This window comes from Lactuca sativa, chromosome 1, assembly GCF_002870075.4.
Source record: "Lactuca sativa cultivar Salinas chromosome 1, Lsat_Salinas_v11, whole genome shotgun sequence".
Lineage (NCBI taxonomy): Eukaryota > Viridiplantae > Streptophyta > Magnoliopsida > Asterales > Asteraceae > Lactuca > Lactuca sativa.
Genome location: NC_056623.2, coordinates 34,200,091 through 34,272,179, shown reverse-complemented (window position 1 = coordinate 34,272,179; position 72,089 = coordinate 34,200,091). Strand labels below are relative to the sequence as shown.

At 38.0% G+C, this 72,089-nt stretch overlaps 2 long non-coding RNA genes across 2 annotated transcripts; both read left to right on the top strand.

Moving 5' to 3' along the window:
- The first annotated feature begins 30,587 nt into the window (after positions 1-30,587).
- LOC111913453 (uncharacterized) lies at positions 30,588-31,837 on the top strand. Its single transcript, XR_002857539.3, has 4 exons — positions 30,588-30,875; positions 30,975-31,084; positions 31,525-31,634; positions 31,712-31,837. It is a non-coding gene; the product is annotated as an uncharacterized LOC111913453 (long non-coding RNA).
- Positions 31,838-32,995: 1,158 nt separating this feature from the next.
- LOC111904581 (uncharacterized) lies at positions 32,996-34,355 on the top strand. The gene is made up of 4 exons (XR_008231156.1): positions 32,996-33,095; positions 33,228-33,291; positions 33,394-33,652; positions 33,869-34,355. It is a non-coding gene; the product is annotated as an uncharacterized LOC111904581 (long non-coding RNA).
- Positions 34,356-72,089: the final 37,734 nt, after the last annotated feature.

Below are 72,089 nucleotides of genomic sequence, written 5' to 3'. Positions count from 1 at the left end.
CTTAAAGCATTAAGTGCTTAAAAGTCAATTTGGGCTTTTGAGGCATACGCGGGGCGTAACGAGCTTGGCCTGATTTCCTTCTCGAACGTAGTCTAGTACTGTAACATCCTATTTTGAGAAGTTTCTTATTTCAGGATTGTGGACAATAAATGGATCAAGAAAAATCCTTGGGCTTCCATGGAATGGGGTTTAGACCTTATTGGATGATGATAATGTTAGATAAGTTATTAAAGCCTTTGATTTGTGTTTGGAATGTAACATCTAAAATTTTTAGGTATTCATTTTTACCCTTGGTTTGTGATTAGTTTGCAAAATTGGTCCCAAATGGCAGTTTGGTAAAATTTGGGTGCATCATAGGTACGTTGGACGTATACCTTGGTATGTTAGGTGTACCTGGCCTCGTGCATGTACGTTGGGCGTACATTAGTATGCAGAGTGTACGCCGTATTGGACAAAACCCTAATATTTAGCGTTTGTGCACTATTTAAGCACCATTATAGCCCCAAAACAGTTCTTCTTATCAACCTCCACTCCTGGAATCGACCTACCTTGCTAACCCTAGCTTATTTTGAATATTTTGAGCTTTTGAGTGAGTTGTGAGCTTTCTTGATTGTGAAGGACGATCATCCAAGAGTTGACTTTGCTCTCAAGACTATGGATCCAATACATTCTCAACTTTATGCACCATTTGGAGGTATAAAGCTCTAAACATGACTTAGGTTTCTTTAGATCTTAGTTAAACCTTTGTTTTCATCCTTTTATCCCAAAACCAAGAGCTTTGTGAGTATGACGTACTCCAAATGCTTTATGATGTCCTTTCAGATGTACTAGGGTATTCTAAGTCATAAAAATGCAAGATTGGATCTTGGTTTGTCCCCATGAATGAGTATTGGTGTTGAAAAGGATGGATCAAGTTAAGTTTTTAGTGTTGGGCACGTGAGTAGGGATTGCCCCAGGAGTACTCTAATTTCCTTCCATTGCAATCAGACAAACCATTAAAAGGCCGATTGCCCGAGACTGTCTAGAGGAATAGTGGCGGCGCCTATGCTTGCCACTTTGAGGATCACTGATGGTCGTCAGGCTACGACAGAGACACATATAGTGAACATAAGAGATTTTCAGTTGAGGATCTCTATTGTGACAACCCGATATTTCGAATTAATGTAATGACCTAAAAATTCAAGAATTGTAACCTCTTTTGATCTAATGAAATTATTTTCAAAAATAAGACGTTCAAAAGTCTCTACTGGATTTCATAAATGATAGATATCGTGTCCAGGGTTTCAGAAATATAAAGAACACTAGAATTCAGGTTATAACGAGGAAGTTATGACCAACCTAAGATTCATAGCAAAAATCGTCAATATGGTTAATCGTAAAAAGAGAAATTTCAATAAAATACTTATTAGCCTTAGGTATCTAAATAAAAGTCGTAGATATCATTAAACTGTGAAACTACATCAAAAGAACACCCAAATCTGATTTTGTATGAGGAAGTTATGATTTTTCGAAGTTTCGGGATAGCAGTAGACAACTAAAAACTCAAAATAGAGGTCGAGCGATTTCTATTCGAAACAACCTAAATGAGAATCTAAGATCTTAACAATAGTAGTGCAACGGTAAAAAGTCTGACAATAACGGACATCGGATGAAGAAGTTATGGATTTTAAACGGACTTTTCGTGTCCCGGCCTATTAAAATTATATAATTAAAAATAAATTCAAAACTAGCCAACGAAATCTAAATTTTAGTTGTAGAGTATATTTTCACCTACGGGTGCATATAAAGAACATCAAAAGCGGAGCTCGTATGCAAAAGTTACGGATTTTACAAGTTTGAGGTGCACAAACCGAGACGATTTACGTCTAGCGTACTCGGGTGCTAATCATCCACGTCGCCCCTCTATGCCTCTACGCCCCGTCCCATCCGAAATCCGGCAGACGAGGATGCGGTCATGCATGACGTCCGATACGCCCCGCATAACCCGGAGGTACGCCCCGCGTACCGAGGGTTTCCAGCCCCTATAAAAGGGATGTGAGGGTTCCGGGCATTAGTTCTCATTTTCTCTCATTCTCATGCGTTTTTACTCCGTTTTGCGTGCAATAAATATCCCGAAGCCTCGGTCTTCACATCCAGTTCCGAAGGAAGGTTTTACTCGCCCAAGATTCCCGAGAATCCCGAGAAATCCGCTTTCTCCTGTCAAAGTTCTGCTCGGTTTTCGTCTCACTTTCTTCAATCTATCAAGTGAGTTCATACCCATATAACTGCATTTTCAAATGTTTTGTAAATGCTTTTATACACTTTTAGGGGGGGGGGGGGGGGGGATACAAGTACACACACGGTTATCCTCATGTGAAAAACATCAATCTTTTGTTATACTTTTATTATATAACAAATCATATGTGATTTATAACTATCATACGAAAACGTTCTCATACAACATATCACGATAACACTTTGTCCTTTTCAGAATGAAACATGTTGTTATATAAATATCAAACACTTTATTTTTATTGTGAGTATAAATGTTCATTAATGTTATTACAAATGTTATACTTTACATACAAAGTCGACACTACACCAGGGATAATCATACAAACGAATCACACATTTGGAAAAACTATAATAGGTATAGTTTACTAGATATACATGAGATTTTACATACTATAAGTACTATATCAAGGAAATACTTTCATATACAAGAACAAATGGACTTTTCATACGTAAACCTAATTGATACTAAGTTTTATGAGACATTCAACTTCACGTACTTTCAAGTATGTAGTTAAAGTCATGTATTATATACCATAATCTCTTATAGGGAGAGCGTGATACTTGTGTATAGATCTATACGGGATTGAAAATCCCGCACCTAAACTGTTAGCTACAGTTAGACCGGTAGGTCTGGGGTGACAAACGTCATAACATTCCAACGCCCGAAGAACGTTGTTACAGGTAGTCTGGGTCAATAGCATGGTTGTAAAACTCACATGGAGTATTAAGAACACGTTGATTTACGGGGTTATCAAATGCCTTAGCGATTTTATACATACATAAATCTATTATTCTAGGCATGAAAACACTATTGCATTTCAGTTTTGGAACTTTTAAACTACCACACACTTATGGACAAATATTGGATTTCTAAAGGAAAACATTCAAGACAGTCGAGTCATGATAGAAGACTACTTTTATACTAGTAGGAAATATGGGATTTTCTAGGAGTTTTCAAACATCTACAAACAATTTCGTTCAAATTTATACAAACACTAACACTAAATACTTATGAACTCACCAACTTAAATGTTGATCTACTCTTTCCAATCTACTTGTATTTCTCAAGGATTCAGTAATACAGGTAAACTTTAGCTTTTGGAGAAGTGATGCTAAGGCGTCAGTTTTAAAACTCATTTTGTCATCATATTGTAATTTGTTTTTGAAACAAGTATCATTCAACAATGTAAATTTTAAATTATATATATGATGGTTGTGTTTACTTTCTTTACTATGTATTCAACTGTTACGATACTACATGAAGTCACCTGCCCTCGAACGATTCCGCCGTTCTGGTTTGGGGTGTGACAGATTGGTATCAGAGCATTGAATATAGTGAACTAAGTACATCGAACCACATAATATATACAAACTATGAATGCATAGGGACTAAAACTCTCTGACAAAACATTGTTTCACCTAAAACCACGTTTCATTCAACTTAAATTATTTAGGTAGTAAAAGCACAAATACATGTCATTTCATAGTTAGAACTATACAAGAAGTATTAAGACAAGTTGGACACTACGACTAGGCCCCAGAATATGTAATCGGATTTAGGACAAATATAGCATGATCAACTATATTTATCCGAAATCAGACTAGTCTATGTCGAGGAATGGTCGTAGTGAGAAACAAGTCAAAACTTACCAAAATGACACTAGTATCAAACATACAAACTTAAATACTATAGGAGTATTTGGTAAATACAATAGTTTAACTTAAATGTTTAGATTTACATGTTATTAAAATTTCTAGACAATTCTCATACCTCTATTCTCGTACAGACACAATGGTTGGATTCTATCCACTAGGGGATCCCTACTACCCGAATCAGGGTAATGGAGGATGGATAGAGGAGGAACCCGAAGAGGATGAGGAACCTATAGAGTTGGAGGAAAGGGATGACTCTGGGACAGACTCAGAACCAGAAGTAATCAACCCACCAGTCGCTCAACCTCCCGCAGTTAGGAGAAACCTTCAGGGACCAACTCCCATTTGGGGAAGTCACCTTCACCATTGGAGCCAACAATAAGGATTATGTCATCCCTATAGTATGTGTCGGGACTTCTACGACATCAGGGATGGAGGTTCAGCCGACCGAGCACTCCCAATCATGGTGGGCAAACTAGCCAACCGGTCCTATCAATCTGGGTTCAAGTTAACCGGATTCGTGAAGTCAACGTGGAAGTACAAGTTCAAACTTCTGAAATTCGTCGACTGGACAGGTTGCAGGATGACGCCCAACTCCGCATCGACACATTCCAAGCATAACTGATTGCAGCCCTCTCTGAGATAAGGGAACAACAAGCCGCCTTCGATAGGCGTCTTATGGAAGCAAAGCAATCAGACACGGAGTCGAGCTCCAAGCGCAACCTACGTCGCAAGTAGTACTTGCCCAAATCCCAAAATTTTGTTATACAATAGGAACTCGGCTAAAAGTCTTAATTTTCTTTAACTTCTGTATCGGAGACCCTTAGAAGGGTCGAAATTTTTCCTAACTTCAAATGTAACTCAACGTACGTTTAATATATATGAAGAAATTCCTTTATGTGTTAATTCTTTGAATACCACTCAGATTCATAAGTTTATCTATCACTATGCAAACTTTTATTATGAGTCAAGCTCTAAACCCTGGGTAGGTCCGTCAAATTCATAAATTGATAAAAAAAAAAAATAGCAAATTTATTAACACACAGCTTCCAATCATTAAAGACTTATGTTCTTCATTCTATTTCTCTAGCAGAACGATGCCGCCCTGTAGATCTACACGCCATGTCAACAACACAATACCACCACCACCACCTCCTCCATTGACATATAACACCGTCTTGATAGCTGCAGTGACAACAACAATGACACAGATGAGTAATAATGGGTCCGGAGGGGGAGTAAATAACTCTACGAATGGCCAACGCCAGGGTCGTTCAGGGGATTGCACCTTCAAGGACTTCACCAATAGCAAGCCAATATATTTTAATAGATCAGGAGGGATAATGGCTCTATCATAATAGATAGAGAAAACAGAAGCGGTTTTCGAGATCTGTGCATGTATGGAAGTGAGCAAGGTAAAATTTGCTGCTTGTACATTCTTCGAGAGAGCTCTAACGTGGTGGAATGACCATGTCAAGTCGCTAACTCTGGTAGTGGCTAATTCTATGGGCTGGGAGAATCTAAAGCAAATGTTAATGCAAGAGTACTGTCCAAGGGGCGAAGTACAAAAGCTAGAGCAGGAACTTCCTTACTATGGTAGGGTCGGACATCACAACCTATACCAATAGGTTTAGTGATTTGGCAAACCTTTGCCCAGGTATGGTTGCTCTAGAGAGTAAGAATATCGAGAGATACATCTGGGGACTGTCACCCTAGATCCAAGGAAGTGTACTAGCTTCCAAACCAGTCACTTTCGATAGTGCCAAACAGTTGGCACAAGCTCTCGTTGACCATGGAGTCTGCCAAGGCTTCGCAACTGCTGTTCCAGAGGAAACCATAGGAAACAACAACAACAACAACAACAACAATACCAACAATAATAGCAAGAAGAAGTTTTGGAACAAGAGGAAGAGTCAGTTTTCACAAGAACCTTCCAAGAAGCAACAGATAGTGGCAGTCCATGCCGCTACTACCCCCACCGCTGCTCCTGTTACCCCTACACCAGCAAAGCAATATGCTGGGAACCTATCAAAGTGCAAAAAATGCAATTTCCATCACAACGGAAATTGTCGGGAGATGCACTACAACAATTGCAACAAGAAAGGGCACACTGTCGGTTTCTGTAAAGCACCAGCCCGACCAATCACCAAAGTCCCTGGAGTCGGTGTAGGCCAGGAGTTTTATGGGTGTGGTGAGGTTGGACACTACAAGAGAGACTGTCCTAAGGCAAGGAATGCTAGCGGCATAGGAAGAGTGTTGGCAATAGGGCAGAACGAAGCAATAGCTGATCCCATGGTGGTTACGGGTACGTTTCTCCTCAATAACGCTTATGCATGCATACTCTTTGATTGTGGTGCGTAAAGGAGTTTCGTGAGTCATAAATTCAAACACATACTAAAACAGAACCCTCAAACACTCAATAAGATATTTACCGTAGAAATGGAAAATGGTAGAACAAAAAGCACAAACGATATGTGCATAGGCTGAACACTAACTATAAACGAACATTCATTTCAAATCGATCTAATGCCGATCACTATAAATAGCTTTGATGTCATCATTGGTATGGATTGGTTAAGCCTACCCCATGCCGGTATACTTTGTCACGAAAGGGTCGTTCGCCTAAATCTGCCAAACGGCGAAACTCTTGTCATTTATGGTGACAAGCTCGGTACCAATTTACAGACAATCTCTTGCGTCAAAGCCTAGAAATACCTGCATAAGCAATACCATGCCTTCTTAGCCCACGTAGTAGATAAGGAAAAAAAGCAAAAGACGTCAAAGACATTCCAAAAGTCTGCGATTTTCCTGATGTCTTCCCTGAAGATCTTCCAGGAGTCCCACCAGAACGGCAAGTCGAGTTCAGAATCGATTTAATTCCCGGAGCTACCCCAGTAGCAAATTCGCCATATCGTCTAGCGCCAGCTGAGATGCAAGAATTATCTAGCCAATTAAACAAACTACTCAACAAAGGATTCATAAGACCGAGCTTCTCACCTTGGGGAGCACCAATCCTATTCGTAAAGAAGAAGGATGGATCTTTCCGCATGTGCATCGATTACCGGGAACTCAACAAGCTCACTATCAAGAACCGATATCCCCTATCATGTATCGACGACTTGTTCGACCAACTCCAAGGAGCGAGTTATTTCTCAAAGATCGATTTGAGATCCTGGTATCATCAGCTGCGAGTCTTAGAAGGAGATGTCCCCAAAACAACCTTTCGAACTTGTTATGGTCACTACGAGTTTGTAGTGATTCCCTTTGGATTAACAAATGCACCGGCGGTTTTCATGGACTTAATGAACCAAGTGTGTCGTTCATTCCTGGAAAGATTTGTGATCATGTTCATAGACGATATACTCATTTATTCAAAGAGTAAAGAGGAACATGGTCAACACCTCCGACAAATCTTAGAAACTCTAAGGAAAGAGAAGTTATACGCAAAATTCTCAAAGTGCGAATTTTTGGATTCGGAAAGTAGATTTCGTAGGTCATGTGGTTAGCGAAGACGGAATACACGTGGACCCTTCAAAAATCAAGGCAATAGTGAACTGGTCAGCACCAAGAACCCCAACGGAAATCCGACAATTCTTGGGCCTGGCTGGCTATTACCGAAGATTTATACAAAATTTCTCGAAGATTGCTAAACCATTTACCACCTTGACCCAGAAGGGCACAACTTTCAATTGGGAAGAAAGACAAGACACAACATTCCAAACACTGAAGCGAGCACTATGCAGCGCACCTATATTGTCCTTGCCAGAAGGAACAGAAGACTTCGTGGTCTACTGTGATGCATCTAATCAAGGTCTTGGATGTGTTCTAATGCAACGAGGAAAAGTCATCGCCTACGCCTCGAGACAACTCAAGACGCACGAGGTCAACTACACTACACATGACCTCGAACTAGGAGCAGTCATTTTCGCCTTAAATATTTGGAGACACTATCTCTATGGCACGAAATGCACAATCTTTACCGATCACAAGAGCCTTCAAAATATCCTCAATCAAAAGGAAGTCAACATGAGGCAAAGACGATGGGTTGAACTGTTGAATGACTACGAATGTGAAATTCGTTATCATCCAGGAAAAGCAAATGTGGTGGCTGATGCTCTTAGTCGAAAGGAATACTCGGGTGGCCAAGTGAAATCCTTAACCATGACGATCCATTCACACCTGTCCACACAAATCAAGGAAGCTCGGAGGGAAGCCTTGAAAACAGAGAATGTGACGGGTGAAGCCTTGAGGGGAATGGATAAGAATCTTGAAGTCAAGGGCGACGGAGTTCATTACTTCATGGATCGGATCTGGACACCGAGGTTTGGTGGATTCAGAGACGTGGTCACAAATGAGGCTCATAAGACTCGATACTGCGTGCATACAGGTTCGGACATGATGTATCTGGACCTCAAGAAACTGTATTGGTGGCCGAACATGAAAACAGAGATCGTTACCTATGTGGGCAAGTGTCTGACTTGCGCCAAAGTCAAGGTAGAGTATCAAAAGCCATCAAGATTACTACAACAACCCGAAATACCCGAGTGGAAGTGGGAGCAGATAACCATGGATTTCATAACCAAATTACCCAAGACAATAGGTGGGCTAGACACCATCTGGGTAATTTTCGATAGATTAACAAAATCCGCACACTTCCTACCCATAAAGGAAACCGACAAGATAGAGAAGCTAGCTCGAACATACATCCGAGAGATTGTACGAATACATGGTGTACCAATATCCATTATCTCATACAGAGATAGTAGGTTCACCTTGCGATTCTGGCAGTCGTTACAAAAATCTCTTGGAACAAGACTAGACATGAGTACCGCTTACTATCCACAAACCAACGGTCAAAGTGAGAGGACCATACAGACCTTGGAAGATATGCTAAGAGCTTGTGTAATCGATTTTGGTAAAGCATGGGATACTCATTTACCACTAGTCGAATTCACATACAACAATAGCTATCACTCCAGCATTAAGGTTGCTGCATTCGAAGCCCTCTATGGCCGCAAGTGCAGATCACCACTGTGTTGGGCCGAAGTGGGTGACACGCAACTAGCTAAGGGACAAGTACCCGACAGCGCTCTCACAGGCCCAGAAATTATAAGAGAAACAACTGAGAAGATTGTACAAATTCGGGAACGACTAAAGGCTTCAAGAGACAGACAAAAGAGTTATGCGGACAAAAGACGGAAGCCCTTAGAATTTCAGGTTGGAGACCGAGTGCTATTGAAGGTCTCACCCTGGAAAGGTTTAATACGTTTCGAAAAACATGGGAAGCTAAACCCAAGTTATATTGGACCATTCAAGATCCTTGCAAGGATCGATCCGGTAGCATACAAACTTCGACTACCGCAGGAACTCAATAACGTATATCCTACCTTTCACGTGTCAAACTTGAAGAAATGTTTTTCCGATGAGACCCTCATCGTCCCTCTAGACGAAATCGAAATCAACGATAGTCTCCACTTTATAGAGGAACCAATTGAGGTCATGGATAGGGAAATTAAAAGAACAAAACAAAGTTGCATACCCATTGTGAAGGTCTGCTGGAATGCAAAGCGGGGACCAGAATATACTTGGGAACGCGAAGATCAGATGAAACAAAAATACCCGCATCTCTCCCCCTAATCCATAAATATTTACCTTACATTTAATTTTGGGACAAAATTGCCTCTAACAGGGGGATGATGTGACAACCAGATATTTCGAATCAATGTAATGACCTAAAAAGTCAATAATTGTAACCTCTTTTGATCTAATGAAATTATTGTCAAAAATAAGATGTTCAAATGTCTCTACTGGATTTCATAAATGATAGATATCGTGTCCAGGGTTTCAGAAATATAAAGAACACTAGAATCCGGGTTACAACGAGGAAGTTATGACCAACCTAAGATTCATAGCAAAAACCGTCAATACAGTTAATCGTAAAAAGAGAAATTTTAATAAAATACTTATTAGCCTTAGGTATCTAAATAAAATCCGTAGATATCATTAAACCGTGAAACCACATCAAAAGAACGCCCAAATCTGACTTCGTATGAGGAAGTTATGAGTTTTCGAAATTTCGGGATAGCGGTAGACAACTAAAAACTCAAAATAGAGATCGAGTGATTTCTAGCCGAAACAACCTAAAGGAGAATCTAAGATCTAAACAATAGTAGTGCAAGGGTAAAAATTCCGACAGTAACGAACATCGGATGAAGAAGTTATGGATTTTAAACGGACTTTTCGTGTCCCGACCTATTAAAATTATATAACTAAAAATAAAGTCAAAACCAGCCAACAAAGTCTAAATTAAAGTTGTAGAGTATATTTTCACCTACGCGTGCATATGAAGAACGTCAAAATCGGATCTCGTATGCGAAAGTTACGGATTTTACAAGTTCGAGGTGCACAAACCGAGACGATTTATGCCTAGCGTACCCTCGTACGCCCAACGTACTCAGGTTCTAGGCTTCGGACCGTCCACGTCGCCCCTCTATGCCTCTATGCCCTGTCCCATCCGAAATTCGACAGACGAGGATGCGGTCATGCATGACGTCTGGTACACTCCGTGTAACCCGGAGGTACGCCCCGCATACCGAGGGTTTCTAGCCCCTATAAAAGGGATGTGAGGGTTCCGGGCATTAGTGCTTATTTCCTCTCCCTCTCTTGCGTTTTTACTCCGTTTTGCGTGCAAGAAATATCCCGAAGCCCCGGTATTCACATCCAAGTTCCGAACGAAGGTTTTACACTCCCGAGATTCCCGAGAATCCCGAGAAATCCGCTTTCTCCTGTCAAAGTTCTGCTCCGTTTTCATCTCACTTTCTTCAATCTAACAAGTGAGTTCATACCCCTATAACTACGTTTTCAAATATTTTGTAAATGCTTTTATACACTTTTAGGAGGGAATACAAGTACACACATGGTTATCCTTGTGTAAAAAACATCAATCATTTGCTATACTTTTGTTATATAACAAATCATATGTGATTTATAACTATCATACGAAAACATTCTCATACAACTATCACGATAACACTTTGTCCTTTTCGGAATGAAACATGTTGTCATATAAATATCAAACACTTTTTTTATATTTTGAGTATAAATGTTCAATAATGTTATTACAAATTTTATACTTTACATACAAAGTCGACACTACACTAGGGTTAATCATACAAACGAATCACACATTTGGAAAAACTATAATAGGTATAGTTTACTAGATATACGTGAGATTTTACATACTATAAGTACTATATCAAGGAAATACTTTCATATACAAGAACAAATGGACTTTTCATACGTAAACCTATTTGATACTAAGTTTTGTGAGACATTCAACTTCACGTACTTTCAAGTATGCAGTTAAAGTCCTGTATTATATACCATAATCTCTTGTAGGGAGAGCGTGATACGTGTGTATAGATCTATACGGGATTGACAATCCCACACCTAAACTGTTAGCTACAGTTAGACTGGCAGGTATGGGGTGACAAATGTCATAACATTCCAACGCCCGAAGAATGTTGTTACAGGTAGTCTGGGTCAATAGCATGATTGTAAAACTCACATGGAGTATTAAGAACACGTTGATTTACGGGGTTATCAAATGCCTTAGCGATTTTATACATACATAAATCTATTATTCTAGGCATGAAAAACACTATTGCATTTCAGTTTTGGAACTTTTAAACTACCACACACTTATAGACAAATATTGGATTTCTAAAGGCAAACATTCAAGACATTCGAGTCTTGATAGAAGACTACTTTTATACTAGTAGGAAATATGGGATTTTCTAGGAGTTTTCAAACATCTACAAACAATTTCGTTCAAATTTATACAAACATTTACACTAAATACTTATGAACTCACCAACTTAAATGTTGATCTACTCTTTCCAATCTACTTATATTTCTTAGGGATTCAGTAATACAGGTAAACTTTAGCTTTTAGAGAAGTGATAAGGCGTCAGTTTTAAAACTCATTTTGTCATCATATTGTAATATGTTTTTGAAACAAGTATCATTCAACAATGTAGCTTCTAAATTATATATATGATGGTTGTGTTTACTTTCTCTACTATGTATTCAACTGTTACGATACTACATGAAGTCATCCGTCCTCGAAGGATTCCGCCGTTCTGGTTTGGGGTGTGACATCTATTCTGGCCATAACTTTGAGGATCTCTATTCAGGTGCGAGGGCCATGAGATATCTTCAACAAGGTTGTTCTGGGTTCCTAGCTTATGTTGCAGACACTCGAGTTGAGGACACGTCGAAGTTGGGTAGGGTGTCCATTGTGTAGGATTTGCCCAATGTATGTGGTATTGTGGGAAACTCACTAAGCTTTGTATTTACAATTTTGTGGTTTAAACATTTTCGAGTACTTCCCGTGTGAAAATGAAGAGCCTGGCTTTATCGCACTTCATCCCTTGAAGATTTACTCCACAATGATTGTTTATGATTTTACTCTAATGTTTTGAGAATACTTTTACTCTGATCGTCTTTTAGGATAATGTATGAATGGTTTGACCTATTTAAAATGAAAATTTTTACTTGCTATTTTTGGTATGTTACAAGTTGGTATCAGAGTCTTGGTTTGAGGGATTGGGGCACACTCTCGGGTGTGTTTGATCTGAAACTGAGGATTTCTAAAAACATTCAAAAAGAAAAATGAATTTCCAAAAAGATTTTTAAGAATAAAGTGTGCGATGCATGTAATCAGTCGAGCTCGAGTAAGTATTTCCCAAAATACCCATACATGTGTTATGCTTATTTTTTTTTGTATGAGGATATGAGAACTGAATGACAGAATGCTAGGAGATATGTATGTGTATTCCTTTTGATTAAGATTTTGGAACTTCATGCTAGTAAGATTCCATATGTTGGACATAATTGCCTGATTTGTGATGCCTTGTAGCCTAGGAGGAACTGGATGCTATGTCAGATTTGTAATCTATGTTGGTGGAATTGATTGCTAAGTGTATGATTTAAAACTTGTATACGATTAGGATCATGTAGCCTTAGAAGGATTGATTTGGCCTTATTTCATTTTCCTTGTCTGGTTGTGGGCTTAGTGTAGAATCATTCATTCGACAGTCTATGTGATTCCATTTTGTGTGTAATTTGCATGCATAAGGAAACCGACAGTGTTAGTGGAAGTTCCTAGCATCGTAGTAGCAAGTGGGTTGGAGGATGCCTTTATGTTTTAGGGTGTTACTGCTCGAATGTTGCTTGCTTTTTGCTTCGTATGACTTGTATTGATGTGAGATAACTATTAAGTGAATATGTTAAGTTACATGCAGTAAGGGTTAAATAATTTTAGAGTGTTTTACTTAGCCCTATTGCACAGCTCTTGTCCGAGTCCAACCATTGTAGGTTTAGGTCTTTTATTCAAAAGATTATTTAAGGTTTGTTGCATGTAATTGTATTTATGACGTAGTTAGATGATATTAGTAGAGGTTCTTCAGCAACTGATGACATGGTGAGGTTGGAATCCTAGGAGAGACTAGGAAGTTCCTTAGAGGAATTGATGTGTTGTTTAGCAGTGGTTATTCGTTTGAGAACATGTATATGTGGTTGGATCGGACGGTAGTGGATATGAGTAGTTACTTAGAGGATCCGGAACGATCCATGAGGAAAGTAGGGATATGTGTGGAAGGTAGTATTAAGCCTGTAATACTAAAAGCACGGGATCCATATTCAAGTTGAGGAAAATTTTAGGGATTCTAAGGAGATGATTGAGGGTAGATTGTGTGGTTTGGCACCATGATTCATTGCAATGTGTTTCGTCTTATTCTGTTTATCAGTTATGTTTATTCAGGATGAAGATGGGTACGCTGATTGTTTGGGCCTTAGTGGATATGTCAGTTTAGGTTTGAATGGTGCAGACTTAGGTGAATTAGTTGATTTTGAGGTCTCGAGGGTCTTTCTCGAGGTAGTTCCACCTGATTCGCAGGACTCAAGAAGGAAGCAATTGTGATGATCAGCTTGAGGAATGCAACAGGAGGCTGAGTGATTGGCAGATGAATTGGGATGTCACTATCCACGATAAGGGTTATTGTAACGCCCGAAATCTAGAAGGTTAGCTGTGGAAATATTGCCAATTTCCATTCTAACTTGACGAGTTGAAGATGATGAATCATGAGGATTTAAGGGGTCTACTCGACGAGTTGAGGAGTCTCAACTCGGCGAGTAGAGGTTGTTTTTGTCGTGAGATTAATGAGGCAACTCGGTGAGTCAGAGGAGCCAACTTGACAAGTTGGGCGCTGTTTAGGAAACCCTAATTTTGGGGTTTTGCACCCTATTTAAACCATGGGCAGATCCAAGGGGATCCCGGGATACCCCTCAAATTTTTTTCGGTAATGTAATTTTTGTTTACGGATCCCTCAAAATAAATTCGGTATAGTGTATATATACGCATCCCTCTACTTATAAACACAAACAAATATATGGTTTGCTGGTTAAGTCGTTGGTTTAATGAAGCAAAGGTCTTAAGATCAATTCTTGCTACTTTCATATTCTTTGTTTACTTTTGTTTTATTTTCCCAGCTATTCTATCCCACATCGTTAAACACATGTAAACTCAACCATTTTTTCCAATAATATAAACCTGCTATCCTCATGCTTTATTTGATATCTACTTTGAGTCTCACATCGATTCAAGTATCAAAATATACTTCAACTTCATGTTTATATAACAAGACTTGAGGTTAGCTAAGGATTCGATAAAGACTTGGGTTTAAAACCGAACCGGGGAAACCCAAGTACCCCGGGAAAAAAATTAGGATACCCCCTTACTTTGATCCTGGCCCCGCCACTGATTTAAACAACTTAAATTACAGGTGTTGGCCTCATTTCTAGCCTCCTTAGCCCCTAACCCTAATCTCGAAACCCTAGAGCCTCCAAGAGTGTTGTGAGTCCATTGTGTGTGTTTTGGTGTGTGTTTGAAGCTCGTTCAAGGAGGAGAAGCTTGGTGCAAGGTGGTGGTTCAAGAAGGAGCTCATAGATCTTGATTCTCTGTCCCATTTCTAGCTTATTTTGGTTATAAATTTCTAACCTTGCTTAGTATTGGCTTGGATCTCTTCTTGGATTTATTCGTATGCTTTTAGCCATGGTTGGGTGATTGTTGAGGAAGTACAAGTCCCAAGTGTTTATTATTTCCAAATCTATGATCATTATGAGCTCTTTTGGCATAAAGTTTCCAACTTTTATGGTCCTAAGGGCTTCATGCATTCATTAAGTCCTTCTTTTGGTCTCTTTTAAGCTTTTGAGCTTCTTCTAATCACGAATAAGTGTAAAGTTGGAAACTTTACATGGCCATCTAGCCTCATATGGTCAGATCTGCATCTTGGAGTTGTGTCCTCGTGGAATAAGTGCTTAATGATTAAGTCCTTACCCTTTAATTTTAGCGTTTGGGTTTTGAACCCATTTTGGTGGTTCTTAAGGGTAAATTCGGAAACTTTAACCTTCTTAAGGCCATTTCAGTTAGGATCTGAGTGGGATTAAGTTGTAAGTTTCGATTATGTTGGCTGAATGGATTAAGCTGTTTGGTCTCAAGTGAAATCAACGAGTTGGATGGTCAACTCGGCGAGTTGTTTTGGTTTTCCCCGATTTTGAGTTGGTATGGGTCAAATCGGCGTGTTGATTAGACAACTTCGCGAGTTGGAGCGGTTTCTTCCCGACTTTATGATTGTCAGAGGAACTCGGCGTGTTGAAGGATAAACTCGGCGATTTGGGTCAACTCATGTCGTTGACTTTGACTTTTGACTCATGCCTTTGATCAAGTTTTCCCAAGGGGTGTTTGAAGCAATCTAAATTGGAAAGTGTGGGCTTAGGATAAGGCCCGTATGGGATTGGGCCTAATTTGGAAAATTGGGCCATTATTGGGCTTTCACGGATTTTGTAGTTATGAAAAAAGTTACAATAGTGTTTTGATTATAATATAAATGAAAATTTTACCTTGGAGTTTTGGGTTGTTACATTTATGTTCTTCCAACTTTTTGTGTTCGGATGAAAGAAAGAGCATACATGTGATTTTCAGAGTTAGGATGTGGACCCATCATGTGGCTAGATAGTTGCGATTTTTGGCAGCAAGTATGGCGGTGTGGGAATGCACAAGAGGATCCTTGTGGTATGGTTTCCTTGAGACGAGATCAAGGGTATGTTTTTTTTAATATAGTCAGGTCAAGCTGTAGTTTATTGTTTCAGGTGATCAGGGAAGTGAATCGAGAATGACGATTTTTGTTCTCTAATGTATCCTGAGTATGAGAATGGTGCCTCTTGTATATATGAATGATTCTCACAATGAATTGATGGTTGAGGATGTTCAGACAAGGTGTGTGGTAGTCCATTCTGGATAAAAAATCGATGTTATGAATAAACAGAATTATTGGTTGTGCATCTGCATGAGATTCTTGATGTTATAGGTGGTTATGATTGGGGAGTTACCGAGGTCTCCACCTGAGATTCATAATATCTTTGATTTTGTTTGTTCTTTACCTAGAATATCATCTTATGTTGTGTTATACATTCTCAGGTTCTAGGATGCTATGTATCTAGTTGAGCCGATTTGAGATTTGGTTTGGTTGCAACGTCATTTGGTTGTAGTTCAAACCCTAAGTGGGGGAGAACTAGGACCCAACACAACTATGTGTTGTGTTGTTATATTTTTTCATATTTATATGTTGTATGTGGTATTTTGGGGAACTCACTAATCTTTGTGCTTAAGGTTTTGTGGTTTAAACCTTTTTAGGAACTTCGAGTTTCAACAGGAAAATCCCAACTTGATCGCACTGGATCCCCTAAAGATTTATTCCACCATGATTGTTTATGATTTTACTCTGATGTTTTGAGAATACGTTTACTTTGATCATCTTTTGGGATAACGTATGAGTGGTTTGACCTATTTAAAATTAAAGATTTTACTTGGTATTTTTGGGACATTACAAGTACGTTGGACGTATAGGTGGTATGCACGACGTACTCATACTCACCTGAAGTCCATTTAGGGCATTTTGGCATTGGGGTTTATTTGGTCCATTTTTTACCATGGCGTTAGTTTGGGCCAGTTTAGGCCTTGGACTTAGTTTGGTCCATTTTGGGCCTTAGGGTTAGTTTGGGCCATTATGGACCTTGGGTTGTTGGACCTAGAGTAGTAAGGGTAAAAGGGTCTTTTATCCTTTGTGAGAGGGATTATGATTTGGACTTTTAGTTGTAGATTATTACCTTGGTGATTAGGGTTGGTTTGAATGTGTTCAGTGTGATGAATCATTGTAGCAACATCTTGCATGTGATTGTTTATAATCAGATTGAAGTTAGTCTTCTCATAGTGTTTGGCGGGTCGAAGGCACCAATTCTGGCCCATTGATAATTGTTGTTAGGATGCTAGTTATATGTGTGACTCTTGCATGTATTGTATGTGTTTGTATTTATATCATGCGGGGCTCGATGCCAAGGAATGTCGGATGAATATGTTGGGCGGGGCCCATCACATGTTACTGACAGATCTGGGCGGTGCCCAATGCCGGGTGGGGCCCATTGTATGTATGGTATGTGGTATTTTGAGGAAAACTCACTATGATTTGTGCTTACGGTTTAAGTTTATGTTTTAGGTACTTATGGTTCGAAGTGGAAGGGCTCGGATTTATTTTAGCGCATCCCCCCCCCCCCCTGTGTTCAACATTTTTATGATTTTGGTAATTATACTTTGATAACTATTTTCACATTGACATACTTATAAATGGTTTTATATGAATACTTTATGGTTTTTGATTGACCTAAAAATGAAATTTTTACCTATGAATTTTGGGATGTTACATGAGCTTGCCGAGTACGCGGTACGGTGTGCGTCGATGCCATACAAGCTTTGTCGATCCCTTGCCGAATCACTTCATGTAACCTTAGAAAGTTTCACAAGTGGTTCTGAGGCTACTATAATCGGGCTTCCATTAAATTAATGTAAAATGATCGGTGTACATTTTTTTGTTATTTGGACATTCCTAATAAATATAGGTATGATTTTTGTGTAAAATAATAAATAAAAAAAATCCAACACCCCTCATTTCACCTCCTGAGTTCGTTTTCTGCACTACAACTTGTTTTGGGACCATTTTTATAGCGACGCCTCCAATGTGATATCTGCAACATGCAAATGTCGAGATGCCGACAACATCATCTTCGTCAAATCCATCGTCTCTCCTACCTGTTGTCTCCTTTGACACTGGCATAATAAGTAATAACCTCTCTCTCTACATATATTAGGTAGTTTTCTTTCGATAGTGGGTGGTGGTGGTGACTGGTCTCGATGGTCATTGGTTATGGTGATGGTGGTGATTGACGGTGGAAAATAATGGTATTGATTGATTGTGGTGATGGTAGGGTGATGTAGTTATCGATAGTGATTGTGATTGGTGGTGATGATAGTGGTTGGTGGAGTAATGGTGGTGTGTGGTGTGGTGGAGGTGATTAGGTGGGGTTAGGTGGGCAAGGTACATAAAGTCTTTTTATTTATAATTAATATAAATATAATAGCAAAATATAAAATAAAATAATAAAAAACTAAAAAATTTCATGGGCAATATCGGTATTTTAGAGTATTTAACAGAGCATTTCAAACAGAGTTAATCTAAAGGATCATGGTGCAACTTTTTCAAACCATATGGATTAGTTATTTCAAGAATTCAAAATTTAGACAAAAAGTACAAATATATGTAAACTTTTGGGACCGAAAATGTGATTTACTCTAGACAAAATTACATAAATGGTCCTTATGGTAGATAGAAAATACCATTGTAGATATTTTGAGGAATTTTTAAAATGGTTTGTACTCTTAGGTTTAAAATGCATATGATGGGTCATTGTCACTTATACTATTAGTTAAAAGGGTTAAGTGTTTTTGAAATTACAATTATACCCTTACTAATTTATGAATTGATTTTTAATTAAATGAAAAGAATATTAAAGAATATAACTAAGGGTTAATTGTTTGTGAAATTACCAATATACCTCCATCAAAGATGTTTCACTCGCATCATTGTTTTACCATCTATACACACACACACATACACACACACACACACACACACACACATATATATATATATATATATATATATATATATATATATATATATATATATATATATATATATATATGAAATCATTTGTGCATAATGCATTACATTTAGTACCACCATCATGTATTTTTCTTTTTCCACACAATTGAGCTTTAGTGGAATATACTTTTTTTTTGTCAAAAATAAGATTTTCTTTTTTCGAAAAGAAAACATCATTTGGGGGGAAAAAGAGGACATGTCTAGTTTCTTTTGCACATCCTTCTCCATATCACTTGACAATTGCAAAATGAAAGATACTATTATACGTACCCCTCACTCACATAAATTATCAAATGATGGGGATACGCATACATTATCCCACTCATAGGGGGTACACAAAGCATTGGGGGGGGGGGGGGGGGGAGGTTACGTATAGAATTTCCCAACTAAAATCCTTCAAGTGGTTCAAATGCAAAATCGAATTTTGTAGAAGCTAAATCCCTATAAATGTCGATTAAGTTGGAACTCACTTCAAGATTATTACACCCTCTTTGTTAGGAGAGCAACCATGGTTTAATCTCAACTTTACACAAATATTGATCGATGGAATCATCAGGTTGAACAGACCTTGATCCATAAACTTTTTAGTCTAAGTAATAGTGATAATGAAGCAATAAAAAATGCACAATCTATATCGGTAAACACAAGTAATGTGATTTTAACCAATTTTACCATAGATGTAGTAATTGAAGCATTCGATGAAGAAGAAGCATCAAGAATTTGAACACTATTTTCACCAAAACAATAAGGGAAATTCCTCATTTAAAATGACAATTTGGTAGTTCTTTTGTTGTTGGAGGTGGGACACAAATTGGTTATCGATATACTAGCCTTTTATTCAAGAAACGCCACCAACCCTTGCCTCAAAATAAGAAAAAATTGAGTGGTTTATAAAATCACTTTGTTAAGTTTTGCAATTGAGAGGAAAATAGGGCAATATTCTATAAGTTTTGATGGACAAGAAAAAAAGTCTATATATGAATGTCTGTAGGAAAAAAATAACTGCTAGTGGTGGTGGTGGCGGACAGTGGTGGAAGAGGAGATCTGGATTGATTTTTGGCCGATATAGAGGCGATAGAAGATGTATGGGCAGAGATGGAGGTTGTGTTCTTGAGAGAGTGTGTGGGTGTACTTGAGATGGAATGTGTATGTGTGAGTTTGTTCTTGAGAGATTATCTTTATGTGTGTCTTTTGTAAAGATAGAAACAAAACTTGAGGGTGGTGGTAGGCCTAAAGGGAGGGAGACACATTTTTTCTTTTATCTTCTTTTTCTATCTAATAACAGTATATTTTTTACACATGGCATCTTTACAAATAGGTTTATTTTTTTCCCACTTTGAAAAGTGTAATTCCTATTTACCAAATTGCATACAATCTACAATCAACAAAGCAACATATAATGAGTTTCCATCTTGAACCCTGTAAAGTGGCCACCTAATTGGAGAATTTTGGTAAGTTGATTGTAACACCCCGACTCCTAGGTATAATTTTCAAAAGCTTTATCTTCATTTTGTTGAGGGAGCTCGACGAGTTGGAGGCCCCAACTCATCATGTCGAACCTAGTTGGCCCGTGTTGTTTATGATACCTCCTCGACGAGTCGGAGGACCCCGACTCGACGAGTAGAGTCTGTGCATAGAAATCCTAATTTTTAGGGTTTACACCCTATTTAAAGGACCTTAAGTCCTTTCCTCTAGCACCTTGACACCTTTAGACGGCCAGTAGAAACCCTAATCAGTCTAGACCTTGTTCTTGAGTGTTTGTAAGGTTTAAAGAGTGCTTTTGGTGAATTTTGTGAAGAAGGCTTGAAGTCTAAGGAGCTTGGGGCAAAGAGAAGCTTGTGGATCTGACTCTACTTCATCTTGGCATCATCTTGAAGGTAACAAGTCGTTCCCTTGAGTTATCTTTAACTAGATCTCTTCATGCAAAGATTTAGAGCCATTTTCTAGTTGGTTGTGGGTTATTTAGGGTATTGGGCATGATCTGATGTTGTAACTTCATATCTGGACTCCTGTTAGTCCCTATAGTCATAAAGTTATCAGATTTAGCAAGCATTGGTCCTTCTCTTTTGGTTTAACCTTTCCCTTAGCTTGATTTTGGCATTTAGGACCATAAATGTACGTAACCTTTACAACTTTATGTGTAAACCATGCCCTAGGAGGTTAGATCTGCAATATGGAGCTTTGGGGTAACTTAAAAATGTCTGGATGAGAAATGGACTAAAGGGACTCGATGAGTAGCATGGCCGACTCGTCGAGTCGGGTGAAGATTGCCTATTTTGGTTTAGCATGAACTCGGCGAGTCAGTAAGAAGAATCGACGAGTTAGTTAGGGTTTTCCCGACATTTGCACCCCGCATGGACTCGACGAGTTGTTTGGAAACTCGGCGAGTCAATTAGGGCTTCTATGATTTCCTGAGTTCTTAAGGAACTCGATGAGTTAGGTCAACATGGACTGGTGACTTGGACCGTTGACTTTGACTTTGACCAACGGTTGACCATTTGGACTTTTGAGGATGTTTTGGTAATTTGGGGTTTTGATGGACTTGGTCCTATGGTGGTTATAGGTGGTTGAGTTTGTGGCTGTGATTCAGGAGTTTGATCTTATCACTACAGTTCGACATCGTGAGGTGAGTTCTTCTCACTATATCAACAGGGTCTAAGGCACCAAGGTCGGCCCTTGATGATTTGTATCCTGGTTGTAGGATGGTTTCTATGTTAGTGATCTGTTAGAGGTATCTTGGTTATAGGATTATGTTATGTTGGTGATCTGTTAGATTGGTATCTTGGTTATACGATTATACTATGTTAGTGATCTGTTAGATCGGTATCCTGGTTGTAGGATGGTTGCTATGTTAGTGATCGGTTAGATCGGTATCCTAGTTATAGGATGGTTGTCATGTTAGTGATCTGTTTGATTTGTATGACTATCTGTACATGCTAGCTAGCATATGATATTTATTTTCACATGTTTGTTTGATTGGGGGTTGGGTTGAGGCGGACATGCTTTGTGCTTAGGCCAACATACCCAGGGCGGACTGGATAGACTGCAGACCCGGGAGAGCATACGTGTCAGACCGAAGGCCCAGCGAGCGGTCCGGATTGGCTAAAGGCCAGCGAGGCAGTCCAGACGTGCTGATGTCTTGGAGAGCGATCCAAATAGACTGATGGCCTGCGAGGCGGTCCAGTCAGGCTGATGGCTCATTATGCATGTTGTTATTATTATTATATGGTTATATTTGTATGCCGTTGGTACTTTGGGGGAACTCACTAAGCTTCGGGCTTACAGTTGTCGATTATGTTTAAGGTACTTCTGATGATCGCAGCAAGGCGAAGGCATGATCGTACACCTCCTTATATTTTCATAATTTGATTTTGGAAATACTCTGATGTTTAAACTTTTTTTAAAACAAATTGTAATAACTTAATTGTTTTAAATGTTTTAAAAAGTTTTAAATTAACTTGAATTTTATGAGTCTTGCATTGATAAGGATAATCGCAACGGAGATTTCATTCAATATAAGGGCATAAAATCCCATCTCACTAAAAGTAAGCGTAAAAAACCCAAATAATTGGGGACATACTGATATGTTTTTCATCTAAATCATCATGTTGCTTCTTTTCATCCCTTTTAAGCCTCTTATGATAATTCCTACATCATTATCTCGTATTTTCGTTGATTGATTCGAGGCCTATGGTTTTATCTTTTTGATCCTCTCATTAATAAGGAAATGGTCTGATTATTTCGTGTTTTAATGTGATTTTAGTATATTTGCTAGATAGCCATTTGAGTCACCCACTCACACTAATTCCCTAAATTTTCTCTTTGTGATTCTGGAGGCTCTTCACAAAGTTTACACAACTAGAAGAAAGGAGAGGAAGGAACTCGTCGACATTGGCAGTATTGGTATAGAAAATAACAGGTAAGTTCTTCCTAATCTCTTGCTACATTATGATAATGATGAATTAGATCATCGAATAGAAAAGGAGAAATGGGGTTCCCTTACCTAAGCCTCTTGTATAAGTTGAACACTCTTGTTGGTGCCCCGTTAACAAGGACCGAAATATTGTGAAAGGAAAGGAATTCGTATATCCTACTACTTATCTCTAAAGCATATAAGAACCAAATAATCATTGCTGAAAGCCAAATTGATAGTATCAAATGCCATTTTTAAAAATCAACTTTAAATATAAGCATATACTTTGTCTTCTTTTATCCCGTTTAATTGCCTCATTAAACATCACTTGCTTGTCTAATATGTTTCTCCATTGAATGAAAAAAGGTTTTTTTGTGCTAATAATTGATTCATATGTTTTCAACTTATTGGCTAAGATATGGAAATCCCACCACTTACCTCTAAAAAAACTAGCAAATCACATACACAATGAATTTTTTTTAACTAAGAAAATCACAAGTATTGCAAATTTCATGGAACAACCAAACTCAATACCATCATATGCAACATGCTAAAAAGGAAACTAGGTATATTTGAACTTCAAATTCCGCCAACTAAATGATTTAATACAAAGGATCCATATGAAAAAACAAACTACTATTACACCTTCAACAACCAAGGAAAAGATGGAATTTTTAGCCTATATATTATTAGCCCACATGTTTAGCCTATATATTATTATAAACTACTATTACACCCTCAACGACCAAGGAAAAGATGGAATTTTTAGCCTATATATTATTATCCTACATGTTTATGGGCCCTTTAGTCTTTAGCCCATTAGCGTTTTGTCTAGCTAGTATTTATATTCGCTTTATTCTTTATAGCCTTTATGCTTTTTATTGAGAAACTTGTAATTTTCTCTATCATAATCATATGGAAATTTTATCACGGTATCAGAGCGGAGGTTTGATACGTTATTAGAAGACTCCGTTGCAGTTTCGATAGCAGTTCGTTCAATCTGTTGATTTTTCTTTGTTGGTGATATTCGTTTGCTTGATGGTATTCGTTTGCTGTTGCTCTTAAGTCGTTGTTTGATTTCTTGTTGTTCGATTGATTGCTTTTGTTGGTTTGTTACTTCTCTCATTCTTAGATTGATATACTATTATTGTGGTTATTTATTCATTGCAAGCATGACTGGAAAGGATGATTCCCTTCAGTCAATCAGTACTCATCTAGATGAAAAGAATTATCAATATTGGAGTTATGTTATGAAGAACTTCCTTCGTGGGAAGAATATGTATGGCTATTTCACTGGGACTAAAGCCAAACCCTCAGTGCCTCAAGCTAAGAATTTCGATTCGTTGGTTGATGCTTAGGAGACTGATAACTCCAAGGTCATTACTTGGATTAATAATTATGTTATTCGGTCTATTTGTATGCAGTTGGCTAAATATGACACAACAAAGGAAGGTTGGAATCACTTGGAGAGATTGTATACTCAATCCAACTTTGCTAAATAATATGAGTTAGAATATGATATTCGTGCCCTTAAACAAAATGATCAGAGAATTCAAGGTTTCTATGTTGCCATGTCTGATTTATGGGATCAATTGGCTCTTACTGAATCGAAAGAATTAAAAGATTTTGAACCTTACACTGCTAGGAGGGAAGAACAACGTTTGGTCCAGTTCTTGATGGCCTTGCATTCTGATTTTGAAGGCCTACATGGAACAATTCTTCATCACTCTCCCCTTCCCTCAGTGCATTCTATTGTTCATGAGTTGATGGCTGAAGAGACTCGTATCAAGTCTTATGCAGATAAAGGGTTTAAAGCAACCTCCATTCCTACTTCCACTCCTATTGTGCTATATGTTTCCTCTAATTAGTCTCGACAAACATCAAGGGTTGCTTATGATTAGTTTGCATTCTGCAAACAGAAAAATCATTAGAAAGACAGTGTCCATTGTTAGTAAACAAGGGTAAATCTGGTCATCCTCAGTCGTGACAACAAAATAGGTCGGGTTAACAGAAGTTTCAGCCAAGTTCCTCTGGTACTTCTCCATGGACACCTCATCCTCCATAGTTTGTTGCTGCTACACCACCAGTTGACACGAAATATGTTTGAAACATGTGACCATCTGCATTGGATCCCAAGATTTTTGAAAGTTTCTGACAATACTTGGCCTTTAATCCTACTGCCATGTATGCATCTATGTCTCATTCTAGTCCTACTTCATTTGGTACATCAGGTATTCCCTCATCTTTATGGATTTTAGATTCTGGTGCAACCCATCACATGACTCCTTATTTTTCATCATTTACTTATGTTATGCCTGCTAGTTGAGGGTGTTGGGTCTGTATTTATTTGTCATATCTCTCCTTGATGTTTATTCCATTCCCAAACTTACTTTGAATCTGCCTAGGTCAGTTAGTTGTGTAAGTCTGTTAACTGGTTGTTCTTTTCTGATTCTGTCTGTGTTATACATGATCAACACACCCATAAGGTGATTGGGATCGGCCGTAGGTAGGGGAATTGTATGTCTTGGAGGTTCTCAAAGTATCTGTTGTTGCTGCCTCTAGCCTTGATTTGTCTTCTTTTCGTTTGAGCCCTTTGCCGTCTGAGTTTTATCTTTGGCATTCCTGTTTGGGATATGTTTCTGTATCACGTTTGAGTTTTCTAGCATCTAGTGGTGTTTTGGGTCATTTGAACACTTGTGATATTTCTGATTGTAGTGGTTGTAAACTGGAAAAATTCTTTGCTTTGCCATTCAATAAACGTATGTCTTGTTCTACTGCTTCTTTTGATATTATTCATTCTGATGTGTAGGGTCCTACACCAGTATCCACAAAGGGTGGGTCAACCTATTATGTATCTTTTATAAATAATTATACTCGATATACATGGGTATATGTTATGAAAGGAAAATCTGATTTCATTAGCATTTACAACAATTTTAGAGCTCTTGTTAAAGCTCAACATTCGGCTGTGATAAAGTGCTTTAGGAGTGACTTAAGGGGTGAATACACCTCTAATGATTTTTCTCAGTTACTTACTTCTGATGGTACCATACACCAGTCATCGTGTACTAACACTCCTCTGCAAAACGGTGTGGCAGATCGAAAACATCTTCATATTGTTGAGACAGCCCGCTCATTGCTCCTGTCTGCGCAGGTCCCTAGTGCCTTTTGGAGAGAAGAAGTCCTAACTGATGTTTATGTGATTAATCGTATCCTTACTTCATTGAATTCAGGAATGTCTCCTTTGGAGAAGCTATATGGTCACCTACCACACAACTCTTCCTTACGAGTTTTTTGATGTTCTTGTTTTTTTCTTCGTCCTCATGTTGAGAGGCACAATTTGGGGTCGAAATCTACTATTTGTGTATTTTTGAGGTATGGTGTTGGACAAAAAGGATACCATTTCTATGATCCTGTGAGTCAAAAGTTATATGTTTCCTAACATGTCACGTTTTTGGAACATATTCCTTTCTACTCGATTCCTACTACAGCCCACAACGTAAGGAGGTCAGATCTTCTGCATATTGATCCTTTTGATGAAGAGATAGAGGCTCGAGACCCATCTACGCCACCTGATCCTTCATCTCATGACACACCCACTTCTTCAGAGTGTTCCTCGACTCTCCTTGTTCCTCTGATCCTCCGATTGTTGAAATTGAAGAACCACCACCACCACCACTGTAACACCCGTAGATTCAGGCTAGTCAATTAATATATAATAAGCGTTAAAAATGATTTTTTGTATTTTCTAGGATAACTAAATTTAACCAAAGTAATAGTTAGGGTTAATAATTATAACCTATTTGACGTAATAAAGAAAAATTATTTGAATATTATATGTTTCATGATTATTATAATATAATAAAATATGACAAATCAGTTGAATCGTCCGTAAATCGTAAAAATAAGTGCGCCAAAATATATATATATATATACATATATATATATATGTATATATATATATATATATATATATATATATATATATATATTATATTTATGAAGTATACGTCGTCCCGATCCAGAAAATATAAATTTCGTCGAAATTCGAATCCGTATGAATTAGATATGATTTTTATAAGATATAAAAATCAACCGCGCACAATGAATGTACGATGTAAAAAGCTACGAATAGAATGATTGACTTTTATCTAATGCGACCCAAATAAAAATTGTAGTACTCCTTAAAATAGGAATTTTGAGAAAAAGAATGCCAAAAACAGAGTCCGTATGAGAGAGTTATGATTTTAGCAAAATTATTTAATTTTATAAAAATATGGACAAAAATATAAATTCAAAACTAGCCGACAGAGTGTAAAAGAAAGTTATAGATCTTGTCGATAGCCATAGGTGGATATAAACAACGTCAAAAACGGAGTTCGTATGCATGAGTTATAATTTTTAATAGCACATTTACATATTAAAATAAAGCGTAAACCATATATACGTATACATATATATACATATATAAATATCGCTAGAAAGGTATCGACGATGCGGTCGTTATAAGACTAGTATTGATACTTTCGACATTAGTTTAGTACAAATAGAATTAAATCTATTTAAAACAGTATTATAAATGAGTGTTTAGTAATTTATGTAAATATAGAGGGTGGTTTTTGAAAATTCAATTACTATAAATCAGAGCCTCTAGGCTCTCATAATTTCTTGCACCATTCTCTTGATTCAAAAGCCTTTCTCTTCTTATCCCCCCGAGCATTTCGGTCCCTCGTGATTCTACTTCTCTTTCTGTAGTTTTTAGTATAGTATGTTGAGCGTTGAAGCGCTGCAAGAATCCTTCTTAGAATGATTCAACGACGAAGTTTTGCCCTTACAGAGCCCGACTCCTAGCTAAGTAAGTTGTCCTACCCTACTTTAAATATAACTTATAATATTGATATTATGAACCTATAAATAAAATTTATCAGTGATTCAAAGTCGTTATACTGATTGAACTACTTACAGGAGAGGTCTGTAGAATGGTCACGTTGGGTTTGGTTGTTGGATTTCAGAAAAGCTATATGCTGAAATGGTCATGCCTCCCAACTGTCCTGCTTGGCTGATCCTTACTAGATAGATCATGAAGTAGACTCTGAGTTAATGATGAATCTAAACTAATAATTAGTCGTAATAAATATTATACTAAAATCTAGTGGTAATAATATTAGGTTTCATCGAAGGATATCATATTGTTAACAAGCGAAGCGCTGCTTGAATTTCGAGTGGTCACTTTCACAAGTGAGTGCATAATTACTTTCATCTTAAACATAGATATGAAGTATTCCATGTAAATTACGTGTTATGTGTGCATATAACCTGTATACTTGCTATCTATGTGGGATGAACGATTTTATACATGTTTTAAATAATTTAAACTATATATATGTATTTTATATCTGCAAAATATGTTGGGTAAAACATGGGTAGATGACTGATGAGGGATGAAAGTTTATATAGAGGAACATTGGCAGTATGGACATAGTTCCCTATAAGTAAACATTGGCAGCAATGGACCTAGTACCATATAGATGAGGATTGGGAGCTACGACACAACCTGTAGATGTTTTTGATCTACTCTAAACATCCTAGAAGTTGCGCTCTAAGGATAATATCAGCAGCTACGCCTAATAGAGAATGTCAAAATTCTAGTAGTTGCGCCCAAATGACAATATCAGCAGCTGCGCCTAATAGAGAATGTCAGAATTCTGGCAGCTGTCCCTAAATGATAATATTGCCAACTTTGCTTGATATATAATATTGACAGCTGTGTCATTGGGAACGATGGACTTCGTGCCTATTCCTTAGGATAATCCTTAGGAATGAATGAACGAGGAATAGTTGATTCTTAGGGTAAACCCTTAAGAATAAATAAGATAATGGGGATGGGTAATTGGGTTAATTGTTTGACGATTAAAGAAAATAATTATATAAATGTGGGTTGAAAACCCTATGTACTCACCAGGTTTCCCAACCTGACCCACTCAAGCTTATTTGCATCGCAGGTGTCGATATGAAGCTACCTTACATTGAGAGATTTAAACACTACTAGAAAAATAGCCTTTTACTACGCGCAATCTACGACACTCAGTGATTTATGTTACGCAAAAGGGAGTGACCTTAAAATGGTGTTATCTCTTCAAAAAATTTAAGCATTTAGGTCACGCATTATTGCGTGCCCTTAGATTATTGTCTTAATGAAAAAAATCAAAAACACGGAGGGCACATGTGTGTCATCTAAGGATGTCGCTTTATAAATTTTAGTGGAAGCGCGCGTTCCATCATTTTTAATAGCAGGGGGGAAATGAAATCCTAAAAAATTAAAAACCTTGCATTTCATCCATCTTTTAGGGATTCCATGTAAACCCTAGACCTCATTTGAAGGTTTCGTTCTTAGTCAAGTTGTTTCTGTTCGGGAAGGAATAACGAATTCATCCTCTCCACCAGCCGACAAGCTTCACTCTTTGCTTCTCCTTTTCTCTGTAAACCCTAGACCTTATTATGCAGCTGCAACTCTTCCCTCCTTTCGTATTTTTGGAGCTTGGTAGGCATACAGTGGTCAACGATGTCAACTATCCTCTTTTATCCACCATTTTCTCCCTCTGAGACGTTAAAGACACGCCATCCCAAAATTGGAAGAACTAGGGCTTTTGTGCTCTGGATCTCACAGGAAACAAGTTTGCCTCGTCCCCACCCTCACCCATCCAAATTCCTTCTTGTTCAAATGATTATATGTTCTTACCTCTCAACCGTACCTGAATCAATATATCTGTCTCTCTTGTGTCTATTCTCTCAATATCTCACGCGCTTTCCTATTTACAGCCAGAGTTTGAGAGTGAAAAGAAAAAAGAAAGAAAGAAAAGATGTGCCTATTATTCCTCTTTCTCCCTCTGGTTCGATCAAATCCCTTCTTCTTCTTATTATTTTTTTCGATTTCCAGGTGAGGTTGCGTTCGAAGGTTGTCAAGGGGTTGTGAGGAGAAGGGAGAAGAAGGGTTGTGATCTCTTCTTTTGAAAGCAGTGATGAATCTACCACGAGGCGACACAAAAGCAACTAGACTCATCCACATCGGTGGAGAAGGGAAAAGAGGAGTTCTAAAAGAGAGAAAGAGAAGAGAAGAGAGAGGCGGAAGATGAAGAAAAGAGATTAATTGATAAAGATAGAAGGAAAATGAGCAGGCGCTGGAGATCAAATTGGGAGGCAAAAGGAGTGGTTCAGATTCAAAAGACTTCATCTTTTTGATTTCATCTCCATTGAGTATAAGTCGGCGTCGATCGGGTCATACAAACCGACGTGACAACTCATTCCTTAATCTCAATGCGCCATCACACCCCTAAATCTTGATTTCACAGACATCTATCTTTGATTTTTTGTCTATTCCTTTTCTCCTCCTTTTTGAATCCCTTTCTATTGCGTTACAGCAGAAACACATTTTCAATTCTGAAAAAACCCCTAAATATGACCTAGTCGGCATGTTTAAAACGATGATTCTGATGATACCATCTACTGAGGAAAAAGAAAGGAAAAATGATGAGGCATCGTAACATCATCATTGACCACCGTCCATATATTCTCCCTAAGTCAAAACCCTAAATATTGTGGTGGTAGGTTTGATAGTGGCAAAGATGGAGACATCAAAGTGCTTGTTAATGGGTTTAACGATAAATCCAGTACGCCCATGAGAGGTTCCCCATACCACTGTTTCCTTCGGTTTTCTATCTTTCTTATATATAATTTTCTTTTTGAAATTGCAGGTTTTGTTTGTTGTTTGTTGAAATCGCCCCCACTTTTGATGTTTTCTCTTTTGTAAATATGGCCGAAGGGGATGGGTCTCAAATTCTATTGAAAGCCTGATTTCCATGGGATTTATGGAGTATAAACTCTCATACAAGTTCTCGTATCCCACACACCAAAAGAAACGGGTAGACATATGCTTTTTGTTTCTCTACCCCATTCTATAAAGTTTTCTATATTTTATTTAAATTTACTATTCACCAAGAATTCCAAATGTGTTTTTTAAGGGAGGGGGTTTGAACGTGTGATGATATTAGGGATTACAAAGAACATGATATAAGGGAATTGGTAGCTGCTCAATGTCTTGGATATCTATGATTTTATATCTCGCTCACAGGTATCCATCTTCAAACTCATTAAATTTATAACTTTGTTTGGACAATGTTCTTTTCTATGATACGGTTGGACTCATATTCCAGCTGGTTTCTTAAATGAGTTTTTTCCTAATCTTGTGGTCAATTTGTTTTCTATTTGGAATCACACCTGTTCATGTAGTTTTACAGAAGATGAAAACGACAACACCTGTAAATTGTAATTATACCCACAACGTCCCTGTTATCGTATTCTCATTTGGCCTAATTGGAAACCTATTCCATGAAATCAGCGAAATTGTGATCCCACTTTTCATCACAGCTCGCCATTTTGGATCTAGTGTACATTTCATGGTTACCGATTACCAGCCTTGGTTTGCCCATAAATATAACCGTATTCTCACGCAATTGTCTCGTTATCAAGTTATAGATACGACTTTGAATATAAGTGATCACTGTTTTCCAGGAGCGGTGGTTGGGTTGAAATATCATGGGAATCTCGCTTTGAATCCTGATTCCATTCTAGGAGGCCACACCATGCTAGAATTCAAGGAGTTACTGATCTTTTTGTCACAGGTAACTGTTGTTTCACCATATTTATTATTGACATTCTTTGTCACTCCTTCCTTCATTGGATAACATTTACATAACAGGAAGAAGGAACTACTAGTTCTGCTTACAGAGGTAAGCCCAAATATGATGTGTCATCAGATCCAACTCCAAGAATAACAACTACTAGTTCAGATTCTGAGAAACAAGTTTATCATCTGGAGACAAATGTAAGGATCTTTAATCTCACTTACGAATAGATCTAAGCTAGTTATAACTAAATAACATATACATCAGAGTCAAAACTATAATTTGTATTTACATAGCATTCATATGAAATTTATTCCATTCCTACATGACCATGGAATGTAATTACTATTCCTGATTCCATTCCATCCATGCTTAATGATACAGCAGCATATTATTCACGCAAGGCTTCCAACTGGATTCTAGAAGATTCTTGTCCAGATTATATGTTCAAAGTATACATCTAATACCCTTTTAGATCTTGAAAGTAAACTTATATTTAAAGATTATATTTTGTAAAATGCAAGAATCTTTTTGGGAATTTCAGGCAGGGGAGTGCTTAAAAAGAGAAAAGGACAGAGTGTCTCATTATCTTCATTCCAGCAGTGAGCCAAAGCTTCTTGAGGTTTGTTTTATCATTTTTTATTTTAAAATTTTGGGAAAGGAAGTTATTTATTACTCAAATACAGGACCATGATTTGATCTTGTTCTTGTTCTGATCTTCAGTCTTCCTATAGTTTCTTCATTATTAATTTTTCTGGAATCTTTTCTAGGTAGTCTTTGGTAATAGAACCATAGACGTGGTGGTGGTGGTGGTTATCGTGGTGGTGCCCCAGTCAACCAAATCCAAACCTTAATTTAGCTGCTGTTGGGCTTACCCCTGGGTAAATGAGAGTTAAAAAGACGTTTTTGCCCCTCTTTGTTATTGTGAATCTGATTTTTTTTGGTGTAATTAGTGGTATTGGTGGAGCTGAAGGACCTGATCGTATATTTGTTGGGGGTTTACCGTATTACTTTACTGAGGTACAGATAAGAGAGCTGCTAGAATCCTTTGGGTATGTAGTTTTATAATTTTATGATTTTTTTTAAATATTTTTACAAAATGAAAGTTTAAGGAATTTCATTGATTCAGACCGCTACGTGGGTTTGATCTTGTGAAGGATAGAGATACTGGAAACTCTAAAGGATATGGTTTATGTGTCTATGAGGTAATTATCACCCTTTTTGTCTTTAAATTAAACAATATGAATCTGTAAATATTCTTAGTTTTTAAACATTTTTGCACCTTGTCCTAAGTTAATTTAAAAAAAGGGCATTATTTTCAGTTATTCTTTCTTCCAATAAATATAAAATATTTGGGGGTTATTTTCAGGATCAAGCAGCCACAGACGTTGCCTGTGCTGCACTTAATGGCTTAAAAATAGGGGATAAAACACTCACAGTCAGACGTGCAACCATCAGGTTTTTATTTAAAATATCCTTTATTATTATTATTATTATTAATTAAAATTTTTCTCAGTCCATGTGGGCTTTATTATTATGAACAAGTTTATGATAAATCTGATGTTTTTGGTGCTCTTTATTTTACTGCAGCGGGCAGATGAAATCTGAACAGGAGACCATTATGGCCCAAGCTCAACAACATATAGCTATGCAGGTACTACAAAGTTTATTATTATTATTATTATTATTAATTATTATTATTATTATTATTATTATTATTATTATTATTATTTATGGAACATTTTATTCACTTCAGGGTTTTTTGAGGGCAGTGAGAGTAATTCTTGTCCAGATTGTGTTTGTGTTCTAATGAAATCGGGCAGGCTGAATCTCAACGGGCAGATTTGTTTGAGTATCAAAACTTTTTTGTAAGTGATTAATTAATCTTTCCTTTTTTATTTAATAAAAAACGGGTTGTGATGATGAACATGAACATATAGATGATGAAGAAGAAGCAGACATCAGTCAGATCTTTGAAGAAGCTCATCAATTTATTGAAGTTGTTGAACAAAAAGGTGAACTCTATTTTATTTTATTTTGTTTTATTTTTTATTGTTTTTATTTAATATGTTAACAGTTAATATATTATTAAACAAATCTTTTTCGAAGGGTAAGAAGGTCATTTATCTTTCCATTTGTATTCCTTTCTTCTTACTCTTCCCTCTCAAGCATGTCTTAGTCGTTGGTTACCTATTTAGACATTATATATGACAATGCGTATTATTGGTTAGGTGTCTGAGCTGGAATCTCAAATCGAGGTTGGATAATGATGAATTGAGCCCTGAACAAGTCAATGATGTTAAGGACTTCATTGGTGACTATGTGGAACGAAATCAGGTCATCATATACTTTTTTCCTTTTCACATTTTCTCAATAGTTTCTTTGAGGTTCTCTCCATTATACCACCTTGTCAAATTCAGGATAAAAGAATCTTGTGGTTTTCACTTTTCACAAAGCATCTAACAGTAAAACCACCACAAACCATTTCATCTGTAGGAGGATTTTGATGAGTTTGAGGATGTTGATATGTTATATATACAACACCTTATCATTAGACAAAGTAGAAGCTCTAGAAGATCTTGTTATCATGCAACCCTTGGTCATGTGTTTGTATATCATTGGTCATGTGTTTGGGTGAAGGTCTGGATGGTGGTCTGAATGGTGCATGTCTCAAAGTGTGTATTCCAATATCAAGTTAATTTACTTGTATTAATTCATGTCTCAAAGTGTGTATTCCAATATCAGGTATCATGATTTGTGTATTTACAAAATTTTGAAATAAGGTCTTGTTCAATGCTTTAGCTGTGTTTACTCTAAGGGAGATCAACTTATCAAAAGTATGTTATTCTTTTCACCCTTTTATTTAATATTTTTGTGATTGAATGAAAGTATTAATGAAAGTAATTGACAACCCTTTTTCTGTAAATGATGTTGTGATTATGGGAGAGGTGTTGTGTTTTTCTCTGTTGCTAGGTAACCTTTTCAATAACAACATTCTACTTAAGCAGGTGAGTAATCAAGATTAAGGGAGACTTGTAATCATGTTTGGCATTCCTTTCCAGTAAGAAACAGAGTTGTATGATTATTTTTTAGTTTTATAGGAATGTATAACACATGTTAGCAATGTATAATTTTTGTTTAACATTTGAATGATTCTTTATATGACATTATAACTTGTGCAATTTATTTTTTGAGTATGAAATTTTATTTTATACTATGCAATGGATTGTATTTTTTGTATATGGTATTTTATTTCTATTATAAGAAATTAAATGCAAATTTAATTTAAAAATCAATAAATATATAAATTTATTTTTTAAACATTTAAATTTACGATACGCAAAAATGTGTGTCATCTTTATTTATGACACGGCCTTTCTTGACAGGGGCTTTCTTGATACGCATTGCGTGTCATTAACACGCGCGTCGTAAGGTTACGACACGCGAATGCGTGTCGTCTTCCTTTATGACAGGGCCTTTCTTGATACGCATTGCGTGTCGTACACGTGCGTCGTAATTGCGCGTCATAAATGAGCGTCGTAAATGCGCGTCGTCTATAGTCGACGCGCAAAAGCGCGTCGTCTCTCTTTATGACAGGGCCTTCCTTGACGCGCATTTGCGCGTCGTCTGAGCCTTTTACGACGCGCAATGAGCGTCGTAAAAGGCTGTTTTTCTAGTAGTGAAAAGAGATGTAGATCATTAGTGTAAATGAATGTAAGTTTTGTTTATGCTTATGTTTCTGTATTGACTATGACATCCCAAAGTTTTAAAAGGACTAAAATATATTTCTTCGAAAATGCTTTGATAACACATTTATCAGGTTTTTCTGGGAACAAATTCCGCAGCATTTTTATTAAAAGATGTACTCTGATTTTTATAAAGCATAAACAAAACCAGTCTTTTCTGGCCATAAAAATGGTGATGTCACAGTTGGTATCAGAGCATTAGTTTAAGCGAGCTAGGAATATAGATTTATTTCTAGACTTAAACTTAGAATGCTAAGTGATGATTGTGAGGAGTGTGTCTAATAAAATTTAGGTAATACACCTGAATAGACACAAACACTAGCTAATTTAAGGAAAATGCCTAACATGCTTTTATGTGCTAAATGATTTATGATGCTAAATGTATGACCGGGTCTATGGTCTATTCCCGACCGGATCTGGAAACTTTATGTGTTCAGATTTCTAAACGTTTAAAGATAGTATTAGAACTGATATGTAACTTTTCAGAGTGATAGGGAGGTTTACACGTCAATCATAAATAAAATCTCTCATATCTTAATTCTCGTAATTACACACCAAACGTCTAATTTGGTGTATAGATCGAAATGCAAAGAACCCGAAGAGGAGTACGGAATGCAAACGTAAATAGGAATCAACAACCTCAACCTCAAGTGATTGATAAAGTACCTGTAGTGGTAGTTGCACCTGAGCCAATCACGATGGCCGGAGTGCAAGCATTGATCCAGATGATGTTGGATCGTCAAATGGAAGAAACAAGGTGTTTACTTCAACAAAATCGGAATGAACCTACAATGCCTGTTGAACAACCTAAATTGAATGAAAGTCAGTTAGAATAAGCTAACTATAGTAGAACCGTTGGTCCAGATGAACCGTCAGTGGTTAGGAGAAATAATCAGGACGAAGGAATTGAAAGAAACGGATGCAAGTACAAAGACTTCATGACTTGCAAACCATCAACTTTTACTGGGAAAAAGGATCCAATCGGAGTTATAGACTAGATCTCGGAGATGGAGTTGGCTTTCATAACATGTGGACGCAAAGGCAAGCTACAAACCATATATGCAGTTCGTCAGTTTAGGGGTGGCGTTGTTCCCTGTTGGAACACCTTGGGAAAGATCATGAGCCCCAATGAGCCACTATAACTGACTTGGGTAGTGTTCCTGGTGCATTTCAAACAAAAGTTCTGCTCAACCCAAAATCTGCTAGACCTAGAGAACCAATTCCTAACATTGATGAATAACATCATGTCTATTGACGAATGCACCAATTCCTTCACCGACAAGATGGAATTTGCTTTACGCATTGTCCCTGACGAGCTAAATAAATTCGATAAGTATACAAAGGGACTACCATGGGAATATGTTGCGCCCGTACGCCAGGCACCTACACTTGAGGCGGCTATCTGGGCTGCTAAGTTTGTTGAAGAGATGATCAAGAGTAGAGCCGCCAACAAGGTCGAATTTGGCGAGAAGAGAAGGTTTGAAGGATCTTCAAGGTCCAACGAGAAGAGAAAATTTTCAAAGTCTGGAGGAGGAGGAAGTGAAGCAAGATGGTGTGAGAAGTGCAAAAAGAAACACTCTAGAAAATGCAGTGAGGAGGTGACTTGTTTCAAGTGTGGGAAACATGGGCATTACGCTAACGAGTGTACATTCAACAAAAGGGTGTGTTACGAACGTAATGAGGAAGGGCACTTCAAGCAAGACTGCCCAAAGATAGAAGGGGCTACAAAGCCAAATGTGCCGCCAAATTCGAAGGCAAGAGCATTCCAAATGATCCTTGATGAAGCAGATGACAAAGCAAGGAATCAGGAGTGAGAACTGATATGTGAAGATCAAGTTATTAAGTAGCCATGCGGATAGTATCATATGATGTAGCCTATTAGAGGCATAGTCTAGGGTTAACTTGAACACATATGTAACCGTTTCAAGAAATAATATAAAACCTTGATTTTGTTACCTGATGTGTTAAATGATTATGTAAAATTCTTTTATGGTGACTTGGAAAACTATGAGATAATACTTAGGACGAGTATGAGTAAATGTGAATGGTAGTAGAGGCCTATACTACCGGAAGCACATGACTCACGCATGGATAAGGGAAAGTCACAAGGTTACCAAGAAGCCAGTAACTGATTTTGTTTTGTTCATGTAAGTCGTCACCATTGTTTCAGTGATGACTAAGGAGATGATTGTTATTTCGACCCTAGTGGTCATATCAAATCGAGTCTGACTAAGAAGAGTATGTTACGAGGTTCAGAGAAACAAGATCAATGTAGCATTTGAGTTAAGCCAGAAGATTGGAATGAAAGATAATCAAAGTGATCATTAGAAGTATCGCGATCGCTGTTAACGCAAGAAACTTGTAGCTAGAAGTGCTACATACTAAAAGGTGATTATATCACATTAGGACATGAAGGAAGGTATATTCCGTCCTGAAATTTGACTTTGAGAGACCTGATTCTAAGCCTTGCAACATACGATGAGAGATTATTAGAACGTTACCCATCGGTCTATTGTGGAAATCAAATAATTTATCTTAAGTTTGTTAAGAAGAAGAAGGAGTCTCCAATAAGGATCAATATTGTGACTTGAAGGTCATGATTCAAATTCTAACATGAGGTAGAGAGCAGGTTCGAGATCGAGCATCGCCTGCATTTAAAGAGGTCCAAGAGTTAGATATTAATTTGAAGGAACATAGAAGTTACGATTATGACCAAGGATGAAGAGATAACGTGTGGAGTCATTATACAAGCCCTATTTCGTTGATAATTCTGGGACGTAATCATCCTAAGGAGGGATAATTGTAACACCCTCAGATTCAGGCTAGTCAATTAAAATATAATAAGCGTTAAAATGATTTTTTTTTGTATTCTCTAGGATAAATAATTTTAACCAACGTAATAGTTAGGGTTAATAATTGTAACATATTTGACGTAATAAAAAATAATTATTTGAATATTATATGTTTCATGATTATTATAATATAATAAAATTGGAAAAAATCAGTTGAATCGTCCGTAAACCGTAAAAATAAGTGTGCCGTAACATATATATATATATATATATATATATATATATATATATATATATATATATATATATATATATTATTTAGGAAGTATACCTCGTCCCGATCCCGAAAATATAAATTTCGTCAAAATCCGAATCCGTATGAATTAGTTATGATTTTTTATAAGATATAACAGTCAGCCGCACACAACGAATGTACGGCGTAAAAAGCTACGAAGAGAATAATTGACTTTTAGCTAATGCGACCAAAATAAAAATCGTAGTACTCCTTAAAATAGGAATTTTGAGAAAAAGAATGCTAAAAAGGAGTCCGTACGACAGAGTTATGATTTTAGCAAATTTATTTAATTTTATAAAAATATGGACAAAAATATAAATTAAAAATTAGCCGACGGGGTCACACGAAAGTTGTAGATCTCGTTGATAGCTACATGTGGATATAAAGAACGTCAAAAACGGAGTTCGTATGAACGATTTATAATTTTTAATAGCACATTTACATATTAAAATAAAGCGTAAATCATATATACGTATACATATATATACATATGTAAATATCGCTAGAAAGGTATCGACGATGCGGTCGTTATAAGACTAGTGTTGAGTACTTTTGACATTAGTTTAGTAAAAATATCATTAAATCTATTTAAAATAGTATTATAAAGGGGTGTTTAGTAATTTATATAAATATAGAGGGTGGTTTTTGAAAATTCAATTACTATAAATAAGAGCCTCTAGGCTCTCATATTTCACGCACCATTTTCTTGATTAAAGAGTCTTTCTCTTCTTATCCCCCGAGCATTTCGGTCCCTCGTGATTCTACTTCTTTTTCTGTAGTTTTTAGTATAGTATGGTGAGTGTTGAAGCGCTGCAAGAATCTTTCTTAGAAAGATTCAGTGACGAAGTTCTGCCCCTGCAGAGCCCAACTCCTAGGTAAGTAAGTTATGCTACCCTACTTTAAATATAGCTTATAATATTGATATTATGAACCTATAAATAAAATTTATTAGTGATTCAAAGTCATTATACTGATTGAACTACTTATGGAAGAGGTGTCTAGAATGGTCACGTTGGGTTTGGTTGTTGGATTTCATAAAAGCTATATGCTGAAATGGTCATGCCTCCCAACTGTCGTGCCTGGCTGATCCTTACTAGATAGATCATGAAGTAGACTCTGAGTTAATGATGAATCTAGACTAATAATTAGTCGAAATAAATATTAGACTAAAATGTAGTGGTAATAATATTAGGTTTCATCGAAAGGTAATCATATTGTTAAGAAGCGAAGCGCTGCTTGAATTTCGAGTGGTCACTTTCACAAGTAAGTACATAATTACTTTCATCTTACACTTAGATATGAAGTATTTCATGTAAATACGTGCTATGTGTGCATATAACATATATACTTGCTATCTATGCGGGATGAACGATTTTATACATGTTTTAAATAATTTAAACTGTATATATGTATTTTGTATCTGCAAAATATGTTGGGTAAAACATGGGTAGATGACTGATGAGGAATGAAAGTTTACATAGAGGAACATTGGCAGTATGGACATAGTTCCCTATAAGTAAACATTGGCAACAATGGACCTTGTACCATATAGATGAGGATTGGAAGCTACGCCAGAACCTGTAGATGTTTTTGATCTACTCTAAACATCCTAGCAGCTGTGCCCAAATGCCAATATTGGCAGCTACGCTTAATAGAGAATGTCATAATTCTGGCAGATGCGCCTAAATCATAATATTGGCAGCTTTGCTTAATAGATAATATTGACAGTTGTGTCATTGGCAACGATGGACTTCGTGCATATTCCTTAGGATAATCCTTAGGAATGAATGAACGAGGAATAGTTGATTCTTAGGGTAAACCCTTAAGAATAAATAAGATAATGGGGATGGGTAATTGGGTTAATTGTTTGACGATTAAAGAAAATAATTATATTAATGTGGGTTGAAAACCCTATGTACTCACCAGGTTTCCCAACCTGACCCACTCAAGCTTATTTGCATCGCAGGTGTCGATATGAAGCTACCTTACACTGAGAGATTTAAAAGAGATGTAGATCATTAGTGTAAATGAATGTAAATTCTGTTTATGCTTATGTTTTTGTATTGACTATGACATCCCAAAGTTTTAAAAGGACTAAAATATATTTCTTCGAAAATGCTTTGATAACACATTTATCAGGTTTTTCTGGGAACAAATTCCGCAGCATTTTTATTAAAAGAGGTACTCTAATTTTTATAAAGCATAAACAAAACCAGTCTTTTCTGGCCGGAAAAATGGTGATGTCATAGTTGGTATCAGAGCATTAGTTTAAGCGAGCTAGGAATATAGATTTATTTCTAGACTTAAACTTAGAATGCTAAGTGATGATCGTGAGGAGTGTGTCTAATAAAATTTAGGTAATACACCTAAATAGACACAAACACTAGCTAATTTAGGGAAAATGCCTAACATGCTTTTTATGTGCTAAATGATTTATGATGCTTTATGATGCTAAATGTACGATCGGGTCTATGGTCTGTTCCCGACTGGATCTGGAAACTTTATGTGTTCAGATTTCTAAACGTTTAAATACAGTATTAGAACTGACATGTAACTTTTCGGAGTGATAGGAGGTTTACACGTCAATCGTAACTAAAATCTTTCATATCTTAATTCTCGTCATTACACAACAAACGTCTGATTTGGTGTATAGATCGAAATGCAAAGAACCCGGAGAGGGTTACGGAATACGAATGGAAATAGGAATCAACAACCTCAACCCCAAGTGATTGGGAAACTACATGTAGTGGTAGCTGCACCTGAGCCAATCACGATGGCCGAAGTGCAAGCAATGATCCAAATGATGTTGGATTGTCAAATGGAAGAAACAAGGCATTTACTTCAACAGAATCGGAATGAACCTACAATGCCTGTTGAACAACCTAAGCTGAATGAAGGTCAGGCAGTAGAAGGTAACTATAGTAGAACCGTTGGTCCAGAAGAACCGTCAGTGGTTAGGAGAAATAACCAAGACGAAGGAATTGAAATAAACGGGTGCAAGTAAAAAGACTTCATGACTTGCAAACCATCAACTTTTACTGGGAAGAGGATCCAATCGGAGTTGTAGACTAGATCTCGAAGATGGATTTGGCTTTCATAACATGTGGATGCAAAGGCAACCTACAAACGATATATGCAATTCGTCAGTTTAGGGGTGGCGCTATTCACTGGTGGAACACCTTGGGAAAGATCTTGAGCCCCAATGAGCCACTGCAACTGACTTGGGCAGCATTCCTGGTGTATTTCAAACAAAAGTTCTACTCAACCCAAAATCTGCTAGAGCTAGAGAACCAATTCCTAAGATTGAAGAAGGACAGCATGTCTTTTGACGAATACACCAATTCTTTCACCGACAAGATGGAACTTGCTTTGCGCATTGTCCCTAGCGAGTTAACGAAAGTCGATAAGTAAAAAAAGGGACTACGATGGGAATATGTTGTGCCAGTACGCCAGGCACCTACACTTGAGGCGGCTATCTGGGCTGCTAAGTTTGTTGAAGAGATGCTCAAGAGTAGAGCTGCCAACAAGGTCGAATTTGGCGAGAAGAGAAGGTTTGAAGGATCTTCAAGGTCCAACGAGAAGAGAAAATTTTCGAAGTCTGGAGGAGGAGGAAGTGAAGAAATACAGTGTGAGAAGTGCAAAAAGAAACACTCTGGAAAATGCAGTGAGGAGGTGACTTGTTCTAAGTGTGGGAAGCATGGGCATTACGCGAACGAGTGTACATTCAACAAAAGGGTGTGTTATGAATGTAATGAGGAAGGGCACTTCATGCAAGACTGCCCCAAGATAGAAGTGTTGGGTTTTGAGCATTCTAACACTCCTAAGTGTACATGCAACCCTAAATACCTTGGATCTATGTTTTCTCTATTATACATACAAATAAGAACATCCAAGGTATAATCCTAATCTAGCATATAAAACAATGAGTGTAACAAGATAGAATACATACCTCTTTGATGTAGAAAGTCTTCATGAAGCTTGAGTGCCTAGCCCAAATAGTGTGGAAGCCTCAAATGGAATCACAATCACCAAAACACTTAGAATAACTTGAGAGAATTCTACAACTCATGAAATCGGCTAGCCCTTTTACTTCACACTCTAGTGGCCGATTTTGGTCAAGAATAAGATGCTTCTATAGTTAGGGATACACCATGTAAACCCTAATTGACATGGCCTTTCATTTCCATGATCCATGGGTACAAATACACCATGGGGCATCCATGGACCATCCTATGGGTTTTAGCCCAACTTGATTATCCATGGAGCATTAGCCCACTATACAAGTATGGATGATTTACACAATCAACCCATATATTTAATTAGTCTTCTTTTGATCACTTAATTAATCCTAGATTAATTCTTGATCAATACTAATTAAATAATCTTATTATTCTTATTATTAATATACTAGAACTTATAATATATTAATAACCATAAGTGTCTTATTTCTCTCATTATAGTCTATCCAAGTGCATGATGGTATGCAACCCAAATGGACCATGCTGGGTCGGGTCAAGTCTTACCAATTATAGTTATGGACTTAGACATTAATCCAACAGTCTCCCACTTGGATAAGTCTAAAACTATTATTGCGTATGACTTCAGGAACCAACTGGCAATCGTAGCTCTCAAAAGCTTTTGTCGAACTCTGACCTTGTAGATGAACTCTGACCTTTGTCAATGACTTGTCCATTAGATAAGGGATCGTATATTCCTCCATTCTAGATATCATATGGACTGAGACATGGATTATAATCATTCTCTCTGTCCATTTGTTGTTTCCCGATTTTCGATTTATGAAGACTGACTAATTGAACAAATCAAATCAGTCCTGGCCCGGCCGAGCACTTCCATTTGTCATCATCAAATCATCGAGGGGACCACAGATATCGCTTTTATCCCGAAGGTAAAAGGAACGGATAAACTTCGACTCATATGGCTTGTTCTACTACTTGTTAAATCATACACAAAGGCACATTTTATAGCACTGAGTTACCAAATGCGTTTTCGTGCAATCAATGTACTATCAACTCATAGTAACAACTCATATCTCTAGGTTTGAAGAATATAAGATATTATCGTCTCATGATCACTCGTGATAAAATCCATGAAGTGATTCCAATGAGCGCGGGTTGAATCCAATACTCAGAACTTATGAGCACTCATGAGTGTTGTAGCCCTTTGTCCAACACCTTAGACCTCTAAAAGCCAACTCATGACAGTCTTAATTCATATCTACTTCCAACATATGACCGACTGTGGATGGTTTGAATAACTTAGTCATTCCGGAAGAATAACCTAGTTTATTCGGGAAGTCAAAACATGCAAAGTGAAACACAATAATAATTGAATCCAATATGGTATCAAACCCTATGAACATAAATAAAACACCTTTTATTTATCACCATATGATTACACATTATTCATTGTATACTGTTTCAGCTATCAACTTTATTCTTGAATTTAAAACAATAGTTGTCCCATGCTCCAAGCATGTACACTATGTTTTCTTAAACACTAGTCATGCCACACACCAAGTATGCATACTATGTTTGTCTATGATCTTTACTTTGTGAACTAGATCAATTGAACATAACTTCAACGATTCTCTTTTCACACTCCCAAATCTTTACTGTAAATGCAAGAATTCTAAATTTATGCCATTTACTGAAATCTGTTAGATTCTAAACTTATATGCATTGATCCTCTTGTAATGATTATGCACAAAGTCATAAAGACTTGACAACAAATATTACAGAGCATTCCAAAGGAGATCAACTCCTTGGAAACATCCTTCTTGCATTAAGTTTCCTTAATCTTACACATATTGAAATTTCTAACTTTGAAACATTTCCAAATTCCATTTTGACTATCACTTCTAAACAAGAGTTGCCTCCTTACAGATTATGTCAATATGGTCCTTCAAGAATTATCACTATACTTCCAACTGTCCTTGAGCAACCAATCTTTGGTAAACCTTAGATTGTCCACGACAATTGTTTAATCCTTTTAGTCATATCCAGTTCTAAACCTTTTCCCTTCTTAATGCCCCAGGCATTTGGAAAATTTTAGAAAGGATGAATATAGCACATGTAATCGATCCTATATCCGAAGCATATGGGACACGATTAATGATGTCTCACATAAAGACTAAACCAGTCTTTTGCTATAACATTTCCATTTCAATTTGCCAAGTTCTCATAATTCAGATTATGAAAAGGGATGCCGTAATCATAATCGAATTTTAGAACGCAAATAATGGACCCATATACAGAATTTCCTTATGTTGAGCCATTCCAACATGAAATTCATATATATTTCCTTGACTAAATGATTAAAACCTCACGATCTAAGCTTATAGATTTGAGATGAAGTATAATTTCCTCTCCCTTAATTATAGCAAAACAACTCTTTCCCAATTAAAACTTTTGTTTTCTATAATTAACATTGCTAGCTTGCAATACTTATCATAATTATCATGCTCCCACTAACATGATGATTATTAGCATAACACTTATGCTCCCACTAGCTTTGACATGTTCTCAGAAATCACCTGGACTTCTAGAAATCAATACTTCATTGACTTTCTTACCAAAGTTCAGAATTCTGATACTAGATTGTTTTGATGAAACTTTATCAAAAACATACACCTCCCCTTAGATAGCTCATGGGTGTGTCTAAACAATTTCAAGAACTATGAAAAGGGATGCCGTAATCATAGTCTTGATTGTTTTGACCTTTGCCATTTCTCACAAGTCCAGGTTAGTGTGCTGGTAAACCACACACGCTCCACTAACGACTCTGAGAATGCAAATATCATAATTTCTATCTAGATAAAATCTACTTAGTGAAAGTGTTTCCTCACCATCATTTTCATGAATCGGAGAGAAACCTTATGACACTTAGATTTAATGGTGTATGTTTTCTTATCCATGTGAATTATCAAAACCATAGTCACAAGACAAGGATAATGACAAATCCAAACTCATATGGATTGAACTCAATCTTTAATTTCTTGCCACCTGGCAGCTTAAGGGCCTACCATTGCTTCTAAGTTGTTAAGCAACCAATTGAGAACTCTAAGAACTCATATGCAAAGCCAACTTTAACTGGAATGGGCACAGAATATGTCAACACGATAGGTTATAAACCTCAAGTCGTGTGCTAGTGAAGAACTTCAGGTTCTATTCTTGATTAGTTCTTGAGACTTTCAAGACCTTTTAAGACTCCCACTATCCTCTTGACCTACAAGACTCCCTTGTCAAACATCCAAGAGATAGCGTGGGTTCTAACCAAGACAAACACTTCACACAATTGGCCTAAGTTGGTCTTTGTTTTATCCAAAACATCACAACTTACCAATTTCAAATGTACAAGAGTAGAAAACTTTTACTCTTACATTTGACAAGTGTTTTAAACCTTCTTTGAGACATGTCACTCAAGTTACAATCTTGGAGTATGACTCTAAGACTTGTATTGGAACGAAGTATGACTCATCTTCTTGATTTAACCATTTCAACAATTCCAGTTCCCTCTTCTTAGTCATAAGAATGCACTAAGACTCCCTTAGAGAACTAATTTTGATATGGTTTCTTAATCATTAAGATGATCACAAAATTGATACTAAAGTACTCTCCCATTTTTTAGATTTGAGAAACTTTTATCCTTCTGCCTAATTTGATTCTTCTTATTCGCTCTGCCATACATTGGAACCTTTTCCAATGTCTCAGAGTTACACTTAAGCTTGTAAGTATAATCATATTTACTGAGCTTTAGTAAACTATGACGAATAGTCTTATCAATCTTTTGTGGTGGACTTAATCAGTGCACAAGAATGTGTACTCGATCCCTTAGTACTTTACTTGACTCACACATCCATGTGACCAAGTAATTAGTCTTAATTTTTCCAATACTTGAAAGTTCTCATTCATCATGCTATACAACTTGCATGATTCCAAGTTCTGGTCCAATTGAAACTTGGGTGATGAGAATCTTTCCTTATTTGGTAAATTTAGACATTACCACAAATGAAAGAATCAATTTCATATTTCCACTCTTGCTATTAATGGAATCATATAAGCAACAATTTTTCCTCAAATGCCATTGTAAGGATATTTTAAAATAAATAAAATCAAAAATTTTCTATTATTTTATAACTTTGCGGAAAAACTTATCCTTACAATCCATATGAAAACTTATTGTTATCTATTCCTAAGCAATATCTCATAACTCCTAAGAAGTAGCTCAAGAATCCGATCTTCAAGCTACGCGATAGAAATCCATCTATGCGATCAGATTCAGCATATTCTTTCTTTAAGTTTCTTCACTTTTCTTTGATTCTTAAAACATCACCATGTGACCTAGTCACATCATGTATCAAGAATCTCAAAATAGAAACTTAACAGAGTTAGATAGTGGACTTTACCTGAAGTAGAGTCAAACTTATTGACTTTAACATCCTTAGGTAAATTTTGGCAGCTTCGCAACCAATGCCCCTTTCTTTGGCAATATAAACATATGGACCCTTTGATAATGGTACACGGGACTATCATGGACTTAGCTTTTCCTCTTTACCATTTGGCCAACCGAGTTGACTATGGTCGATCCCTTTCCATTAGGAAGAGAATGCTTTTCTGGATTTCCTGTGTCACTATTGTCAATATCCATAAAGTTTTAGGAAGTTGATCTTAGCAAACAGATAAGATCATTAAGGGTCTTGTCATAGTCTGTTTCATAGGTGTTCCAAAAGAACTCACTATGTGACTTAGAAAGTAGTTGAACCACCAACTTTCTCAAGACTTTGACACCCAACTCTCCCGGCTTGTCAATATGTGACTACATCTCCAAGATGTGACCACACCTAGACCTTGCCTTGCCAATAGGGCTTGAGTGACCTTAAACTTTTTTAAGAACATGTGGGTTAGGGAGAATAATTGGAGGAGGTGAAAGAACTATGATTTCCAAGGGACATCATCTTCATTTAGGAAAGCTTGTTTCAAGAGATTTGGGAAGATCATAAATGTCTAAACTAGACATGATTTTGGGAGATATTCAAGAAAGTTGATTTTTAAAGTCCTTAATATGACACCCAATATGAAATATTAAGGCTAGGACCCAACAAACTATTTTATAACTTAGAAGAGGGATGCCGTAATCCAAGCTATAAAGTATTTGAAGGTAGGTGAATGACGATTCACCAATTTCCACAAAGATAAACGAAATGTATAATTAGGTTTTAATTGGATTTGAAACTCCTAGATCTTTGAGATTCATTGAACTGTTCAAAGGCATGTTTCAATCTCGAGTGTGCCCTTCAGGTTTTGTGACTGGGATGCCGAGGATCACAAAACAAGGTGTGAAGTAACCATGCAAATTACTTGGTACCCTTAAGTGTTTACCCCTTAATCGATGTGCCGGTTAACCACACACGCTCCATCGATACTATGATAAACATTAAGTTACCCTTTGCCTACCTTGTTAAATATGCGTTAATGTGTCGGTTAACCACACACGCTCCACTAACCGACTTAAACAAAGTGCAAAGTGTAATTTCATGGATTAGCACCTTATTCACATTTTCCTAAGTAACTAAGATTGGGTATTATTAAGAGTTTAGTTACTTAGTATTATCATTAATACTTTTAATGAAGGGAGAATTCTAGTCCTGTCAAACCCGTTCGGCTAACGACCCTCCACCAGTCAAGCAAGCGGTGGGTGAGAGTGGACACCCATTAAGTTGCCATTTTATAGGCAACAACCTTATACCCACCTTATAGACCGGCTTCGTGAATGAGGCGTACTAGCGGTAAGACTGACTTTACTCTTATACATATATATATATATATATATATATATATATATATATATATATATATATATATATATTATTAACTTATAATATTATAAAGTATAAGGGTTGAATTTTAATTCTTTAAAATTCTAAGGGCTAACTTGGAATTAAAGTATTCATAAGTGAAAACTTTTCAAATTCCAAAACTTGAGGGCAAGTTTTGATACTATTCAAAACTAATTAATTCCATAACTTATGTGTTTAAAGTAGTTTTAATCCAAAAACTCTTCAAGTTCCATAACTTGAGGACAAGTTATGGAAGACTTTAAACTAATAAAAGAATTAACTTTTCTTTATTTTATAACTTATGAAATTAATTAAGGTTACACTTAATTTATTTATTTATTAATGAAGTGACTCTTGAACCTCCATAACTTAAGGACAAGACTCTTCATCTTTTGTAACCATTGCCAACTTTTATGAGTTTTATGAAACTTAAATGTGACTTTTCATATAACTTGAGGACAGGTTACAAAAACACATTTTAGAATCATCTCTTAGATTAATTTGGATTGAAAACAACTATTTCACTCAACTTTCTATTAATCTAAGCAACTCATAAGAACAAGATAATTCAAATCAAACTTTTTCATGTAATTAGCCTAATCACTAAACTAATTCAAAACATGAATCTATTGACAATTATCTTTGAAAATGGATTAGCATGAACATTACCACATCAAAAACAAGTTTATAAGTTCAAAAACAGCTTAGGGTAATGTTCCTAGTCCATTTCTAGCCAAAAACCTCGGAAATATGCTGTCTGGGGCTCCTACTCGGCGAGTGCATGAACCTACTTGGCGAGTAGGATGATTTTACTCATGGACTCGGCGAGTTCATCAGTGGACTCGGCGAGTCCAGTGCCCAGAAAGCCAGAAAATCGAGTCTTTCAACATTTTTCAGCAATTTGCATCAAGTATAATAGAAAACAAGCCTAGGCTCTGATACCACTGTTGGGTTTTGAGCATTCTAACACTCCTAAGTGTACATGCAACCCTAAATACCTTGGATCTATGTTTTCTCTATTATACATACAAATAAGAACATCCAAGGTATAATCCTAATCTAGCATACAAAACAATGAGTGTAACAAGATAGAATACATACCTCTTTGATGTAGAAAGTCTTCATGAAGCTTGAGTGCATAGCCCCAATAGTGTGGAAGCCTCAAATGGAATCACAATCACCAAAACACTTAGAATAACTTGAGAGAATTCTACAACTCATGAAATCGGCTAGCCCTTTTACTTCACACTCTAGTGGCTGATTTTGGTCAAGAATAAGATGCTTATATAGTTAGGGATACACCATGTAAACCCAAATTGACATGGCCTTTCATTTCCATGATCCATGGGTACAAATACACCATGGGGAATCCATGGACCATCCTATGGGTTTTAGCCCAACTTGATTATCCATGGAGCATTAGCCCACTATACAAGTATGGATGATTTACACAATCAACCCATATATTTAATTAGTCTTCTTTTGATCACTTAATTAATCCTAGATTAATTGTTGATCAATATTAATTAAATAATCTTATTATTCTTATTATTAATATACTAGAACTTATAATATATTAATAACCATAAGTGTCTTATTTCTCTCATTATAGTCTATCCAAGTGCATGATGGTATGCAACCCAAATGGACCATGCCGGGTCGGGTCAAGTCTTACCAATTATAGTGACGGACTTAGACATTAATCCAACAAGAAGGGGCTACAAAGACAAATGTGCCGCCAAAGTCTAAGGCAAGAGCATTCCATATGATCCTTGACGAAGCAGATGAGAAAGCAAGGAATCAGGAGTGAGAACTGATATCCAAAGATCAATGATGAGAACAAATCTCAGATTGTTTAGATCTTTCATAGGTATATTGATGAAGAACAAACAATTCAAACACAATACAATTTTGAACATAGTATAGAATCAAAGTAAAGCTTATGATTCAAATATAGTTACGCCTCAGCATAGCTCGATGAAGAACTTCCACTGTAGAGGCGAGCTAGGGTTTACAATACTGATGAGAAAAATAATAAAAGTGTTTTTGACTAATGATGCATGCATGCACCTTAAATACTAAAACCCTAGAGGAAAACTGGGCTAAGGACAGGCCCAAACCGGCTACCAAAACTGGGCTAAGGACCGAGCCCATGACGCAACACTATTAGCCCAACAATCTCCCCCTTTGCGTCAAATGAGGCGAGAGATTATTTCTTTTGAGTAGGCTTAACTGTCTTCACAACTTTGAACGGCCAAGGAATGATAGCAAGAAGAGTCTGCCGAAATTGAATATACCATCTCAGCATGTTAGTGAAAAACTTCTTGTCGGCTGATGAGTTCTGATTACACCTCTGAATGATCTTTAAAATATGTTCCAAGCAAGCAGTTGAAAACAGGTGGTTGTCAACAAGAGCGAACATGCATTTTTGACCTTTGCCCCTGAGAAACATCACAGTGTGATATTTTGAGTCAATTTTCCCCTTGATCATTGAGTTTATACCACCAGCTCTTCCCAATGGTTTGATCGTGGTTTGCTTGTGAATAGCCGAGGCGATTTCTTGATCCATATTTGCTACTTCATGAGTGTAGCAAACAAGTATTCCCTTGATATGGTCTATTATCGGCTGATACTCCTAAGGATTCGACAGCAAAATGGTTTTGAGGAGTATCTAGTCGTTAGGGTTGAGGTTCGGCAGATCAGCCAGGGAGAAATTATGAACCGAGCCTTCAGAGCCTCGAGTCACTTTAAATTTGACATTTATGAACTTCCTGTCTGAATAAGGATTTAGCACCTTGACAGTAGTAATCTTCTGTGAGCTCCAGGTCAGGTACTGTGGCTGAGCGAACTCCAGATAAAACTCTAACAGATCCCGATCCACCTTCGGGTCCGGAGAGGGGATGGCAGCAGTTGAGTTGAAGCATTGAAAGATAAATGCCTTTCGAGTGATTGGCATGTCAAACTGCGCATCCTTCGAGTTTTCAAGGCCGAACCACATGACAGGTTCGAGCCAATGAGTACTCGGTTCATCTATAGCATCTCTTTGAAGCAAATCAATGGTCCCCTCTGGAAAAATGGACTTCTTTTTCTCCAGAGCTCCTTTTCTTTTTGCTTCTTCTCCAGCTCAGTCGTTTCCTTCTAGATCTTTTCTGCAAACTCTTTGTCAGAAAGTTTTGTTTTCTAAAGAGGCTTAGAGGGAGTTTCACCCAAAGTATCTTCAAAATCATCGTCATCATTATCTGTATCATCTTCACCAAGTTTCTTTTTCCTCTTAGCTCTTTTGCTGACCGAAACTTCATTATCCTTCGGTTCAGCTGTTGACTTAGGTTCGGGAGGAGGTTGAGTTTTTCCTGCTCCCCCTTGTTTTGGCTGGACACTAGTCACCAAAACACCCTCAATCTGACTAAGGATATCCAATGCAGGTCTAAGTTTGTCAGACAAATGGCGTATGATGGATATAGTCAGAGTGGGATCATGTGCATCAAGAAGATGAAGTAGAATGGAATGAACGCCACCTACAGAGCTTCGAATTACCTTCCTTTCAAACTTTAAATCATTAAGCTCGTTTCTTACAGTTCGAAGCTTGATGTTTTACATTTTTAGCTGAGATATACGCTTGTCTAACTCATCCATTAGTTGAGTCAGACGATCATTGACATCAGCGTGAAGGGTGGCATTGGCAGCTTCAATTACCTTACGAGCGGCTTCAAGATTAGTCCTTTCAGCTTGAAGAGAGCGCTGAAGATTATCAACCGAAGCATTTACTGTTTGCGAGTTCTTTTGAGCAGCAGCCTGCAAAGAATCAAGGAATAGTTGAGCCTCATAAATTACTTTATCGACTTTTACGGTCGCTTCTTTGCATTCCTTCGTCGAAGCCTCAACAGCTGACGAGGCCTTCTGAAATTGAGAAGTAGATGCTTCGATAGCCTTTGCTGCAGCAGATAGGGAAGCATCATGCTCTTTAACAACCGAAGAGAATAGAGCTTTAAGAGCGGCTTCAGAATAAGCACTAGTGGAGGAGGAGGAAAGCAGCTGATTAAGCTTTTCAGTAACAGCCATGAGATGGCGCTTGGTTACTGGAGCATCTTCATCGTCATCACTTTAGACACGGTAGGGACTGAAGTAAGTGGAATCAAACTCCAAGTCCTCACCTCTAAGAACTATGTTGGTTTCAGTGGATTGGGAAGGAGATAGTGGTGTGGTACTTACAGGAGGTTCGGTAGTGACAGGTGGTTCGGTTGTGACTGGAGGTTCGGTTGTGACAGGAGGAGTGGGTGCTGAAGAACGATCCCCGTAACAAATACGTTGGTTCGAACTCCAGTAGTGGTGGTAGTTGTAGCTTCAGTTAAGATTGGAGCAGAAATGGGAATAGTAGTGGATGGTTGAGATGTAGTGATGGGAAAAATAGGAGGGATAGAAACAGGAACAGAAACTGGTGGAGGAGAAGGGGCTTTGGACAGAACAGATACCTCTGGTGTAGGCGAGCGAGGCGGTGTATCACCACGCGCCGAACCCTCGAACTTTGAGCTTTCGCTGTCAGATTCACTTGGAATAGGTGTGGGTTGAGTAGATGGCACATACTCTTAGTCAGAATCACTTGAAGATTGAAGAATTAGCCGTCGAGCTGGTTTCTTGACTTTCTTCGGCTTAGGTTGATCTGGGGCAGCTTTCTCTGACTTTGGCTTCCTAGGTGTTTGAACTTTGGAGACCTAACCCCCTTTATCTCCCTTGGTTGGTTTAGTGACCCTCACCTCCTTTTGTGTTTCTAGTTTCTTGCCCCTCTTCGCAGGCTTGTCTGCTTCCTCGATAGAGCGAATCATGGCAGGAGTGAGTTCCCTTGGGCCCAAAGAAGGAAGCTTCTTGTATTCTTGAATAACGTTGCTTGTGTCAGACACGCAGGCATACATAGCTGCTGGGATCGAGCCAATGAAGGAAAACTTGGAAGGATCCGTGACGATGATCTTCGTGGTGTGAAAGGTTGTGATAGATGAAAGAAGAGAGTCTGCCATGATTGGAACGTGGAGACGATCCATCGCCCACTTTGTAATAATGGACCAGTACCTACCACATGAAATCTCTTAATGTCGTGATGAAGAATACAAACTCCAAACCAGTTGTTGCCATATGACTGCCCCATAGTCCAAGGTAACCCCATGATACAACCCATAAAGCATAGTCATAAATGACTTGCTTGCTCCATCTAATCCGGTGCTACACTTTGAGATACCTTTGAAAAGAAGAGTGAAGAGGCCGTTCCATTGTGGAGGAAGACAAGACTTCTTGAATTTGGTAACCGTGGCTAGGGTTTCTGTGTACCCCATTTGGTAGAACATGGAGAATAGTTGACCAGTAGTAATCGAGTCGGGGTTTACCAGAGTGGGTTCATGAGCAAGACCAATTAGGGCACAGAAGCCATTCTTGGAGATGGAGTTCTTCTCGTTGTGAATTTCAAAGTGAATCCTCTCAGCAACCTTGTCATAGTAAGCGGTTGAGTAGATGTGAGAGAGGCAGGTCATGGGAAGAACTTTGAACTTTGTAAGAGCAGCGACAAGAGGTGAGTACTTGAGACATTTGACGACTTACATCATGTATGGTTCATAGATGAAGGGTGTAAGATCAATGATGAGGTATTGTTGAGGCTTGATGGTGAGAAGGTTGGAGTGAGCAGATGTATCTTGAACAGAAGATGATTCTGCCATTGATGAAGCTTAAGAAGAAGAAGATGAACAGTGAGAGAAATCGCCCTTTTTCTTTGAGAGAATTTGTAAGTGATAAAAGAGTAAAGAGGAGCGTGCCAATTCTTTTTATACGTACAAGTAGGAGAAAGAAATATCCAGCTGGAATCTTGGATTTATTAGAAACCGTTCCTGATGTGACGGAGTGAACAATTGGCAACCCCGATGATGACGCAGGAGAGAGAAAGGACGTTTCACTGTTACGCGCCTTTCCATAAAAAGTGCCTTTTTTAAATCGTCAAAACGATTGGATAATTGTTGACTCAGCCAAGAACTTTATCCCAAATATCACCCACATATTATACATGAACCGTCATCACCTTTATCTTTATCGATCACTGGAATACTTTTAGAAACGAAGTTGTAACAATTAGGTCATCGTTAATAGAACTAGATTTTGGAAAATCAAAGATTTTTGTGCATAGAGTGTGAATGATAAAGAAATAAAACAAACTTTTTATGGGAATTTGTGATGTCTTGTCAAGACATAAAGCAACTGATTCTGGGCACGAATCTCTTCCTTCAAAGTCAAGAGAGACTTCAAAGTGCTTGTGTGGGTTCCCATTAAATAACGATCAAGTACTTGTTAAGAAGTATTGAAAGGCATCTTTTTAATTAAAGCTATAAAGATTGGATTTCGCTTAAATTCATGATTTCGATACTTGATATAAGACCGAAACTGAACGAAGTACTTGTGAGACCAATGTAGTCTGTTAAACAAGTAGGTTGGTAACATATTCAGTGACTAGTTGACAATTGAGAAATCCAAAAAAAAAAAAAAAAAAAAAAGAAACTTAACTGGGTCCTTGGGGAAGAAAAAGCTTGGTAATAGACATTTTTCAGAAGGATCACTCAAAATAAAAAAAGATTGCCTTCAAGAACTTTATCATAGTAATGGTGCACCATCAATTCATTAAAGGTGTTGAATTGTGGGTTTCACTTAGTACGTAGTGACACGAAACTAAGATCATTAACACAGATTTTTCTTTAACTATAAACTTCAGTGGTAAATGCTGAGAGTCTCAAGGGTTACATTAGTGAGATGAAGTGTAATGAGTAAAAATGATATAGGTGGTATAAGAAGCGAAAGTACCTCTGCTATAAAAGAAGGACCAAGCAGAAAACTCTAAGCTCAATATGAGAAGAGTAAGGTGGGTCATGATTAAAGTGAATGAAACAACCTAGTTTGGGAAAACATGATTTGTATATATCATGTTATTAAGGCTTCACTCAAAATCTGTAGAGGCTTTAGTCAACATGCAGCAGCATGCATCTTGGGACACTTAACTGATTTATAGAAAAGAGGTTATACCTGCTGGAGCTTCACCATCGAGAGTAACATTTATACAAAGGGAAGCATTAGATAAAAATAAAATAAAATAAAAGATATTTTTGTATTTTGTGAAAAATTTTAATAAAACGAAAAAGAAAAACATTTTTGGATTTTATGAAAATAAAATAAAAAAATAAAAAGAAACATAAAAATGAGTATTTAAAAGAGTGTACAAAAGAATACAATCAAATTGTCTTGCTATGAAAAAGAAGCTAACAAGTTCAGAAGGACCGAACCCGAAATACACCGAGCGTTCGATTCATTTCGGTTCTTAGTTGAACCGAACCCGAAATAGATCGAACCCAAAATAGACCGAATGTTCGGTTCATTTTGGTTCGCTCTATTTCGCTTCTTACCTTTATTGAAGCGAAGACGATTTTGGTACTGATTCTGGTTCCATCATTCCTAGGCCTTGTAAGATTTTGTTTAAACTTGCTTCAGGCAAAGCCTTAGTGAATATATCTGCCAGTTGATCAGCTGTCCTCATGAAGTGAATCTCCACGTTGCCATCTTCTGCGTGATCTTTGATGAAGTGATACCTCAGTGCTATGTGTTTTGTCTTCGAGTGTTGTACTGGGTTATGATCTTCGGGGTATCCTTTCCGATACACTTGAGTATGATCCCCATGGAGGATGTGTTTGTGATTGTGGGTATGGATTAGCTTAGTCGCTTCGGTGTCATGATCAACTGCAAGGGTCAGCTAGTGGTAGTTCGAACCCTAAGTAGGGGAGAACTGATTATCTAGGGCGAGGGCACCATATTGGGATCAGGGTTTGATTCAGCTGCTTGGGCTTGGTAGTATATTCAGCACAGGTGTGCGAGTTATCTAGCGTACGTGATGGATATGCATGTCAGGGATCAGACCAAGGTTTCAGAGGTACCAGCAGTTACGGAATTCACTGACATGTTTCCTGAGGAGTTACCCAGAGTGCCTCCGGAGAGGCAGGTCGAGTTTAGGATCATCCTAGCGTCAGGTGCGGCCCCTATTGCTAAGGTGTCATACCAATTTGCACCACCAGAGATGCAGGACCAGTCATCACAGCTGCAAGAACTGCTGGGCAAGTAGTTCATCCGTTCGAGCAGTTCTCCGTGGGGAGCGTCGATTCTCTTCGTCGAGAAGAAGAATGGTTCACGTCGGATGTGCATTGACTACCAGGAGTTAAACAAGTTGACGGTGAAGAACCGTTATCCACTCTTGATGATAGATGGTCTTTTCGATCAGTTATAGGGAGCATCTTGGTTCTCCAAGATAGACCTAAGGTCCGGGTACCATCAGGTCAGGGTTAGAGAGGAAGACATAGAGAAGACTACATTCCGGACTTGTTATCGACATTACGAGTTCGTGGTGAAGCCGTTTGGGCTCACCAATGCGCCGGCAGTATTTATGGACCAGATGAATCGAGTCTGCACACTGATTCTCGATCGCTCAGTCATCGTGTTTATAGATGATATCTTGGTGTATTCCAAAACTAGAGAGCAAAACGAGGAGCATCTTCGGGAGCAATTGGCAGTCTTGAGGTGAGAGGCTTTATTCCAAGTTCTCGAAGTGCGAGTTTTGGTTACGTCAGGTTCAGTTCCTTGGACATCTCGTTAACCAGAAGGGGATTTTGGTCGATCCGGGCAAGAGCAAGGCAGTTATGTAGTGGGAGATTCCGAAATCTCCCTCGGATATCAAGAGCTTCTTGGGATTGGTTGGCTACTACCGGAGATTCATACATGATTTCTCCAAGATTACAGTACCTCTCACTCGTCTTACGAGGAAGGGGTGGATTTCCGGTAAGGCCCTGAGTAGCAGAGGGCATTTGAGACCCTCAGACAACGACATTGCGAGGCTCCAGTCTTGACTCTCCCGGAGGGAGTTGAGGACTTTGTAGTGTTTTGTGATGCATCCATCACGAGATTGGGAGCGGTCCTCATGCAGAGGGGATGGGTGATAGCCTACGCGTCACAGAAGTTGAAGTCGCACGAGACGAGATACCTTACTCATGATCTGGAGTTGGCAGAGGTGGTATTCGCTCTCAACATTTGGAGACATTATCTCTATGGGGTCCGTTGTACCATTTACACGGACTACAAGAGTCTGAGACACATCATGGATCAGTCGAACCTGAACATGAGGCAGCACAGGTGGCTGGACATAGTCAAGGATTATGACTGCGAGATCGTTTACCATTCGAGTAAAGCGAACGTGGTTGCAAACGCTCTAAGCCGCAAGTCAGCTGGATCTTCTACTCCGGCAACATGTATGAGGATATCAGTGGATTTTCCACTTGCGAGCTTGATCAGGGAAGCCCAGGCTGAGGGTATGCGATAAGAGAATTGGAAGCTTGAGAGGATTAGGGGTGAGAACACCCGGTTTATGCAGGATAGTCGGGGATTATTGACCCGTTGCGGACGGGTCTGGGTTCCGATGTTTGGTGGGTCAGACAGATTGTTCTATACGAGGCTCATAAGTCTCATTTCTCTATTCACCCGGGGGCTACCAAGATGTACCGGGATTTGCCATTGAGTTACTGGTGGCCACGCATGAAGCGAAAAATCGCTTGGTACGCGGAGAGGTGGTTGACCTACAGGATGGTCAAGGCCGAGAACCAGAGGCTGCATGGCAAGCTGCAACCTCTATAGATTCCCATGTGGAAATAGGAGCAGATCACGATGGACTTCGTCACCAAATTGACGAGAACGACAAGGGGTTTCGACCCTATATGGGTCATCGTGGATCGATTGACCAAGAATGCCCATTTCCTGCCCATTCGGGAGAGCTCATCGGCCGAGAAGCTGGCCGATGTGTATATACGCGAGATTGTCTCTCATCATGTGGTTTGGGTCTCTATCATTTCAGACCGTGATGTTCGGTTTACCTCCTGTTTGTAGAAGAAGTTCCACGAGGAACTGGGCACACGATTGCACTTTAGTACAACCTATCATCCACAGACAGACGACCATAGTGAGTGGACCATACAAACTCTTGAGGATATGCTGAGAGCCTATGTTATTGACTTCGGTGGGAGCTAGGACTCCTACCTACCCCTTGCAAAGTTCTCCTACAACAACAGCTTTCATTCCAACATTGGTGCTCCACCATATGAGTTGTTGTATGGACGGAGATGTCACACCCTGGTCTGTTGGGGTGAGATTGGTCAAAGGATGATGGGATAGATAGATGTAGCTATGTTGACTACCGAGAGGATTCAACAAATCAGACAGCGGCTGTAGACCGCTTAGATTCGGCAGAAGAGTTACGTCGACAGACACCGATCTGAGCGGTAGTTCCAAGTGGGTGACATGGTATTACTGAAGGTCTCGCCCTTGAAGTGTGTGATTCGCTTCAGGAAGAGGGGGAAGTTGGGTCCCCAATACATTGGGCCATTCAGGATCATTTCCAGGGTTGGCAACGTGGCGTACAGACTGGATCTACCAGAGGAGCTTTGTCAGATCCACAACACTTTCCGTGTTTCACAGTTGCAGAACTGCATATTAGATGAGGAGGCAGTGGTGTCATTGGATGATATACAGGTCGACGAGCGCCTGAATTATGTGGAGAGACCAGTGGTTGTTCTAAAGAGGAAAGTGAAGGTTCTACGAAACAAGGAAGTACCTTTGGTAAAGGTACAGTCGCAGCATTGGAGGGGATCTGAGTGGACTTGAGAGCCAGAGGCGGATATGCGGGAGAATTACCCCGAGTTTATTACCGCATCATGCTTCGAGGACAAATTCTAGTTCAAGTGGGGGAGAAATATAACACCCCGACTCCCAAGTATTAAAATTAAAAGCTTATATTTACATTCTTAGACCTACTCGATGAGTTGCATCCTCCAACTCGTCGTGTAGAAGCGGATCAGGCCGCGTGATTTATGAGGTCTACTCGATGAGTTAGAGGACCCCAACTTGACAAGTAGGAGCTAAATGGCAAAACCCTAATTTTTAGGGTTTGCACCCTATTTAAATGACTTAGTCCGCATTTTTTGGCCTCCCTTATCACCTCATTACCCAAAGAAGGAAACCCTAGCCGTTCTTTACTACTCCTTTGTGTTTGTGAAGCTAAGAGAGTGTTGTTGGTGCATTTATTGAAGAAGCTTGAATGTTGAAAAGCTTGGAATGGGAAGGAGCTTGTAGATCAGGCATCTACATCGTTTTGGATCCCATTTGAAGGTAACAAGCTGTTACCTTGATCATTCTAGTATTAGATCTCCTTATTCTTGAGTTTATGGCCAGTTTTAGCATATTGGTGGACCATTTCGGATATTTGGCATCATCTGAAGTTGTAACTTTAGGTCTGGACTCCTCTAAGTCCTCATAGTCATAAAGTTATTGAATTTATCAAGCTTTGGCCCTTCTCTTTGGCTTAAACCTCTCCCTTAGCTTGGTTTTGGAATTTAAGAACTTGCATGCATGTAAAGTATGAAACTTCATGTGGTAACCATGACCTAGGAGGCTAGATCTGCAATTTGGAGACTATTAATTAAAAGCGTCTAAATAAGAAAAAGACTAAAAAGGCTCAGCGAGTTGCAGGGTCAACTCAACGAGTAGGATGAAGATTGGACATTTTGGTTTCTGGATGGACTCGACGAGTCAGTGATATGATTCGACGAGTAAGTTAGGGTTTTTCCCGACATTTTGGACATTACATGGACTCAACGAGTTGTCTAGAAACTCGGCAAGTTGACTGGGGGAATTCGCGACTTTCTAAGTTCTAAAGCGAAATGGCGAGCTTATAGACTACACTCGATGAGTTGGGTCAACTTGGACTGTTAAACTTAATTGTTGACTTTGACTTTGACCAATGGTTGACCGATTTGACTTCTGGGGGTATTTTAGTAATTTGGTAATTCATGGAAGTGAATCATTGATGGATGTAGGTGATTGAGTCTGGAGTTGTATTTGGGGAGTTTGACATTATCATCCCGAGCTACTTGTGAGGTGAGTTGTCCTCTCTACACTAACAGGGTCGAAGGCACCAATGTCGGCTCTTTTTGGATTTGTATATGGGTTTATTGCATGATGATATATTTAGTGACCTGTTAGGTCTGTATCCTAGTATATAGGATGATGCTATGTTAGTGACTGATTACATCGGTATCCTGGTTATAGGATGATACTATGATAGTGATCTGTTAGATCTGTATGACTATTTGTACATGCTAGCTAGCGATGATATTTATGTGCACATGATCATTTGATTTGGGGGTTGGGTTGAGGCGGTCATTCTTTGTGCTTGTGCCAACATACCCAGGGCGGACCGGATAGATTGTAGACCCAGTTAGGGCGTATTAGTCAGGTCGAGGGCTTGGCGAGCGGTCCTGATAGGCTGAAGGCCCTGAGAGGCGGTCTAGACGTACCGATGACTCGGAGAGCGGTCCAGATAGACTGATGGCCCTGCGAGACGGTCTAGTCAGGCTGATGGCTCATTATGCATGTTGTTTGTTTATGTGATATTGATATGGTTTGTATAGCGTTGGTATTATGGGGGAACTCACTAAGCTTCGGGCTTATAGTTGTTGATTATGTTTGAGGTACTTCTGATGATCGCGGGAAGGCAAAGGCTTGATCATACACCTCCTTATATTTTTATCATTTGATTATGGGATACTCTGACATGCAACCATTTCGAAAACAAATTTATAATCATTATCGTACATCCCTTTTTTCAAGTAGCTACAAATTCGTCCCTCGGATTTTAATTATGTCATTTTTGGCCCTTGGTTGGTAGGAAATGGCAAAAAAGGACCATGCATGCAAATGCAGGTACGCCCAGCATACTCACCATTTAGCCAGTATGCCCAACGTACTCATTAAATATGGGCCTTGCGAGTTTTGGGCCTCGGTTTGGGTCATACATGGGATTTTGATTCTTAGGCCTTGGTGGGCCATCAGAAGTCAGATAATGTGAGCCAAGAAGATGTATGGGTTTAGGTTAAGGCCCATTAGGGGGATTGGGCCCAATTTAGAAAATTAGGCCATTAGTGGGCCCTAGTGGGCTTGGAAAGCCTACCTAGTGTTGGGTTTTGTTTTGTTATTGGGCCTTGGCCCAAATTAGAAAAAAAGACAAAATGGACTATATGGACCCCTTAGTCAGGATTGATAGCCCATATGTTGACTCAGCATTCGTTATTTGGATAGTTCGGGATTTTCGGTGAGACAACACTTCGGGATCGATACTTCAGTTCAGACCGGCATTGCGAGGTGAGTTATCCTCACTATATCAACAGGGTCTAAGGAACCAAGGCCGACCCTTTATCAGATTTTTATTCGGGTATTTGCTTGATATGTTACGTGATCTGCTAGATCTGCATCCTAGTAGTTTGCATGGTATTATGTCTAGTGACCTGGTTTAGGTCGGTATCCTGGTATATAAGATGGTTAGATTGTTATGATTATCTATTATATGCATGCTAGCATATGATATTTATGTGCACATGATTGTTTGATTGGTATGGGGTTGGTTTGAGGCGGGTCCTGCTTCATGCTATATGCCAACATACCCAGGGCGGACCGGATAGACTGCAGGCCCAGGAGGGCACATAGTCAGGCCGAAGGCCCGACGAGCGGTCCGGATAGGCTGAAGGCCCCGAGAGGGCGGTCCAGACGTGCCAAGGCTTGGAGAGTGGGCTAGATAGACTGAAGGCCCGGTGCGGGCGGTCCAGTCATATTGTAGACTCAGAGAGTGTACCTGGTGGATTGAAGGCCCGGTGCGGGCGGACCAGTCACACTATAGACTCAAGATGCATGTATGTTCTATGTTTGCTTATATGTTTATATAATATGGTTATATCGGTATGGCGTTGGTATTTTGGGGTTAACTGACTAAGCCTTCGAGCTTACATTTATCGATTATTGTTTCAGGTGCAGCGGATGACCGCAGGAAGGCAAAGGCGTGACCGTACACTTCCTCGATTTATGATGATGATTTATGGGAAATCTGATGTTTAAACTATTTTTAAAATACTTTGTAATAATAAATGGTATTTTGGGTATTTAAAAAAGTTTTAGATTGGCTTGATTTTTATGGATGTTACAAGTTGGTATTAAAGACTTTGTTTGAGTGAATTAGAGGAACAATAGTGTGAATCCAACCTCAAATCTAGGAAAGATTTTCAAAATGATTTTAAATGGTTTTCAAAATAAGTAAAAGAGGATGTGAAGTGTACGATCAGCCGGAGCCAGTAAGTAGACCCCAAATTACCATGTAGTTATTTGATTATGTGATATGTTAGAACAGCATGCTAGTGATAAGATAGGGATCCTTAGGAACCGTATGATAGAATTGTCTGATCTTTGATGCCTTATCTTATGTTGAGTCCCTCATTGATTTTTGTATGACTCTTTTGTGTGTGAATTAACTATTGGGTGAATACTCCAAGTCACATGCTACATGGGTTAAATGGTCTTGGGGTAAGGGATTTGGTCCTGCTGCGCAGCTCTCGTATGAGTCCAACCGTTGCACGAATAAATCATTTAGTATAATATTGTTTAAGCCATGCGTTATGTGATTTTATTCATGCACTAGTTAACTGGCACCAATGGAGGGTCGTGTGGTAGTTGGTGGATGGGTGGGTTGTGTGAGGCCGGTAGGTTAGTTATGAGATATTTAGCATTCCTCTAGGAGTAAGGATTGAGCGGCCGCTATGTTTTTGTATATTGTTAGGGTGTTGTGGTGATACTTGAGACAAATATGGGTAGGTGTGGAAGGTAGTATGGGCCCGTACTACTGAAAGAACAGGACCCATATACGCAGCAAGGAAGTCACAACCCTTGGGGTTTAGTTGAGAGTTGGTTCCCTATTATTATATGGATTATCCGAGACGTCTTGAGACCGGATCCATGTTAGGATCGGAAGTTGGCAGCCAGGATAGGCCAATATTGTCAGAGGATCGTGTCAGTGAGATCATCCAAAAGGAGGTGATTAAGATTGTACGGGGACAATTGTCGGAGATGTTTGGGTCTATTAAGACCTCCATGGTTAATTGATGGATTGGACTGTCGTTTTATAGGGAAGGATTGTGCCCTTTCAATTTTTTAATTTAATTTGAAGGAGTGAGAAGGCTTGTGACCCTAGGATCAGGTTGTATTCCAGCTCGGGGTCAGTTGGTTGCAGGGATTGGCGACATTATTTCAGCGTCGGGGAGCGCAGGTGGGTCAACGTGGCATAAGTATTTTGTGAGGTTTGGCTTGCCTTGGATCTCTTGTATCCGGCGGTAAGGATTGATTGTGAGACCTATTGCACTTTTGGGATTGTAGACTATGTCTAGGGAGTAGTTTGTAGCCCGGTTTAGGGCAGAGGTTGCTTCAGCTACTGCAGTTCAGTTGTGGACGTTTGAGCGAGTGAGTGAGTCAGGGTGCGAACCTGAATGGAATGATTTCTAGATCCCGGGAGCGGGAGACTTGTTTGGAGCACCTTTGGAAAAGGGGTATTATATGGGAGGTCTGCGGATAGGGTCCCATAGAAGGGTTATTCAGCATTTTCAGGATTCAGTGGTTTTAACAACCGTTAGTGATTGACGGACGAAAGCGCCAAGGGAAGTAGCTCGTCGCCAAGGTATTATTTGGAGCATCTATCTTTTGGTCTTCAGGACTTGAGTGTGGGGTCATTCAAGCATTAGTGACTGTCAGTTTCACTGGTATTTAGGAAGTGTTCATCTGGTTCCTAGAAGTGTGTGATCAATTGGGATTGGCTAGTAATGAAGCACTAGTTGGAAAGAGTTGGTTGTCATCGGATCGATCATTGGGAAGTGAGAAGGATTGGGAATCCTCCAATTTTCATGTATTGTGAAGGCTTAGTCGAATCTAAGTGGGGGAGAACTACTTCGGGATGCAGAAGCGGGAGCGGTTTTGAAACGGGGATAAGTTTCACAACCCGATAGGGAGAATAGAGTCCCCAATGGCTGCTTGGTTTGAGGGTTGTGTTGGTTGCGGGTTCGGTAAAACTCCCCAACATAAGGAACACGTCTTCTTGTTGCTTGATAGCAGAATTTGGGGAACCATGTTGGGGTTCTAGTCACGAGTTCAGTTCATCTCGAGTGTTCGGTCGAGGGTATGCTCGACTCTGAGGTTTTTTTTTGGATTGATAGATTGAGGGTTTTGTTAGCTGTCAGGGCTCGACAGTACTTTCAGTGGGTGTGTGGGTTATTTAGCGTATGTGGTAGATACGCGGGTCAAGGAACAGACCACGGATTTCCGAGAGGGTGGACAATCGACATGAGGCCTAGGGTTAGGCCGGATAGACTGAAGGCCTTGTTGGGTTTTGAGCATTCTAACACTCCTAAGTGTACATGCAACCCTATATACCTTGGATCTATGTTTTCTCTATTATACATGCAAATATGAACATCCAAGGTATTATCCTAATCTAGCATACAAAAACAATGAATATAACAAGATAGAATACATACCTCTTTGGTGTAAAATGTTCTCATGAAGCTTGAGTGCCCAGTGCCCCAAGTGTGACACCTCAAATGGTTCACACAACACCAAATAGACTTGGAATAACTTGAGAGAAACTTGAACACTTCTAAAATCGGCTAGCCCTTCTCCTATTACCCATAGTGGCCGATTTTCTCCCAGAATAAGATCATTATATAGTTAGGGTTACACCATGTAAACCCTAATTGTCATGGCCTTTCATTTCCATGATCCATGGGTACAAAAACACCATGGAGCATCCATGAAGCATCATATGGGTTTTATTCCAACTAGATAATTCATGGAGCATTAGCCCACTATATAAGTATGGATGATTTACACAACCAACCCATATATTTAATTAGTCTTCTTTTGATCACTTAATTAATTCTAGATTAATTCTTGATCAATACTAATTAAATAATCTTATTAATATATTATAACTTATAATATATTAACAAACCTTAAGTGTTATTTCTCTCATTATAGTCTATCCAAATGCATGATGCCATGCAACCCAAATGGACTATGCCGGGTCAGGTCAAGTCTTACCAATTATAGTTATGGACTTAGACATTAATCCAACAGTCTCCCACTTGGATAAGTCTAAAACTATTATTGCGTATGACTTCAAGAACCGACTGGCAATCGTAGCTCTCAAAAGCTTCCGTCGAACTCTGACCTTGCCGATGATCTCTGACCTTTGTCAATGACTTGTCCATTAGATAAGGGATCATATATTCATCCATTCTAGATATCATATGGACTGAGACATTGATTATAAATCATTCTCTCTGTCCATTTGTTTTTTCCCGATTTCCGATTCATGATGAATGACTGATTGAACAAATCAAATCAATCCTGGCTTGGCCAAACACTCACATATGTCATCATTAAATCATCGATGGGCCCACATATATCGCTTTTATCCCGAAGGTAAAAGGAATGGATAAATTTCGACTCATATGGCTTGTTCTACTACTTGTTGAATCATACACAAACACACGTTTTATAACATCGAGTTAACAATGCGGTTTCGTGCAATCAATGTATAACCAACTCATAGTAACAAATCATATCTCTAGGTTAGTAGAATATAAGATATTATCGTCTCATGATCACTCGTGATAAAATACATGAAGTGATTCAAATGAGCACGGGTAGAATCCAATACTCAGAACTTACGAGCACTCATGAGCGTTATAGCACAACTTTGTCCACCAACTTGGACCTCTACAAGCCAACCCATGACAGTCTCGATTCATATCTACTTCCAACATATGACCGACTGTGGATGGTTTAAATAACTTAGTTATTCTGGAAGAATAACCTAGTTATTATGGAAGTCAAAACATGCAAAGTGAAACACAAGAATAAATGAATCTAATATGGTATCAAACCCTATGAATATAAATTAACCACTTCTATTTATCACCATACTGATTACTCATTATTCATTGTTTCGGTTTTATCAACTTTATACTTGAATTAAAAAACACTAGTTGTCCCATGCTCCAAGCATGTACACTATGTTTTTCTAAACAATAGCTTTGCCATACACCAAGTATGCACTCTATGTTTATCTATGATCCTTACATTGTGAAATAAACCAATTGACCAAACTTTCAATGATTCTAATTTCACACTCCCAAATCGAAATCTTGTTAGGATTTAAACTTAAATGCCCTACCCTCTTGAAATGACTGTGTACAAAGTTACAAAGACTTGTCAACAACCATTACAGGGTATTCCAATGAAGACCTACTCCATGGACACAAAGCCTTATATTCAAAGTATGCATTGCTTTGAACATGCTTCTTGCATTAATTTCTTTCTAATCTTACACAGATTGCTTCTATCTATAGAGACAACTCTATATTCCCATTTTGACTACTACTTCTGAACAAGAGTTGCCTCTTTTCAGACTATGTCAATATGGTCCTTCCAATATTAACAGTATACTTCCAACTGTCTTTGAGCAACCAATCTTTGGTAAGCCTTAGATTGTCCTCGACAATTGCTAATCACTTTAGTCATATCCAATTCTAGACATTTTCCTCCTTAATGCCCCAAGGCATTTGGAAAATTCATAAAGAATAAATATTATAGCACATGTAATCAATCTTGTACCCAAAGTAAATGGGACACGATTCATGATGTTTCAAATAAAGACATGGTTCTAGACCATTCTTTTGCCATAATAATTTTTGTTTGCCATATTCTCAAAATTTTACTATGAAAAGGGATGTTGTAATCATAATCGAATTTTGAGAATGCAATATATAGAATTTTCTTAAGTTGAACCAATCCAACATGAAATTCATATATATATATTGTTGACTAAAGGTGATTAAAATCTCAATATAAGCTCTTTAGAATGATTATAAACTCGATCTAAGCTTTTCATAATTGAAATGAAGTATAATTTCCTCTCCCTTAATTATAGCAAAACAACTTTTTCAACCCCTGCAACCTCACGAATTGAAACTTTTGTTTTCTATAATTAACATTGCTAACTTGCAATACGTATCATAACTATCATGCTCCCACTAACATGATGATTATTAGCATAACACTTATGCTACCCCTAGCTTTGACATGTACTCAGAAATCAACTATTGACTTTTTTACCAAAGTTTAGATTTCTGATACTAGATTGCTTTGATAAGACTTTATCAAAATCATACACCTTATCTTAGATAGCTCACAGGTGTGTCTAAACAATTTTAGAAATATGAAAAGGGATTCCGTAATCATAGTCTTAATTGTTTAGACCTTTGCTATTTCTCATAAGTCCATGTTAGTGTACCTACTAACAACTTTGAGAATGCAAAGATTACTATCTACACTTAGATTTTTATGGTGTATGAGTTCCTATCCATATGAATTTGTGAGAACCATAATCACAAGACAAGGTTAGTGATAAATCCAAACTCATATGGATTGAGCTTGTGCAATCTTAAGTTCTTGCCATTTGGCAGCACAAGGGCCTGCCATAGCTTCCAAGTAGCTATGCAACCAATTGAGGACTCTAAGAACTCATATGCAAAGCCAACTTTAACTGGAATGGGCACAGAATATGTCAACACGATAGGTTATGAACCTCAAGTCGTGTGCTAGTGAAGAACCTCAGGTTTTATTCTTGATTAGTTCTTGAGACTTTCAAGACCTTTAAGACTCCCACTGTCCTCTTGACATATAAGACTCTCTTGTCACATATTCAAGGGATAGTGCGGATTCTTTATCAAGACAAACACTTCACATAATTGGTCTAAGTTGGTCTTTGTTTTATCCAAAACATCACAACTTACCAACTTCAAATGTACAAGAGTAGGACACTTTTACTCTTACATTTGACATGTGTTTTTAAACCTTTCTTTAAGATATATCACTCAAGTTACAATCTTAGAGTATCACTCTAAGAATTGTTTTGGAACGAAGTATGACTCATCTTCTTGATTTAACCACTTCAATAATTCATAACTCCTCTTCTTAGCTATCAGAATGCACTTAGAGGATGAATTGTGATAAGATCTCTTAATCATTAAGATGATCATATAACATGATACTAAAGTACTCTCCCATCTTTTAGATTTGAGAAACTTTTATCCTTCTGCCTAACTTGATTCTTCTCATTCGTTCTTCCATACATCGAAAATTTTCCAATGTATCAGAATTATACTTAAGCTTGTAAGTAATTGTAAGTATAATCATATTTACTATACTTTAGTAAATCATGACGAATAGTCTTATTGATTATTTGTGGTGGGTTTGATCAGTGCACAAGAATGTGTACTCGATCCCTTAGTCCTTTACTTGACCCGCACATCCATGTGAACAAGTAATTAGTCTTAATTTTCCAATGCTTGAAAGTTCTCATTCATCATACTATACAACTTGCATGATTCCAAGTTTCTTTCCAACTGAAACTTAGGTGATGAGAATCTTTCCTTATTTGGTAAATTTAGACACTACCACAAATGAAAGAATCAAATTCATATTTCCAATATTGCTATCAATGGAATCATATAAGCAACATCCTTTTTTCCTCCACAAATGCCATTGTAAGGATATTTTAAAATAAATAAAATTAAAAACTTTTCTTTTATTTTAAAACTTTGCAGAAAAACTAATCCTTACAATGCAAATGTATATGAAAACTTGTTGCCATCTATTCCTAAGCAATCTATCATAACTCTTAAGCACCTGCTCAAAATTCTGATTACCGAACCATGCGATTGAAATCCATTTCCGCGATCAGAATCAGCATATACTTGCTTTAAGTTTCTTTACTTTTCTTTGATTCTTAAAACATCAACATGTGACCCAGCTACATCATGTAATAAGAATCTCCAAATAGGAACTTAATAGAGTTAGACAATGGACTTTACCTGAAGTAGAGTCAAACTTATTCACTTTAACATCCTTAGGTAAATTTGGCAGCTTCGTAACCAAAGCCCCTTCCTTTGGCAATAGAAACATATGGACCCTTAGGTAATAGTACATGAGACTATCTCAGACTTAGCCTTTCTCTTTACCATTTGGTCAACCGAGTTGACTATGGCCGACCCCTTTCCATTGGGAAGAGAATGCTTTTTCTAGATTTTCAGTGTCATCATTGTCAATGTCCATAAAGTTTTGGGAAGTCGATCTTCTAATCAAATTTACTTTATTGGCCTTCCAAATCATTGTTGATTCAGCAGTACCAAGAAAATAGATAAGATTATTAAGTATCTTGTCATAGTCTGTTTCATAGGAGTCTTAAAGGGACTCACTATGTGACTTAGAAAGTAGTTGAGCCACCAACTTTCTCAATACTTTAACACCCAACTCTCCTGGCTTGTCAATATGTGACTACATCTCCAAGATGTGATCACACCTAGACCTTGCCTTGCCAATAGGGCTTGAGTGACCTTGAACTTGTGGGTTAGGGAGAACAATTGGAGGAGGTGGAGGAAGTGAAGTTCCAAGATATTTAGGAAGATCATTGATGTCTGAACTAGACATCTTTTGGGAGAGATATTCAAGTTGAGTTGATTTAAAGTCCTTAATATAACACCCAATTTGAAATATTAAGGCTAGGACCCAACAACCTATTTATAACTGGAAGAGGGATGCCGTAATCCAAGTTATAAAATAGTTGAAGGTAGGTAAATGACGATTTACCAATTTCCACCATGAAAAACAAAATATAATTAAGTTTTAATTGGATTTGAAACTCCTAGTTCTTTTGAGATTCATTGAACTTTTCGATGGCATGATTCAATCTCGAGTGTGCCCTTCAGGTTTTGTGATTGGGATGCCGAGGATCACAAAACAAGGTGTGAAGTAACCATGCAAATTACTTGGTACTCTTAAATGTTTATCACCCAACCGATGTGCCGGTAAACCACACACGCTCCACCGGCCTATGATTAAACTTTAAGAAACCCTTTGCCTACCTTGTTAAATCAAGCTAGTGTGCCGGTAAACCACACACGCTCCACCAACCGACTTAAGCAAAGTGCCAAGTGTAATTTCATGGGTTAGCACCTTATTCACATTTTCCTAAGTAACTAAGATTGGGAATTATAAGTGTTTAGTTACTTAGTATTTATCATTAATACTTTTAATGAAGGGAGAACTTATAGTCTTTGTCCTACCCGTTTGGCTAACGACCCTCCACCAGTCAAGGAAACGGTGGATGAGAGTGGACACCCATTAAACTGCCATTTTATAGGCAGTAACCTTATACCCCCTTATAGACCGACCTCGTGAATGAGGCCTACTAACGGTAAGACTGACTTTTACTCTTATACATACATATATATATATATATATATATATATATATATATATATATATATATATATATATATTATTAACTTATAATATTATAAAGTATAAGGATTGAATTTTAACTTTTAAAATTCTAAGGGCTTAACTTGGAATTAAAGTATTCATAAGAGAAAATTTTTCAAATTCCAAAACTCGAGGGCAAGTTTTGAAACTATTCAAAACTAATTAATTCCATAACTTATGAGTTTAAAGTAGTTTTAATTAAAACTCTTTAAGTTCCATAAGTTGAGGACAAGTTATGTAAGACTTTAAACTAATAAAAGAATGTACCTTTTCTTTATTTTATAACTTATGGAACTAATTAAGGTTACACGTTTTTTATTATTTAATGAAGAGACTCTTGAACCTCCATAACTTGAGGACAAGTTATGGAGTCATAAAACCATTTAATGAGAACAAGACTCTTCATATTTGTAACTATTGCCAACTTTTATGAGTTTTAAGAAACTTTAATGTGACTTTTCATGTAACTTGAGGACAAGTTACACAAACACATTTTAGAATCAATTCTTAGATTAAAATGGATCAAAGACACATAATCAATCAACTTTTTCTATTAATCTAAGCAACTCATATGAACATGATACTTGGAATCAAACTTTTTCATGTAATTAGCATAACACTTAAACTAATACAAAACATGAATCTATTGACAATTATCTTTGAAATTGGATTAGCATGAACATTACCACATCAAAAACAAGTTTATAAATCCAAAAACAGCTTAGGGTAATGTTCCTAGTCCATTTCTAGCCAAAAAAGTCGAATATATACTGTCTGGGGCTCTTACTCATCGAGTGCATGAACCTACTCGACAAGTAGGATGATTTTACTCATGGACTCGGCGAGTTCATCAGTGGACTCGGCAAGTCCAGTGCCTAGAAAGCCAGAAAATCGATTTTTTCAGCATTTTTCAGCAATTTGCATCAAGTATAAGAGAAAGCAAGCCTAGGCTCTAATACCACTGTTGGGTTTTGAGCATTCTAACACTCCTAAGTGTACATGCAACCCTATATACCTTGGATCTATGTTTTCTCTATTATACATGAAAATATGAACATCCAAGGTATTATCCTAATCTAGCATATAAAAACAATGAATATAACAAGATAGAATACATACCTCTTTGGTGTAAAATGTTCTCATGAAGCTTGATTGCCTAGTGCCCCAAGTGTGACACCTTAAATGGTTCACACAACACCAAATACACTTGGAATAACTTGAGAGAAACTTCAACACTTCTAAAATCGGCTAGCCCTTCTCCTATTACCCATAGTGGCCGATTTTCTCCAAGAATAAGATCATTATATAGTTAGGGTTACACAATGTAAACCCTAATTGTCTTGGCCTTTCATTTCCATGATCCATGGGTACAAAAACACCATGGAGCATCCATGAAGCATCATATGGGTTTTAGCCCAACTAGATAATTCATGGAGCATTAGCCCACTATATAAG